At 51.2% G+C, this 70,851-nt stretch overlaps 2 protein-coding genes across 2 annotated transcripts; one reads left to right on the forward strand and one right to left on the reverse strand.

The window, feature by feature from the left end:
- Window positions 1–3,145: 3,145 nt before the first annotated feature.
- Window positions 3,146–59,622, forward strand: Sez6l (seizure related 6 homolog like). Its single transcript, XM_052168610.1, has 16 exons — window positions 3,146–3,688; window positions 5,145–5,278; window positions 5,774–5,966; window positions 6,786–6,971; window positions 12,238–12,403; window positions 13,413–13,579; window positions 15,088–15,282; window positions 16,597–16,735; window positions 33,958–34,154; window positions 38,943–39,137; window positions 41,380–41,571; window positions 49,111–49,305; window positions 50,507–50,539; window positions 53,356–53,470; window positions 54,315–54,417; window positions 56,864–59,622. The coding sequence occupies exons 1-16, from the start codon at window positions 3,151–3,153 to the stop codon at window positions 56,891–56,893; spliced, it is 2,778 nt and encodes a 925-aa protein (XP_052024570.1). The 5' UTR covers window positions 3,146–3,150; the 3' UTR covers window positions 56,894–59,622.
- LOC127673063 (coiled-coil domain-containing protein 121-like) lies at window positions 24,175–25,506 on the reverse strand. Its single transcript, XM_052168608.1, has one exon. The coding sequence runs from the start codon at window positions 25,504–25,506 to the stop codon at window positions 24,175–24,177; it is 1,332 nt and encodes a 443-aa protein (XP_052024568.1).
- Window positions 59,623–70,851: the final 11,229 nt, after the last annotated feature.

A 70,851-nucleotide genomic window follows, 5' to 3' on the forward strand; every position in this document is an offset into this window, starting at 1 on the left:
AGAATACAGCTATGCAGCAGCTCCGTGAAAGTTAGCCAGACTTTCCAACGGCTGCTCCAAGCCACTCAGATGATGTCACCTGACAGGCCAGAGACAGAGGCTCGGCCAGCCTCTGTCTGCAGAAAATGGACAAACACAGCAGTCAGACCAAGGACTGCTTGCTGTCCACGGGAGGAATCTCTCAGGACCTTGGCTGCGGTGCTCACCCTGCTCTGGATTCCGGCAGAGAGGGTTCCATGATTTCCACAAGGAGACACAACAGCAGCTGGCACCTGCTAAGTGCTGGCTGGCATGCAGACCTTTTCCTCAGAACCCCGCACATCAGCTCGCCGAGGGATGACAGCCCCGGTGAGCAGCAGGCAGTGACCACACCAGACAGCTAAACAGACTGAGGCTCTCGGAGGGAGGGAGCTGCAGCTGGGAGTACGGCATCTCAGGGATGAAGTGAGGAAGATTTCTACAGCTCTGCTGGGCAGCTGCTGGGCCAGCCTTTCTTGAAGAAACTACGTATGTGCCGCAGCTCAGCTTAGGGTTTTCCGATTTAAGATGCTGCCCTGGCTAGTTTTATGCCAACTTGACACAAGTGAGAGTCATCTGAAATGAGGGAGCCTCAACTGAGAAAATGCCTCTGTAAGATCCAGTTCTAGAACATTTTCTTAATTAATGATTGGTGTGGGAGGATCCAGCTCATCGTGCCATTGTGGGTGGAGCCAGCCCTGGGCTGGTGGTCCTGGGCTCTATAGGAAAGCAGGCTGAACAAGCCATAGGGAGCAAGTCAGTAAGCAGCACCCCTCCATGATCTCTGCATCAGCTCCCGCCTCCAGGTGCTGCCCTGTCTTCCTTTAATAGAGAAAGGATGAAGCAAGCTGAGGGCAATCTGTCTGTCTGTCTCTGTCTCTCTCTCTCTGTCTCTGTCTGTCTCTGTGTGTGTGTCTATGTCTATGTCTTTCTTTGTCTCCCTCTGTGTCTGTGTGTCTGTGTCTCTGTCTGTCTCTGTGTGTGTGTGTCTCTGTCTGTCTCTGCCTCTGTCTCTGTGTGTGTCTCTGTCTGTCTGTCTCTGTGCATGTCTATGTGTTTGTGTCTGTGTCTTTCTCTGTCTGTGTGTATCTGTCTGTCTCTATCCATGTGTTGTCTATGTCTCTGTTTGTCTTTGTCTGTCTGTCTCTCTGTCTGTCTCTCTCTGTCTTTGTCTCTCTGTCTGTCTCTCTGTCTCTCTGTCTCTCTCTGTCTCTCTCTCTCTCTCTCTCTCTCTCTCTCTCTCTCTCTCTCCAGCAGCTCTCACACACTGCAGCCCTCAGCCAGCCTCAACCTTGCCCCTTGCTTGGTGGGCAGAACCCCACCCGTGAGCCAACGCCAGCCCCTCATCCTAAGCAGTCCTTGCTGGATGTTTGGCCAGAGCCGTGAGGAAAGCGCCCAACATGCTGCTGTACATTGGTTCACTTCCACCTGAAACACGGTGTCTTCTTTCTCCATATCTCTAATGCTCTCTCCTTTTCCTTCTTCCTGATGTGTTTCTTCTCTGCTGGGTGTAGCGCTGGGCACACGGATGGGCTGCTCTCTTTAGTGGGCACATCTGCAGGAACTCTCCTCATTCGACAAGGAACAAGCCAAGATTCTGGAAACTGGGAACACAATGTACCAGGTCACACATAGCCAAATCATCACTGGAAACTTACAACTCTGGAGCCGGGGTGTGGCTCAGTGGGTAGAGCACTTACCTAGCATGTGAGGTCCTAGGGTTTGAGCCCTGACACCACCTAAATAAACTGGGCATGGTAACATATACCTGTAATCCTAGCACCCCAGAAGTAGAGGCAGGAGGATCAGGAAATCTAGTTCATCTTCAGCTATGCAGAACATTTGAGGCCTACAGGAGCTATAGGAGACCCTAAAAGGAGAGAGAGACAGAGACAGAGACACAGAGAGACACAGAGATACAGAGAGACAAAGAGAGAGATGGAGACAGACAGACAGAGAGAGAAGAGAGACACACAGAGAGACAGAGATAGAGAATGAGAAGAGAGAGGAAAGAAACTTGACAGATTGACTCCAAAGTTGGAATTCTTAAAGGGGCATATTGAAATCTAAGCTTTCCCCAGGAGACCTGATGTCCCCTGCTGTGCTGTTGTCTGCTTGTTGTAGTTATAGATGGTGTGGAGAGGCTAATCCTCTGTCAGAAAAAAAGAAAGTGCTGATTTTAAACCACCGAAAGAAAAACCAGTGAGGCTCCCCAAGCCCTACCCTCTCAGCCATTCTCTGATGGGGCTCACATCTTTGCCTGAACACTGTGTCCTCTGGTGACACCGGGCACTGCAGGCAGCTGTGTCCTGGTCACGTGTGGGTCAACAGGGAGACCAAGGAGCACTCAGTCCGGGACACACAGCTGCTAAGCTGTGAAGCAGGGTGGTCCGCTGTCCTCTGCACGATGAGCCTTCAACTTGCAACTGTTGTTGAGATTTGTTGTGGCTTAATTCCACTGTAAGTCAAGGACCGCGTTTTACTCTCAAGGTTAGAAGTAAGCCACAGATGAGCAAGGCCCACGGTCCCACCCACCTTTGCCCGCTGGGGCCCTAGAGCTCCTCCTTCGTGCTCCCTGCTCTGTGACAAACCTTATCCCCAGCACCAGGCCTCTGTCTGTATTCACACATCCTTCACAAATCTGCCTCAGGACCAATCAGCAAATAACTGTGTCTCCTGTGGTGTCCTGTGTCATGAGGCCTGTGCCCTTGGCTTCTGTAATCTTTTTTTTAACGATTTATTTATTATTATATCTAAGTACACTGTAACTGTCTTCAGACACACCAGAAGAGGGCGTCAGATCTCATTACGGAGGGTTGTAAGCCACCATGTGGTGCTGGGATTTGAACTCAGGACCTCCAGAAGAGCAGTCAGTGCTCTTAACTGCTAAAATATCTCTCCAGCCCTGGCTTCTGTAGTCGTAACACTTTCTGGGTCCCAGCACGATGAGCCTCAACTCTTCAAAGAAGTGAGGAGAAGAAGGGGAAGAGAAGTTGGTTAACTAATGGCTGCCCGTCCCGTCTTGGGTGTCACCATTAGGGGTTACCGTCTAAGGCTGACAGGAGGTGAGGCAGGCACAAGCTAACGTTGTATTTTCTTCTCTTCTCCACAGATGGTGGTCCAGAGGGAGACATGCACCCTTCCACTGCCTACCTCCTGCCCTCTGCCTCGCTAGAGAGCAGCCTGGAAGAGGGGGTGACATCAGCAGCCCCAGGTCCCCTGCCATCCCAAGAAGCACTGGAAGCACTGGAAGGGTCCTTGACCCCTGCGCTCCCCGACGAGGTCAGAGTCCAGCACACCCCGCCCCTCAGGAAGGGTCTGCCGTCCCTGAAGCAACTCAACTCGGCCCGGAGGCAGCTGAAGCCCCTGGCTACCCCGACCACTGTGCAGAGACTGGAGTCCCCTGCCTCGGCTACCACAAAGCCGCGTGAGCCTGGAAACCCTGAGCAGCCCACTGCGCCTGCGCCACTGCAGATAGCTCCCTTTACCGCACTGGCAACCACGCTCCCGCACAGCCCGCAGCCCGCGCAGGCCCCCGATGACAGCAGCCCTAGCAGCCCGCTGGACAAGGGTGATAATGACCTGACCGGGTCCGCCTCCGAGGAGAGCCAAGAAACCACTACGTCCACCATCATCACTACCACCATCATCACCACGGAGCAGGCCCCAGGTATAAGCTGCTCATCTCCCACCCCTGTTGTCTTTCATTTCTGGATTCTCCATAGTGGGTGTGGTCTCCATGGCGGGTGTGGTCTCCATAGTAGGTGTGGTCTTCATAGTGGGTTTGGTCTCCATAGTGGGTGTGGAACTTGAGCCTTGGGAAGGGGGGCAGCACAGCATCACCAAACCATACCAGCTGTCTTTTAACTTTGTTTTTGGTAGGAGTATGTGTGTGTGTGTGTGTTCTCTGCACGCACTGTGAGGAGAATTCAGGTCTGGCATGAGTTGGCTAGGCAAGCGCTCACTACACAGCCACACACTCACATGCAGAGTGCACTGACTTTTCCAGTCTACTGCCTCTCCCTTACTTTGTCTTCCTGGTCTGTACAGTCAGCCAAACTATTCAGAAAATTCAGCTGTATCAGACCCAGACCCGTGAAAACCCAGACTTCTTCCTCGTCCTATTTCCTAAACCTAAAGAGCTGCTCACGCAGGGCGTTCCGTCGGTGGGGATTCGCTGTAGGTGACTGAGTCTAAGGAAGATCCTAAGCCTTTCTATGGAAGGGCCTGGAGCTTGGGTGGAAGCAGATATGCAAGGAGACCCCCCCCCCACACACACACACACACACAGGATTGCTGAGCCTGCTCTCCCAGCCTGGGCTCTGCCCGCCTCTGTATTGGGGCCTCACAGTCAAGCTTGCTTCAACTTGGCTGCTCACTGTGTAAGTGCTGAACTAGACTTCTCCATGGGTGGAAAGAAAGGTTTATTGTGCAACCAACTGCCAAGGCCATCTGTACCACCTTCCTTGGGGAGTGGGTGGGGCCCCCAGAGAGAAGAACAGTTGGAAAAGCGAACGGATTTTATGACCGCAGGGGTGGGAAGGGAGGTCTTTGAGCTGAGACGGGCTGTTCAGATTAACCTGGAACTAGATGCCCTTGCTAGAGCATCTTTGCAGTAGATTATAGAAGGTTCCTGTTAACAGAAAGTCATCTCTATACTGCCATTTGTACGGGGGGTGCTGCTTTGGACGTAGCAACTGAACGCTGACCGCTAAGTCTGAATGGTGTGTGCTGTGTGAATGTAGTCCAGAGGGGGCCTCTCTGTGCTTTGGTTTGCTTGCCCTTAAGGTGGGAATGGAATGGCGTCTGTTTCAGACTGAGTGGCGCTGCCCCTGGTGACTAGTCACTGCAGTCAGGACAGGGCAGAGTTCAGCACGAGGCTCGCCTGCACTTCCAGATACCCTCCTCAGACTCTTCCTCTACAGCTTCTCTTTCCTGTTGCCCAGCAACACAGTCATAGCTACTTTTGGTTTTATGTTGGCTCCGGGGGAGGATGGGGTGGGTTGGACAGACAGTAGAGCCCAGACCCCCAGGAAGTCGGGCTCCACCCCACACCACATCTGAGAGTGAGCTCCCAGGATGGCCACAGCCCTGAGTATCCTGATGGCAATATTTGTTTCTCCTAGCCCTCTGCGGTGTGAGCTTCTCCGACCCGGAAGGATACATTGACTCAAGCGATTTCCCGCCTCAGCCCTTCAGCAGCTTCCTGGAATGCACTTACAACGTGACAGTCTACACTGGCTACGGGGTAGAACTGCAGGTAGCCTAGAGTGCCGGGCATGTCTGGTCTCAGTTGCCCTTTCTGTCAGGCCTCCTTTCCCCAAATCAGGGTTATTTCACTTGGGTTTTATAGAGAGTGGGGGCTCCCAAGTGTATGACCTGAAGAGGTGGTGAGGACCTGCTGGAAAAGCCTTAGATGCGTTACCCAGAAAGGAAGTCCCTTAATATCTCGCTTATTAAACACTAGCAGGCATCACATACAACATGCATGTGCGTGCGTATAGGGTGCACAGTGCCTCCCATCCACCCTCTCCTGTGTAGACAGCAAAGGTAACGGCAAGTACCTGGAGTGGTCTCCCCTGCAGTGCAGCCACAGTGGAGAAGAGAGACCTAGAAATGAGAGCGCCCTTCCTTGCCAGTTCGGTAGACATGTTGAGTCTACGGCCACTCAGTACCCAGTACAGTTAGTTGTACGCACAGGAGCCTCTGCCCCGCCTGCTCCCCCAGCTCTCTCTGTCTACCCATGGATTCCCAGGTGAAGAGTGTCAACCTCTCTGAGGGAGAGCTGCTCTCCATCCGAGGAGTGGACGGTCCCACTCTGACAGTCCTGGCCAACCAGAGTCTCCTGGTGGAGGGCCAGGTGATCCGCAGCCCCACCAACACCATCTCTGTCTACTTCCGGACCTTCCAGGATGACGGCCTTGGGACCTTCCAGCTACATTACCAGGGTAGGGTCCGCTGAGGTCAGTGAGACAGACACCGGCCTCACTTTCCTCTGACACCCAGCCACACTCTTGAGGGTTTTTTTTGTATCAGGCACCCCACTAGCACTCCGATTAAGTCCACACAATCCTTCTCCATGACTAAGAGCAATGGTTTTTAAGGCCAAGAGAGGAAAATGCATAATTTTGGAACTGGAGAGGGCTTAGGGAAAAAGCTTGCCCTATAAGCATAAGGGGCAGTGCTCCCATCCCCATAAGGCACACTACCCCCATCCTCATAAGGAGAAGTGCTCCCATCCCCAGAAGGAGCAGTGCTCCCATCCCCAGAAGGAGCAGTGCTCCCATCCAGAAGGAGCACTATCCCATCCCCATAAGGAGAAGTGCTCCCATCCCCATAAGGAGAAGTGCTCCCATCCCCAGAAGGAGCACTACTCCCATCCCCATAAGGAGCACTGTTGCCACCCCCATAAGGAGCACTGCTACCACTCCCATAAGAAGAAGTGCTCCCATCCCCACAAGGAGCATTGCTCCCATCCCCAGAACCCACATAGAAAGTCAAAGCAGGGTTCACCTGTAGCCCCAGTGGTGAAGGGTGGAGACAGGAGGATTCCTGGGGCTTGGTGGCCTGCCAGCCTAACTAAGCTCCTGGCCAGTGAGAGACCTCACCTCCCAAAATCAGGTAGAGAAACAGCTCAGCCGGCAACTCCAGCATCCAGCCCGCCTGGCCAGGGTCGCCCCTCCGTCCCCAGCACAGAGCCACTGCCAGGATGCGGGTCCCATGGCCTCCCTGCCCACGGCTGATGTACCTGGTTCCCTTCTCCCCAGCTTTCATGCTGAGCTGCAGTTTCCCCCGGAGACCCGATGCCGGTGATGTCACGGTGATGGATCTGCACTCCGGTGGGGTGGCTCACTTCCACTGCCACCTGGGCTACGAGCTGCAGGGAGCCAAGACGCTGACCTGTATCAATGCCTCCAAACCCCACTGGAGCAGCCAGGAGCCTGTGTGCTCAGGTACCATTGCCACTGCCCACCGAACGGGTAGGAGGGGGAGGGGCAGCACCCTCATGTTGTGCGGACCCCAAACCATAAAATCGTTCCACGACTAGTTCATAACCGTAACTGTGCTACTGTTATGAGTCATGATGCAAATATCTGATAGGCGGGATATCTGACATATGACCCTCGTGAAAGGGTCACTCAACCCCCAGAGGGGTCGCGACCCACAGGTTGAGAACCACAGCTCTAGGGCATTGGTTGTAACCTCAGATAAGGTTTATGCCCTCCAGGCTGTACTGTAATATAGTGCCCGGGGTATGAAATCAGCTCCTGAGGACACACACCACACAGCAGTGTTCTGACTAATGAGAACCTTCCTCTCTAGCAGTCACTCAACTGACTTTGTGGTAGCTGTTGTCTCCCTTATATATTTTGGATGCTAAGCTTTCTTCTCTGTGATCTCCCAGGTGTGAGCTCTCATGTGGTGGCACACGCATAGCTTTTCCCACTTGCCATGGGGTTTTCATGATCTCCTTGTGTTGCAGCATATATATAAGCATGCTGTTCCTTTTCATGGCTGTGTAATATTCTGCTGTGAGCATTATGTTTCATTTTGTTTACCTGTCTGTCCATCATTGGACTTTAGAATTACTTCCACTTTATTATTTTTATCTAAGTAACCGCCCTGCTCTGAACATGGAAATTTAGTTTCCATTTCTCCTAAATACGATCCTCAGAACAGCATTGCCAGGTCATGTAGACCTCCTACGACAACCACGCTATTTTTACAATTTTCTTTCCTCCAACACTCACCAATGCACTCTTTTCTATAATCAGCACAGACTCACCACCTTCTCATGTTTCCATGATAAGTACTGCCATCACATCTTTCCCGACACTTCTTGTAGCTGCCAGTATGCCATCTCTTAAGAGGCTCTTTAATCCCTTTGCCCATTGTTCAAGAGGCTACTGGGTTGTTGCTGTACTGTAAGCGCTCTTTACATATGATAGATCAAAACCTTCTGTGGGGGTTTGTTTGGTTTTGGTTTTGGTTTACTTTTTCATATGACATCTTTGTAGTGATAAGGTCTTGCTCATCCCTTGTTTCTTTTGTTGCTTGGACTTTGGAGGTAGCTGCTGCTGTTCTGTCTTGCTTTCTGAGCTTAGTCAACTTGAACTCAAAAGTTGGTGACAGGCTCCAACTAAGGTGGTCTGGTGCCCTCTGGTGGACAGAAGTAGATGGTGCAGGCCAGCAGGAGGAAACTGAGACTTAAAGGACAGACAGCAAGGGATCCTTGGCTGGGGTGGATCTGACATCCTTCAAGGATCCTGCCAGTGTCCACAAGCATCTACAGTTACCTGGGTTCTGGGCCCATGGTAGGAGCTGTGAGGGCCTTGCTCTTTCGGAGTCTCCGCCCTGGTACATACAGGATGCATGTCTTAGTTACCGAGGCTGTGAAGAAACATTGTAACTATGGAAACTCACTCTCCTTTAAAAAATAAAAATAAAAATAAAGCATTTCACTAGGGGTTTGCTTTCAGTTTCAGAGGGTGAGTCCATGAGCATCATGGTGGGAGACAGACAGGATATCATGGACCACAGGCAAGAAGCAGAGAAAGACAGAGACAGACAGACAGACAGACAGACAGACAGACAGACTCTAGGCCTGGCACATGCTTTTGAAACTGCAAATCCCACCTCCAGGAACTAACTTTCTTCAACAAGGCCACACCTCCTAACCCTTCCCCAACAGTTCCAGTCCCTGGTGACAAAAGCATTCGAATGTATGAGCCTACAGGCTGGATGGCCATTCTTATCCAAGCCACCACAATATGTGACCAGATGAGAAAACACGGCAGAGGCTGCAGAGAGTACCAGAGAGGGGTCATAGGGGTCACAGAGCAGGTAGGGACACGTGGAACCCTGTCACCGTGACAGAAGGGACTCAGGGACAAGAGGTGACGGCAGGCCAGAGACCAGGGAAGGAGTCCCCAGGGAGCCAGGCTGCTGGAAGCTGAGTGTAGGTCAAGGGTACCCAGTTTCCTTGTCAGTGAGCTATCCTGTGCAAAGGCCGGTGGGTGAAACGGCCCAGTAGGCTTGAGGAAGTCAGCATATGTTATGATTTGTATACGCTTGGCCCAGAGAGTGGCACTATTAGAGGGTGTGGCCCTGTTAGAGTAGGTGTGGCCTTGTTGGAGGAGGTGTGGTCTTGTTGGAGGAGGTGGGGCCCTGTTGGAGTGGGTGTGGTCTTGTTGGAGGAGGTGTGGCCCTGTTGGAGTAGGTGTGGCCTTGTTGGAGGAGGTGTGGCCTTGTTGGAGGAGGTGTGTCACTGTGGGAATGGGCTTTAAGACTCTCTCATCCTAGCTGCCCAGAAACCAGTCTTCCACTAGCAGCCTTCAGATGAAGATGTAGAACTCTCAGCTCCTCCTGCACCACGCCTGCCTGGACACTGCCATGCTCCAGCCTTGATGATAATGGACTGAACCTGTAAGCCAGCCCCAATTAAATGTTGTCCTTCTAAGAGCTGCCTTGGTCATGGTGCCTGTTCACAGCAGTAAAACCCTAACCAAGACAGCATGTATCAGCATCACTTGGGAGGCAGAGGCAGATGGATGTCTGTAAGTTCAAGGCCAGCCTGGTCTACACAGTGAGTTCCAGGACAGATGGGGTTACATAGTGAGACCTTGTCTCAAAATCAAACAAGCAAAAGAAAAACACCAAAAACAAAACAAAAACCCAAAAGACTATACTGACGTCAGAAGATGGTGGGACAGGATAGGAAGAAGCACCTTGTGAGAGATCTGCCAGAGGTGAGACCATGTCCCTCTCCCGCCACCAGTCACCACTGGCACACCTCAGGTTCCAAGGGATCCAACTGGCCTGTGCAAAGTCCGTCACAGGTACACTACACAGTGCAGGCTGACTGACGGACAGACAGCAGCATCCCTGGATGGACTAGGAAGGGAATCTCATGCTCCGGAAGGAAGCACAGTTTCTGTCCACCCTGTCACACAGCCCAGTCCAGGGCAGAGGAAAGCTGTCACAGCTTGTCTCCTTCTGCCAACAGAACCCCACCATGCTGTCATTCAACAGTCTGGGACCATCTACCACGTGTCAAGAACTGAGCTAGGCACACTAGGTGACCCAGAGCATCCTTTCTTCATCTGGCCACTCTGCCCTCCACCCCAACCCTGGCTCCTTTTTGAACCATCAGATGTCACCGTAAATTCGAACGGCACGGAGCACCCCTGGCCTGCAGCCCAGGGACTCTGCTCACTAGCTGTATGTCTCTTAGCAGTTTTTGACTCCTTTGTAAAGTGAGTAGTTCTTATTTGTCCAGCAAATGCTTTATGAAGCCAAGTGTGGTGACCAAGAATGGCGACCTTGGGAATCCCAGCCTTTGTGAATTTGAAACAGAGGATTCACAGCTCAGGGCCAGTCTGGGATGCAAAGGGAGAACCCTTTCTCATATTCTTAAGAATTAAATAAATAGAAATTATTATGTACTGAGCACATACTACAAATCACGTCATCTGGTGCCGGGGGCCACTAAGACCTACTGTCATCACGGCCAAGAGCCCAAGCTGCTGTGACATGTGTTTTGCAGAGAAATTCTTAGAAGGCAGTAAGCAGAGGGCTGTGTCCCCACTGGTGAGAAGACGTGTGAAGAACTCAGAGAGGGCGGTGAGTGGCTGAGGCCTGTTCATCGGAATGCTCGCCCAGTACACACAAATCCCCGGGGGATTCCACCCCCAGCACGTGAAGAATCTCAGGAGCTGGAGGTGGGAAGATCAGGAGTCCAAGGTCATCTTCGCCTACACAGTTAACTTGAGACCAGCCTGAACCACATGAGACCCTGTCTTTAAAGAAAAAGGGGGAAGGACTTGAGGAGAGAAAGCTCTCGGGACATGGTGGAGGGAGTCTGGAGGAATCTTTGTCCTCTGAAGAAGAGACAAGCTCCGGAACATAACCAGTCCCGTCTGCCTGCTTGTGCGTTTCTGCTCCTCTGACCCCGGTGGAGAAACCAGAGACTTGTGCTTGGACAAGAAAGATCCCTGGTGTCCTCAGTCCTTGTCAAGGCCCTTCAGATCAACTCTCCCAAACACCACATTAAAACAGACCCTCCCTTCGACCCCCTGAGACAGAGTCCCAGTGCCTGCTCTCCACTGTGATCTGACGGCCGTGTGTATGGCTCCCATGGGCCACAAATCATTTGCAGTGTCACTTCGCTGAATTATCTTAACATAAATGTGTTATACAGCTCTGGTTAAAAGAAACTTTCAGGCACACAAATGCACAGGTAGACGAGAACAAATCACCTTTATATTTGATGGTCTCAGTCTATCCCCGCAGATGGCTCATGGGAATTGGCTGGCCTGCTTCTTGTGCTCTGGGACTCGTTAACCCTGTCTGGGAACACAGTATCGGATGGCTCCGTGAAAACTCAGTGTGTGCAGTGGTTTTGGATCTGAGGGTGAAGGCGGGGCCTTGCAGCTTCATCCACAAACCAGTTCAGATTTTCTTCAGTTCAGTCCAAAGCTTCCCGCAGGATAAGTTTCTCGGGGCTCGTTTCTGGGTCAGGGTGTTCCGACATGGTTTTAAAAGCATTTTTTGCTGAATTGCACTTTGGGAAATGGTCACGGTCCTCCCGGTGAGTTCCTCGTGAATAAGTAAGGTTATGCGCACAGCCCATGCTGCTGTTTTATTGATCCATTTCGGCCGGCTGTTGGTCGGGTAAATTGGAACACAACTGGAGATTCTTCCATTCTTACACTCCACGCGCAGTCCTAAATGCATGCTTTTCCCGTGAACTGCTTCCGTCTGCCCTTGGGAATCATTTCATAACTGAAAGTCTAGGCATCCAGCCAGGAAGATTGTTCAGCGACTTAACACAGTGACTGCCAAGTCCCCAAGACCAACATGGTGGAAGAAAAGAGTTATTCCTGTGGGATGTCCTCTGACCTCCACACAGGCATTGTGACGTGTGCACACACATGCACGCATGCACACACACACACACGCATGCACACACACAAGTGGATTTTTTAATGAATGTCTGGGCACAATCAGCACCACAGAACAGTCTTAAATCGAGGTCCTCCCTGCAGCAGCAGAGTGGTGTCGGATCCAGGCATGGAGGGGGTTAACAGGACAGCAGACCCCTCCACGCGTTCCTGGCTCCATCCTAGCTAGAGGGCATGAGTGCAGTTGGGGAAGACGAGTCCCACCCCTCCTCTCTGCTGTCCCCTCACCACCTGGCTTGTCACTGTCTGCACCCAGCCCCATGTGGAGGAGCAGTGCACAATGCCACCATCGGCCGAGTCCTCTCCCCCAGTCACCCGGGAAACGCCAACGGCAGCCAGCTCTGCGTGTGGACCATCGAGGCTCCGGAGGGTCAGAAGCTTCACTTGCATCTTGAAAGGCTGCTGCTGCATGAGAAAGACAGGTGAGCATCCACACCGACTGCCCCTCCCCTGCATAGAGAGGGCGGGGTGGGTAATCTGGGTGTGGCTGAACCCCAGGATCGAAAGCCCTGGGGAGGTTGAAGAAGAGCTTATAACCCTCGGCTTCTGGCCAGGAGTCTGAAGCACTCAGTGGGAAAGGAGCCTTCCAGAGCCACCTAGGAAGCAAGGGAAGAAGAGGATGGGAAACACACAAACACACACACACACTCAGGCATGCACATACATACACATGCATGCATACACACAGGCACATGTTCATGTACACACATGCACACACACACACCTGCATAAACACATTCATATGTGCATACAACCATCCACACATCCACAAACCCAGGCATGCATACACGTACACATGCATGCATATACACATATACCTGCATGCACACATTCATGCATACACACACACATACCCAGACATCCGCACACCTAGACATGCATACACACACACACCTGCATGCACACATTCATGCATACACACACACACACTGCCTGGGGCTTCCTCTCAGACATCTCTCTCCTGAGTGGAATAAGAAGGTGCATCTATTGAGCACTCCCTCTGCACAAAGCCATAATTAGGCTCCACAGAGAACCATTACGGTACACACAGCATTGGCTCCCAGGAAGACAGGAGGCAGTGTCTGAGAAACTCAGCTGGAAAGAGTTAGGCAGACTGGGTAGCGGTCCTCATCCTGCACAGTGGAACACTGCCTGACTGCGCACGGCTAGCCACGCCCCACCTCTCAGCACAGAATAATCCAGACACAGTAAGTACCCCAGGTGACACTCACTTGCCACATCCTGCACCCTGAGGGACTCAGAACAAGCAGGTGGTTTCCATTTCTGTGAGGGATGAGGAAGATGAAGAGGCGGGATTTGAGTTCAGAGGGAGACCCAGGTGAGCAGTCCACATACGCCCTCTCCACTCTGGCCCGATGTCACTGACCCGGGAAGACAAGTCAGCAGTCCCTCTGCCCTTTCTCTGCCCAGGATGGTTGTCTACAGTGGACGGACAAACGCGTCGGCCCTTCTGTACGACTCGCTCCGAACGGAGAGCGTGCCCTTCGAGGGCCTGCTGAGCGAGGGTAGCAGTATCCGCATCGAGTTCACGTCTGACCAGGGCCAGGCAGCCTCTGCCTTCAACATCCGCTTTGAGGGTGAGAGGCCCCCTCCTTGTCAGGTCTGGGGACAGCGAAAGTGAGTGAGGGCTGAGCCAGGGCCTGGGATGGGGGATACATGAGTGCTAATCATGAGGAACCCAGACGGGCCCACAGTTTCCAAGATGGGCTTTCAGTGTTTCTGTACTGATATCATTTCCCTCAAAGCAACTCTAGTACTGGTACCTGGTCCTCCCTCCCTCCTCCCTCCTCCCTCCTCCCTCCTCCCTCCTCCTACTTCCCTTCCTTCTCTCCATTCCTCCCTCCCTCTCCCTCCTTCCTTCCTTTATTCATTCATTCATTTATTCATTCATTCATTCCTTTCTTTTGAGAGGCTGTCTTAAGTGCAGGTCTCAGGTCGCTCAGGCTAGCCTCAGACTCAATAAGCAGACCAGGATGACCTTGAACTTCTGATCCTCCTGCCTTTCCTTTCCAAGTGCTAGGATTACACATATGAACCCCACTTTGCCTAGCTCTTGCAGCTCTGGGGATCAAACCCAAGGCTTCCTACATGCTAGGCAAAACTCCTCCACAGCCCTATATCCGTCCCCTTCTCTTTTCCATTTTGGCTTTTTGAGGCAGGGTGTCTCTAATATTCCAGGCTGACCTTGAACTCACAATCTCCCACCTTAGCAACCCCCACACCTGTGAGGTAATCATGCCTGTGTGCCACTACACCAGGCCTCTGTGTGTGCTCCCTGTGGGACTCTCACCGCACAGAGATGTGGAACTGTTGTTTCCTCTCGCAGGAGAGAAGCGGGGAGCTCATCTGAAGCCACACACACTTACAATGTGGCGGCCACGCCATGGCTGCCAGCCGGCCTTGGAGGCCTTCTCTGCTCCCCTCAAGAAGTGCCTCTGGGGTCTAGCCTCCTTCCCGGAACAAGCTCTCTGGCCCACACAGACCGTGGTGTTCTGTGTGCCCTGAGGACTGCACCTCAGGCTTTCCTGGAAGTGGGTGGTCCCATTGCGGGGCAGACATTATGCATCCACCGGCAGGACCCAGAACATTGGCACAGAGAGAATGTGGGGCCCTGGGCAGAAGGTCTTATCTGCATCACACATAAGGAACAGAAGGCCTGGACTGGAGAGATAGCTTAGAGGTTAAGAGTACTGACTGCTCTTCCAAAGGTCCTGAGTTCAAATCCCAGCAACCACGTGGTGGCTCACAACCATCCACAATAAAATCTGATGACCTCTTTCGGAGTGTCTGAAGACAGCAACAGTGTACTCACATATAATAAATAAATAAAACTAAAAAACAAATAAACAAAAACAAACGGCCTGAGGGTCCAGGTGCCTGGCCCGGGTCAGGAGCCCAAGCTGTCCTGGGAAGCCCTGTGCAGCCAGGGCTGGCTTTGAACAAGGACCTGCCTGTCTCAGGTTCTCTAGAGCTAGGATCCTAGATGTGAGTTTCTGCGCTGTGGAGTACCTTTTCTTTACGTTATGTCTAAGCAGTGACGGCTATCTTTTACCTCATCTGTCCACTAACCGTTTCTATGTCTCAGCCTTTGAGAAAGGTCACTGCTATGAACCCTACATCCAAAACGGGAATTTCACTACATCGGACCCCACCTATAACATTGGCACCATTGTGGAGTTCACCTGCGACCCCGGCCACTCTCTGGAACAGGGCCCAGCTGTCATTGAGTGCGTCAATGTGCGAGACCCTTACTGGAATGACACGGAGCCTCTATGCAGAGGTGAGCCACCACCTTCCCCAAGGCCAGAATACCCAGGGCCTCCACCCCAGCAAAGAACAAGACCCCAGCCTAGCAGGGGTGGCCACATCACACACTGCAGTATTCATAACTGCTGAGAGCTGCACCAATGGTCCTTTGTGTCTGGTTACTGCTGGTTCTCAGGGTAATCAGAAAACGGTGCTCCTTCCTGCAGGCCCAGGACCTGCAGTGCACAGCAGCTGTGACAGGTGAGCCCTGAAAAGGTGTCACCTCGCACACACCCACCATGCTTCACATTCTGCTGCAGTGCGTAACCCCAGTCAACAGCACATGGCAACCTGGGGTGACGGTGTGGGTGACCGACCGTCGCTGTTGCTCATAACTGCTGAGAGCTGCATGACCCGTGTGACAATGCCCTTTCCACAGCCACATACGGTAGACGCCAGCCCTGTTCATGATGAGGAGTCAGACACGGAGAAGACATGCCCAAGAGCATTCTAGGGTCACCGGAAGAAACAGTGGGCTTAACCTCTCTGTGCTCAGAGCCCGGGCAATATTGGCTGTGACAACCTTCAGTCACACTTGATCCCCAGGTCTTGTATCCAAGGCCACTGAATGTGGAGTCACAAAGGAAGCCCTCGCTCCCAGCAACCACCGGGCAGTGGGTCATTGCCTTGCCCTGGTGAGGGGTTGGCCCCTGAACTGAATGTGCTCCACTTAGGAGAAGAACGTATTTCGGCTTCAGACTCTGCCCTACTGAGGGCTTGCCCAGGTAGGGTTGGGAGACCAGCCGCTGCATCTCGGCTCCCGGTCCAGGCTAAACCTTTCAGAGCCTGGAGCCCCCTGGCCACCTGAGCACTCACTGGGCCCACGCGGGGTGTTGCAAACTGGCATGGTGACCTTAGTCATGATCCGTCATAAGCCGCTGGGCTGGAAGAGCATTTCCTGACCTCTCGGAGGAAGAAGCTGATGCTATCAGACCATATACACACCTTACCCAAAGCTGGCAGAACAGTGGGACCTAGCAGGAACTGGGGGCTGTCCTTGATGGGGAAGATACTGCCAACCTCTGTCCTCTCAGAGCAGCAGGTGAGGCCAGTAATTTTTTTCAACACACAAACAGACCCACGCATGCATACACATACATGCATATATAGACACCTATGCATGCACACTCGTGTAAATGCACACTTGGACATATATTACACATAAGCTGCTCCACCTCAGCCTCATGCTGCACAGGGACCCACAGATGCCAACCTCATCCCCCAAACTCCTAACCTCTGTGCTGTGCTGGCTTCCTCACAAGGGTGTCCTCTTGTCTGTCTGTTGCAGCGATGTGTGGCGGGGAGCTCTCTGCTGTGGCTGGGGTGGTGCTGTCTCCAAACTGGCCAGAGCCCTATGCTGAAGGCGAAGACTGTGTATGGAAAATCCACGTCGGGGAAGAGAAGCGGATCTTCCTGGACATTCAGTTGTGAGTGTCTGCGGCGCCCTTCACCCGGGCCCACCACAGCAGGCAGATGGAGAGAAGCTGACTTTGGCTTTGTTTGTTGTTCTAGGATTAAATGAGCATCTAGTACATGCCTGGGAGCTGTAGAGCCCTGGGGTTGCTACAGCAACCAGCAGCACATGAAGCGAGTGTCCCTGTTCTCATTAATTTGTTCCACTAAAGACTGAGGTTCAGGGAGGGTGCACACAGAAAAGCACACGCGTGACTTCAGTTGGCAGCCTAAGGAATGGTCACAGCCACTGCAGATTTGACGTAAAGGAGGAGGGAAGGAAGGGCTTCCGTAGCAGAGCTCAGCGTACAGATGTGCAAGGGTCCTTTTATCTGTATTACTATCTACTTACATATCTGTTGTGAGAGGAGGTCAGGGTGCAATCAGGGGGTAGCTTATGGAACTCAGTTCTCACCCTCTCCCTCTCCCTGTGGGTCTCAGGAGTCAAACTGGGGTGTCAGGTTTGGCATCGGGTACTGAGCCATCTTGTGCACTGAGCCATCTTGCCAGCCTCCAATATTTGAAGGACCAAATGGCCAGTGTGGGCAGGAGTGAAGGGTGCTGTGCCCCGTGAACCCCGGCCACACCACAGTTTGCTTCTCCTTACCTGCCCTCTTCTGCTACGTACAGATGTCCCTGCCAGGCGGAGCCCCGCCCTGCTTTGCCATTCTCAGGTTTAATGCCGACCTTGGGCTATACTTGGTGACTGGGGAGTGTTTAGAGAATGGGCACAGCTGCTCTAGGCTGTTTCTGGTGCCCCCTGGGCACAACCACAGTGTGCTCCTCTCAGCTCCCCGGGAGGGCAACTCTGAGCCCAGAGTAGAGGTTGTCACAAGTTCCAAGGACTGCCGGACGGATGGACAGACAGACGGACGGGAGGCAGCTGAGGCTCCTCTCAGCCACCTCCTCCCCGCTGCCCTCTGTGAGACTAAGATAGATGGTAGTGTCTGGAGAACAATGGTTTTCTGGCAGACCCAGGTGTCTGGGAAGAGGCCAGAAGCAGGAGTCCCGCGGCCTCTGGCTCTCTAAGCAGTAGACGGGTCCCACAGGCCTAGGATCCATCTTTGTAGTGTGTATTCACTGTGTGAATGTGATACAATTTGACCAGATCCATCCCCACCCTGGCTTGCCGCCCAACTCTTTCAGTCCACTCAGTTTCCCTTTTCTTTTAAAAAGAAAAATCTAGATTTTTTTTTCATGTGGGAGAAAATGTAGCATTTGTCTGAGTCTGGCTATCTTGTTAAATATAATGGTCTCGAATTCCATCTATTTTCATGCAGATGGCATAATTTCATTTTTCTTGATGGCCAAAGACAACTTGTTGTGCAAACACTCCACGTTCTCTTTACCCACACGTCTGCACAGACGTCTAGGCTAGCCACAGTCACTTGGCTGTTGTGAATAGTAGTAGGCCTGCATGTGTGACCTCCCTGTGAACGGCTGACTTATGTCCAGTGGAGACTCCCCAGAGAGCTGTGTGGAATCCTACCTTCAACTTTCAGTTTCCGGAGACACCCCCTCTTCCCCCCCCCCACCGGCCACACGCCAATTCCCAACATGGTGGTCCTAGTGCGACCCCGGCCTCCAATGACAAAGTGCTCCCCTTGCCCTCGTACTCGTTGGCGTGTGTAGTCATTCACATTCTTGACAAACAACCATACCGTCTCCTCTGGCGAAATGAACCTCTAATTGGTCTGTCCTTTGTGACTAAGGATGTTGGACATTTTCTCATCTTTATGGGTCTGTGTTGGCTTTTAGAGACCCGTCTGTCTGGTTTGTTTGCTCGTTGACTTATAGGGTGATTGGAGACTGTTTATTTTTCATGGCCTCCACAGACAGTGGCTATCAATCCTTGGATGTGGCGTTGGTGAAGATCAGTCACTGGACTGTCATTTCTTAGCTCTGCTGGTGGCTTCTCTTGCTTTCGAATTCCCTGCGGTCCCATCTCTTGATTCTCCTTGCCCCCCACCCCCAGCTGTTGGACTCCCTCAGAAATCCCTGTGTGTGCCAGTGTCTTTGGGTGTTTCCTTAAATTTCCTCTAACCGTTCTAATTCCAGGTATTAAAGTGAATTTTTTGATCCACGCTGAGTGCGTTTTTTTTCAGAGAGTGGAATAGATCCATTTCGGTTATGTTATTTCTGTTATTACAAGTTTCCCCGGCACCGTCTGTTGAAAATCCTCCGCTACCCCCCACCCCCCATGTCTGATTCAGGCACCTTGTCAAAAATCACGTGTGGGTTCGTCTCTGGTTCTCTGTTTTTTCCTCAGGTGTATGTGAGTTTACTGTTGGTGTGAGGCTGTGCCCAGAGGTTGTCCTTGGCCTTCCTGTGCCAACTGAGCTAAAAGCCCCACAAATCTTGAACAGCTGACCCTCGCAGGCCAGGGACAGAAGTTTACCTCCTTTTCTTCTCAGCTGTGTGACCCAGGCCTTCTCTCTGGCTGCAGTCTCTTTAATTTTCAGTGGGGATCATGGGATATCAATATCACAATCAATATCTGTGATTCCTGGTGGTGGGCCTTGCATGGAAAGGCAAGAATACTGAATGGTGGCTGGGAACCTGGGTAAATCAGGGAGGGAGGCCAGGAGGGAGCAGGAGACTCAGCTAGCGCCAAGAGGAATCGGTCACAGAAAGGACCAGTCACGGAGGAGCTCATTTCGGGATTCTCCGAACTGAAGCTTTAGAGAGAAAACTCCATTCTAGAGCAGTGCAGGGGCTGAGAAGATGGCTCAGTGGGGCTTGCCTCACAGGCATGAGGACCTGAGTTCAGAGCCCCTGTACTCATGGAAATGCCAGATGGGCGTGGCAGCCCACCTGTGACCCTAGTTCTAGGGAGGGAGAGATGGGGCTCCCCAGGCAAGCTGACTAGCCAGAGAGACTTTGCTTCCGTATATAAAGTGGAGGAAGACACTTGACATCAATCTCTGTCTTCTACACACGCACACACACATGTGCATATGTTTACCCATGCACACATGAACATGCATGCACACACATACCTGCACACAGCTGTTGCCTATTGTTCTTGTGATGAGTCACAAACATACAATTCTGCTTACGAGAACTTCGACCCATGGAAGTTACTGGGCAAACTCACCAAGCTGCCTCAGAGAAGGACTGACTCCCAGTTTCTTGTTTCTGAGGGAGGAGTCTCTCCCAGCCTCAAGCCCCACCCAGTAAGTTGTTGAGGATCCCCCACCCCATTTCCGCTTATCTTGGCCTCCTCTCTTTGGAAGCCTCCCAAATGTGCAGTTTTTCCCAGCATCAAGCCGTCTGCAACCGTGGGTGCCTAGCTTGGTTGAGGGTAGAGGGAAAATGGAATCTGCCCTGCTGCACACCAAATACTCAATTAACCTTCAGCTTGGCACCAGATCAGTTTTATGTCCATCTCAAAGTCCGAGCATGACAGAAAGACTCAAACCATTAATTCAGAGTCCTTCCCTGCAGCCAGGCCAGGGCAGCAGCGTCCAGTGGAGAATCCCAAAGGTCTGGTGTGCTCTCTCCTTGCTACTCAGTCAGATGAACCGAATATCGGCACCCCAGTTTCCCTCCTCAAAGCATTTTGGGGCTACTCTGTACAAGTATTAGAAGGGAGCTCAGGGGAGGAGGCACCTCCAGCCCTGTAGGGCCAGACTGTGATGGCAGGCAGGCGAAGGACACTAGTGTGACATCCCAGAGACAGAGACCTGGGTCTGGGGGACGCCTCTGCTGACTGTGGTCACGCTCCTATGGGTCTCCAGTGTGTGAGCCCTTCACTCTGACTGGATCTCAGCTCATACTAGAGAAAGATATGTTATCAAGGGGCTGGAGAGGCAGCTCAGTGGAGAAAACGCTTGCTGCGCAAGATCTGAATTCAAGACCAGAGCACTTACATAAAGCCAGGTGTGGTAACACGCTTCTGTAATCCTGCTGCAAGAAGCGAGGCAGAGACGACGACCAGTTATCTGGGCTGCCCTTCCCATCTCCTGGGATCCCCTGAAGGTCACTTCTCATGCTCGACCCTCTGCAGCGTACACAGCTGTCTTCTAGGCTGGCCCCATTACATTGCGGCTGCTCTTGGTGGTCCGCCCATGAACCCCCAAAAATGCTGCAGTTGGGCTGCACCTCCACCAACAGCCACCCCACCACGGCTCTCTTTAGCCCTGCCACACAGTGCCAAGCCTCAGCTTCTCTTCACAACCTTTTCGGGCTTTCAAAACCAGTACCACCTGGTGACTCTTACACTACCAAGTTCAGCTGCCAGCACGAGATACAACCTCAGCGGCTCCTGGAACACAGCTTCTGCGTGCTGTGCCAACCCTGAGGAAACACTTCCCAGAAACTTCCACCTCAGCGATGCTTCTTAATGACAGCTGATTCTTCAACTGAGCAGCATCCATTGTCCCACCGAAGTAAAGGTTTAACTATTGTTTCTTGTCTCTCGTTAATCAAGCTTCATCTAGCTGGACACCACAGGTTCTTCATACAAAACACCCAGGAAAGTCTGCTTCCTTCTGAAACCTCACAAGCCAGGCCTTCACCATCCACACTGTCCTCAACCTTCCCGTCTCCCAGGCTCCCACAGAACAGCTCACTGTGCTCTCAACACTCAGTGGCTTTTCTAGTTCAAGGTTCCAAAGTCCTTCTTCAACTCTTCCCAAAACACATGTCCAGGTCTGTCACAGCAAAACCCCATTATCCTGGTGCCAGTTTCTGTCTTGGGGTTTCTATTGCTGGGATGAAACACCAGAACCAAATCAACTTGGGAAGAAAAAGTTTATTTGGCTTACACTTCCACATCACTGTTCATCAATGAAGGAAGTCAGGACAGGAACTCAAGCAGGGAAGGAACCTGGAGACAGGAGCTCATGCAGAGGCCATTGGTGGATGCTGCTTACTGGCTTGCTCAGTCTGCTTAAGAAGGAAGGCCTGACATCTGAGCAGACTACATTGTATTTGTGACTGTGTGGGGGCCGGAGATGCCGCCATTGCAGGTAGTGAGACCTGTCCCTTTGGTGTTGCTTGTAAGTGTTTGATGGCATTTTCTGACACGTAGGCCTCTGGGTGTTCTATACCACATGTCTCGGAGACACAGACCTGTGGCTTAAGAATGGTGTCATCTGAGAGTTAGGATCCCAGGCTCACTGTGCATTGGTGGTGCACGCCTTTAGTCTCATCATATGGAAGCCAGAGGCAGGTTGAGTTCAAGGCTAGCCAGGTCTACACAGGGAAACCCTGTCTCAGAAAACAGGGTCCCCAGTGTACCAGTTAACCAGTAACTTTCAGGGCCGAGAAAATTGGGGGTGTGGGAAGTGTTGGAACAATCTCTGGGAAAACATGGCTCCTGTAAGCTCCCATAGGACCAGGTGATGGGGACCCTTCCAATGCTGAAATGGGAAAATCCAGAGTTAGGGTCCCACCTTAGTTTGGATAACTATTGCCAGGGGCAAAACACCATGACCAAAAGCCATCTGGGGAGGAAAGGGTTTATTTGGCTTACACTTCCACATTGCTGTTCATCACTGAAGGAAGCCTGGGACAGGAAGTCAAGCAGGGCAGGAACCTGGAGGCAGGAGCTGATGCAGAGGCCTTGGAGGGCCCACGGAGGCCTCCTACTGCTCTGACCACTGGACCCGGCACACACAGCAGTAAACACTACTTAGGGAATTGAAAGGAGATGGCGGGGTGGGGGAGCGACAATTGTCCAACAGCTTCAAACACAAGGACTTGGCCACCAGCTGGACCCTCCCACGCCCCCGTGGCCTCTGGCTGGGGAAGCAAATGTGTTGCTCCCTCTTAAACCCTCCAGGTGTCCTGTGCCCAGCGAGATGAACAGCCAACACGGAAACTCTGATCTAAAGTCCTTCCCTGTCCTCCTACCTTCCTTCCACTTGTCTGTGCCCTCTGACCCTTTTCTGTGCCCTCAGACCTTTGTCTGTACCCTCTGACCCTTGTCTGTACCCTCTGATCCTTACCATCACGTTTTATCTTGAATAATCACAAATAGGCTTTCATTTTGGGTTGTTGCAGGCCGGCAGGTCACGTGATACTGAGCAGTGTGTCTCCCTACACTTGTCTCACACCTCATGAAGACCTAGCCCAGTGTGGTGACTTTGGGAAGATTCCAGTCAGTCCTCCTCACACCCACCAGTTTCCTCCTCATCACCTCGCCACCCCAAGGCAGCCTCTCCCAGTAGTGGCTGTCTGTCTGCCTGCCTTACATATGTCTCAGGATGTAGGTCCTGGATTCCTGTCCCCCAAATGTTTCCAAGTACCTGGGAGCCACCAGAGTCCTACTATGCTGAATTTGTGGAGGTGCCACCTCCCCCTGCACATAGTAGTTGCTCAGTAATTATGAGGGAGAGGGAGCCAGGTAGAGTCTCTTGAGCTCCAAGCACCACAAGCATCTATTGCTCCTATAAGTGCCGGGGGAAGCTCAAGTGAGCAGGTGGAGACTGGCCGGCCGTGCCTGAGTCAGACTTCATGGTCCAAGTCACAGCTCCAGGCAGGAGAAGTTCAGGCTGGCTTCCCTCCTTTATCCCTTAGCGAGCCACAGGTAGCAGCCCAGCCTTCAAGGATGCTAAACTTTCATTTTATGTCCCCCCCCCCAAGGTTTATTTGTTCTACATAAAAAGAAAGAGCTGTGTGCTTGGGTAACGATAAACAGACTTTTATTTTGGATAATCACAGGTAGGCTTTTGCTTTTCAATGACATTGCTTAAGAACAGAACATTTCGCATGCAACTTAACTCTGAGCCAAAGATACGTTCAACAGTTCATTTTTTTTTTTTTGGCACAGTTTTAAATGAGTTCATGTTATTATAGCCAATTAAAAGTTAAAATTCTACAATGTAAGGCTGAGGCTTCTAGCCTGGATCAATACCCAAGACTCGGGGCTGGCTATGTTTTGTCACACAGGAGCGCATGGCCCAAACACGGGGCCATACTCTACAGCACGACCCACAGCTCTGTAAACAATCCAGCCTCAGCCAGACGCAAATACAAAGAACCCAGTTCCCCAAATGCCACCCTGTGCCCACCTAAGACACCGATGCTCCTACTGTGAGATGGGCTGACTGTGTGCAAAGTGCCCATTACAAAATGCACCCTGTCATCATGAAGCCCACACTAGAGCAGGAATTGAGCACCAAAGTATGCAACAGGGAGCACGGGAGGCATGGGGAGCACGGGAGCCACAGCTTCTGAAGACCAAAGCATCCCAAGGCTGTGAAGCTTTCAGTTAGGATAGCCCTTCAGGCTGCTGTGTGGGAGCCAAGCCTGAGAGACAGGCCAGCCCAGGACCCCTCTGCCCCTCTGAGAAGCTCAGCCCTCTGTGCCCTGGTGCCTCTGCCCTCTGCATTATCAGAGAGCATCGTCATTCTTTATGTAGTGACCCAGCTTCAACTCCAGTCTGCTTCCTGGGACGTGGCAGCCATTACTTAGGATTGGCTTTCGACCTGGTACCCAGTAGACAATGGTCCAGTGCTGGGCGCCCCTGCTGCTGCTGGTGGTGCTCCTGCTGCTGCCGGTGGTGCTCCCGCTGCTGCCGACGGTGCTCCCGCTGCTGCAGGCGCTCCCTTCCCCGGGCCAGAGCCTCCAGGTACCACTGCTGCTCTTTCCACCGCTGCTTTCGCAGCTCCAGCCTCTCCCTCCTGGCCTCGAGCTTGCAGAATTCCCAATCCAGCTCCCGGAGCTGTGTTCGCAGCTGCCTGTTCCGAGCATTGACGTCATGGCAGAAGTCCTCGTGAGCCTGTCTGGCCACAGTCTCCCAGGCCTTGGTCTTCTTCTTCAGCTCCCTGGTGATGTCCTCTCCAGACTCCAGCAGGTTCAGATCCTCCACCTGCTTCTCCAAGGCAGCCCTTTCCTTCAGGAACTGAAAGTGTGCCTCTCGGTCCATGAGGGGGATATCAGCGACTATGCTGGCTTTCTCCAACTCCAAGGCTCGTATCTGCCAGTCCTGGCTCTCCTTGATGCGTGCGATGGGTTCCAGGGCCCTCAGCTTCTTCTTCAAGCTGGCCTCGAGCTTCTTGTTCTCCACCAGCTTCTTCTGGAGATCTGTCGTGCGCGAGGTGAAGGTAGAGACCAGCTCTCGCCTCCTGTCCTCGATCTCCTGACACTGCTGGATGTAGTCTTTCCACAAGGCGTCATACTTCTCCTGGGTTTCCTGGTTTTTCTTCGTCAGGAATTCCAAGAAGGGCTTATTCTCTGCTTTCTCGAAAGCATTTTCATCCTGGAGAGTCCTCGTGTCCCTCAGCAGCACTGCCCTCCGGAACTTAGCCGCTTCCTTCTCCTGCTCCAGCTGGTTCATGACCACCAGGGTCCTCCTCCTCACCTTCTTCTCCAGCCGCGTCATGGACTCTGGTTTCAGATAGCTGTTGAGAATGGTCACGTGGGGAGCCTCAGAAAGGCAGCCAGTGAGTTCTTGGGGATCCTGGAACTCACTGTGGCTGCTCTCCTGATTTTTGAGGCTGATGCTAACTCCTGAGGAGCAGGAGCTTGTGTCTACAGGCTTTCTGTCGAGGGAAGGGAGCTCTGCCTGCGCCTCCTGATCCCTGTAGACTAGCTCGGGCCATCTCACCCTGAAGTCACACAAGGCCCTTTTCCTGCTCAGGAAAGTCCTGTATCTGGGTGTCTCATAAAAAGTCTCTTCGTGCTGAGCAGGGAGTGGAGAGGGTAACAAAGTCTTAACTCCTTCTCTCTGGGGAAAGATGGTAGCACGCCTGCCCCTAGTGTTCCAGTTGGGGTGACTTTGACGTTGGGGCTCCATGGTCCCTTCACCTCCTGAAGAAAGGGCGTTGCTCTTCACAGATTCCACTACCCGATGCTCCGCACCTTCTGCGGACTACAGTAGTCCCAGCCAGCCATTGTCCGGGTCCTTAAGCCACCACTTTCCCTACACAGCCCCGGCTCTAGCACAGCCGACCGCCTTTGTCCAAGTCTTGGAACCAAATGGGTTCTCTGCACAATGATGGTTCAGAATGTAGAATGTTCTGAGAGTCTAATTCTTTGACCTGCTAAAGTCCAGTAAGAGGATTTCAGGGATCAGGGGATTCATCAGCTAGCTGGAGGGCTGCGGGAGAGGACAGGGCAGATTGGGGGCGGAGTCTGAGGGGTGGAGCTCGAGGAAGGGTTCTATAATAAGGGGGGTATCTCTGGGGCGGGTCCTGTAGGGCCTGACCTACCAGGAGAGGTAGGGAGGAAAGAAGAAACCTGCCAGGTGGTAGGCAGGGACTGTGGAGGTTGGGAGGGCGAAGCCTATAGAGGGGTGTGGGGGCGGGGCCTAGACAGACCCTGAGCTGGGATCTTGTGTTCAGCAAGGTAGGAAACATTTCAGAGGCTTGGCACCTGTGGCTGATAGCATCCGGGCTTTCTCAGCCCTGCCCCGAAGACCCTTTGCACCCATGACCTACACTGTGTGGGCTGGGAGGAAACCTCAGTTTCCCAGGAAGAGAGAGCCGCCTCAAAATTGTCGGTGCCGCAGTTACAGTGTTGAGAAGGCCCCGAGTGTGGAACGAAAGGCCTAGGAAAGGACATGGAGGAAAACCTCCCACAAACAGTAGCTGCGCAGAGCGGAGCACCCCTCCCCCAAAGCATGGCCACTGCCCTGGCTGGCTCTCCCTGCTGTGAAGGACAGTTGAGGAAGCTCCTCCCCAGGAAGAGGGTTCTTGGCTCGGGGAAGCACTGGAGGTTTCAATGCTTCCTAGGCAGGAGACCCACCCGCGGGAGCAGCAGGAAGCAGGGAGAGGGGTCTGTCTGTCTGCAGATGCGCAAGGAGGCTTCTGGGATAGGCCAGGCATAGTTGATGCCCTGTGTGCCACCAATGAGGCACACCCCCACACCCCTCTATAGGCTTCGCCCTCCCAACCTCCACACCAATGTGTGCTACTCATCTCTTGCCCTGCACCCGAGTTTGGGCAGTGCTGTGTGTCTGATGTGAGTGCAGACAGCAACTCGGTGCCCGATGTACTGGCTGGTTTTGTGTGTCAACTTGACACAGGCTGGAGTTATCACAGAGAAAGGAGTTTCAGTTAGGGAAGGGCCTCCATGAGATCCAGCTGTGAGGCATTTTCCCAATTAGTGATCAAGGGGGAGGGCCCCTTGTGGGTGGTGCCATCCCTGGGCTGGTATTCTTGGGTTCTATAAGAGAGCAGGCTGAGCAAGCCAGGGGAAGCAAGCCAGTAAGAAACATCCCTCCATGGCCTCTGCATCAGCTCCTGCTTCCTGACCTGCTTGAGTTCCAGTCCTGACTTCCTTTAGTGATGAACTGCAACGTGGAAGTGTAAGCTCAATAAACCCTTTCCTCCCCAACTTGCTTCTTGGTCATGATGTTTGTGCAGGAATAGAAACCCTGACTAAGACAAATTGGTACCAGCGTAGTGGGGTATTCCTGTGACAACCTGACCATATTTGGGGGGGGATTGTGGAAAGACTTTGGAACTTTGAGCTAGAAAAGCTGTGGAAAGTTCTGTAGGAGCTTGGAAGACAATGTTAAGAACAGTGCAGAAGATGGAGGCCTGGCTTGTGAAATTTCAGAGGGAAGATTAAAGACTCTTAAAGGGGCCAGGTTTTGGTTAGCTGGGGCTAAAGAATCAGCTGTGGTTAACAAGATACCAGAACCACTAAAGCAAACCTTTGTGTTACTGGGACTATTGATGCTGGTTAGCTGGAGCTAAGAAATTAGCGGTGATTAAGAAGAAACCAGCATCACTGAGGTGAAATCTTCTGGGAAGTGTTTTCTGAGAGCACAGAGGCTGTGTTCCAGAGATAGCCACAGTTGTATTTTGTGCTGTGGCTGGACTTGGTACTGTGTAAGAGTCACCCAGATGGTTCTGGTTTTGAAGGCATGAAGGGGTCATGAAGAGCTGCTGAGGCTCTTGGCACAGTGAGAGGCCACAGAAGGCCACTGGTGAAGGTGCAGCCTCAGTTGCAATTGATGGCCCAGGACTTGAAGGGGTTATACATGGGAGCAGAAGCTTGTCACCATGAAGAGAGCCTATGAGAGGCTATTGGTGAAGCCTAATTATAGTGGAAGATAGCAGCATTTTGGAGATGCCAGTACCATGCGATAACCACCAAGAACAGCAGCAGCAGTGGAGTACAGGCAGCTGGAGCCTAGAAGACAAGCTGTGTGCTACAAAGGGCAGAGCTGAAGAAGTGACCCAAGCCCTTGGAGGAACCCAGAAGATCGTGAGTTGGATCCCATACGTTGAACCATTGGAGTTTGAGTTTTGCTTTTGGTTGTGACTGTACCCTGATGTGTTTCCCTCTTGAAGGAAGAAAGTATTTTAGTGGAGCCCACAGTTGACTTTGAATTTTTAAAAGACTTTGAATTTTAAAGATATTAGATATTTTGAAGTGATTGAACTTTTAATGTGTAAAGACTGTGGGACTTTTTAAAGTAATTTAGATCTTGGGGATGAATAAGAAAGTAAGGGTTGAGGCTTAATAGTGGTGTTTGTGTGTCAAGTTGACAAGGGGTCAATTGTACTGGCTGTTTTTGTGTGTCAACTTGACACAGGCTGGAGTTATCACAGAGAAAGGAGTTTCAGTTGGGGGAACTGCCTCCTTGAGATCCAGCTGTGGGGCATTTTCTCAATTAGTGATCAAGGGGGAAGGGCCCCTTGTGGGTGGTACCATCCCTGGGCTGGTATTCTTGGGTTCTATAAAACAGCAGGCTGAGCAAGCCAGGGGAAGCAAGCCAGTAAGAAACATCCCTCCATGGCCTCTGCATCAGCTCCTGCTTTCTGACCTGCTTGAGTTCCAGTCCTGACTTCCTTTAGTGATGAACTGCAACGTGGAAGTGTAAGCTCAATAAACCCTTTCCTCCCCAACTTGCTTCTTGGTCATGATGTTTGTGCAGGAATAGAAACCCTGACTAAGACACCCAAGAAATGTGAAAGTGGGGTGAAGAAAGAGTGAAAAAGAAAGAGGAGAAGCCACAGGGGAGGGAAGGACTGGACAGACACCACTAGTCCCAGCACTGGGAGGTGCTGGCCTAAGCCTGCAGATAGAGTCTTGTGAGTTTGAGACCAGCCTGACCTCTAGAGCTGTTTCCAGGGATACACAGTGAGACCTGTTCTCAAAACATAATAATAATAATAGAGATGGAAGGAACCTGGAATACTGTCTTTCAGCGATGGATGCAAGAGAAGGAAACCTGTAACCTCTGACCTCCCCCTCTGCGTCATCAACCACCCGCCAGGTCCTCAGTTTAGACCTGGAATGATGATCTCTCCAGGACTGTTCTTTTAGCTCAGGACTGCTTTAGCTATGGGGGTGGGAGGTAGAGAGTATCTATGCAATTCCATATAAATTTTAGGATTTTAGTTTCTATTTTTGTGAATATCATCATGGGAAATTTTTATTGAGATGGCAGGGAGTCTGTACATTTCTTTTGGTAGAGCAGTCACTTTCACAAAATTAATTCAAATGTTAAGCATGGGATTTCCTTCCATTTTCTAGTGACTTTCCATTCTCTTTTTGCAGAGACACAAAGTTCGTTACAGGAGCTTTTCAATGCCTCAGTTAGGTTTATTCCTAGACATTTTGAGGCTGCTGTGAAAGGGAGTGATTCCACGATCTTTTCCTCAAATTTTTTATTCTCAGCATACAGAGGCGGCTGACTTCGTAAGCTGGCTCTGCATCCTGCCACTTTGCTGAAAGCATCCATTCCTTTCAGTTGGTAGAGGTTTCCTGACGGAATTGTTGGAGATCTCTTGTGTATACTATGTATCTTCTGGAAATAGAGATAATTTGTTGCTAATTGTATCCTTTTGCTTTCCTTCTCTTGTCTTACTGCTCTGGATAGTGTTTCCCGAACTAAAACAGTGGAGAGAGCAGACATCCCTAGTTCATTAATAGTTTTAGCAGGATTGCTTAGGGATTATTTTTCTCCATTTAGGATGGTGTTAGTGGTGGGTTTTTTTTTTATTAATCATTTTATTAGCTTACATTTCAAATTATATTCCCCTTCCCTGCTACCCCTCCACAAATCCCCCATCCCATCCCCCCTCCCCTTTCTCCCTATGAAGGTGCTCCTCCACCTACTCACCCACTCCTGCCTCACCACTCTAGCCTAGCATCCTGCTATGCTGGGGCATCAAGCCTCCACAGGACCAAGGGCCTCCCCTCCCATTGATGCCAGATAAGGTCATCCTCTGTACATAGTATCTGGAGCCATAGATCCCTCCATTTATACTGTTTGGTTGGTGGTTTAGTCCCTGAGAGCTCAGGGTGGTCTGGTTAATTGATATTGTACTGCATATGTGGTTGCTCCTTCCATCCTTCCCCTAGCTCTTTCATTGGGGTCCCGGTGGGTTTGTTGCATACAACATTTATCTCTCCTTTCTAGGATATCCATCATGAAGGTGTGTTGGATTTTGTCAAAGGTCTTTTCTAGTTCTTTCATGGGCATTTGGTATCTCACCCGTTGGTATGATTTGTATTGATAGCATGTATTGATCTGTAAGTGGAGGCATCCCCCACACTTCCCCACACTTTATATGAGAAAGATGATTTTTCTCATATAAGCCTATATTTGGTTTGCAAGTATTTTATTGAGGATTTTGGCATCTATTTTCATCAGGAATCCCTGGCCCGTTGTTTTCTCTTTTTTGCTGCTCCTTTACCTGGCTTTAGAATTAGAGTGACCTTTGCTCCAGAGGAAGAAGAACTTGAAGGTACTCCTTCAGTTTCTTTTCTTGAGAAGAAAGAACTTAAGCATTGCTTACAGATCTTTTTATCTGCATCTGGATTTCTCCTTGCTCCTTCAGTCTCCTTTGCTGTAAATCTGTTGGCCTCTTCTTTAGACATTTGGATGAACCCAGAAATACATCCATTTTCCTAACTCTCAAGGTGTTTTCTAACTTTTAATGGATTCTCTCATATTTTGAATTTCTTTGGTGTCTGATGCAGTGTTCACCTGTTTGCTTTTTATTCTATTCATTTGGGCCCTCTCCTTTTGACTGGCTAGGGGAGGGTCTGTTAATCTTGTTTATCTTCTCAAAGAACCAGCTCCTAGATTCATGGATTCTTTGTATAGTTTTCTTTCTATTTCATCAATTTCTGCTCTGGTTTTTATTATGTTGTCCCATCTCCTGGATTTGGATTTGGTTTGTTCCCATTTCTCCAGATTCATCTTTTTCTTGAGCTTCATCATTAAGTCATTCATTCATTCATGCTCTTTCTGATTTTTTTTTTTTAATATAAGCACTTAAAGCTAAAAATTTCCCTCCTGGGACCATTTTCAATGTGTCCCAGATGCTTCGTTCCATCAATCTTCATTTTCATTTAATTCTGGGACTTTTAATTTTTCTTTCTTGATTTCTTCTTCAATGTATTAATCACTCAGTAATGCATCACTTAATCTCCATGAGCTTTTACAGTGCTAGAGATGCATCTGTTGTTGGTTTTAAGCATTATAGCATTGTGGTCAGATAGAATCTGCAGACCGCTGCAGTTTTCCTGTTTGTATGGATTTGTTTTCTATCCCAGGATGTGGTGTGTGTTAGAGAAGTGAGCAGGACAGATGTCCTTTGGCGTATCGGTGCACTGCTCTGCAGATAACAGTTGGGTTCGTGTAATGTATGATGTCACTGCATGCTGATGTTCTTGTGTATATTTGTTGTTGTTGTTCAGATAACCTGCCTATTGGAGAGAAGGAGGTCATTACTGAGTTGGAGTTCATCTGTGTCTTTAAGTCCAAAAGTAGACCTTTTGTGAAATTAAATGTGTGTATGTTTGGGATTGTAATATCTTTCTGGTTAATTCCCTTAATAAAATGAAGCATCCTTCTCTACCTCTTCTGGTTTATTTTAGACTGAATCCTATTTTGAAAGATGGCGACATTTGCTTATTTTCCTGGTGCCATTTGCTTGGAGAACTTTTGGGTTTTTTTTTTTTTTTTCACCCTTACACTTTTAAGATGGTTCCTACCTTTGAAGGCAAGTTGGGATTCTTGTAGGCAAGATGTATTTGTTTCTTAATGCATTTGGCCAGCCTGTGTCTTTTGATTAGAGAATTGAAGCCATTAGTATTTAAAGTTATTATTGAATGTGTATGATGCTGGGTGTGAAGGCGCCTTTAATCCTATTACTCTGGAGGCAATGACAGGCAGACCTTTGTGAGTTCGAGACCAGCCAGGACTGCATATCTTTCCTTAGTTTGGGGAAGTTTTCTTCTATGATCTGGTTAAAGTGCCGTTGCTCTGGAATTCTTCTCCTTCACCCATGCCTATAATTCCAAGCTTTTGTGCTTTCCCAATGTCTTGGGTATTTTTAAATGTGTTAATATTTTGTGCCTGTCTAATATCTCTCTACTTCATCGTCCAGCACTGATATTCTTCCTGCTTGCTCCATTCCACGTACGAAGCTCTCCACTGCCTTCCTAATTAGGTGCCCGTGTTTTTCAAATCCTTCAGCTTGGGCTCTCTTCAGTATTTCTGTCTCTCTATTCAATTTGAATCTTAAATCCTAAATTGTCTCCAATGTTCATTCACTGTGCTTTCCTGGGGATCCCATTATTTGGTGCTAATCTCTAAATTCATTGAACTGTTGTTTGTTTGTGTTTGTTTTGTCTAAATCCTTTGCATCCTTTGATGAATTTCATAATTGTTCATATAAGTTCTAGGTCCTGGAGTTCATCTAGATAATTCTTATTGGGGAACTAATCTATGGCAGGTTTGGGGGAAGGGGGTGATTGTGACCTACTATCCTGGCCCTTCATAGTGTTTGGTTTTGTGATAAGACCTGGACATACAGACTTTCAAGGTCAGTTATATGTCCAATGTAAGATTTTCAGGCATTCTCTGAATTGGAAAACGTGGTTTGGGGTTTGCTTGTGAGTTTTTGATTTTGGTTTCTGTTGCCACCCAAGCTTGGTTGATTTCAACCAATCAGACATGAGGAGCTAGTAAGAAACTCCTTCAGTTGCCCAGGGACAATTTTGATTGGAAGAAAAGGGGGTGGGGGTGATTCCAATTAAGAAGTAACCAAGAAAGCGTGCAATGGGACCTATGGTGGGATCTATTTAGGCACTAGTACCTAAGTTCTGCCACGGAGTTAAGGATGGCATGGGTGGGGTCTTGGGCACACCCCAGGCTAAGCTGGCACATGTAGTATGAGACCCAAGTTAGGCTTAAGACTTGGGCAAGGGTGGTATGGACAGGCAAGATTCCAGGAACTCAGCAGGCTGTACAGGAGCATAAATGTGAACTCCATCCCAATCTAGGTTAGAGGCTGGATGGAGTGCGAGCTTCCTAGGGTCTTTGAGACTCACCAGACTGGACCAGGGCCCAGGATGTACAACCTTGGCTATAGTTGGAGTTGGATGTAGCATGGGTAGGCTAGCTTCCAATAGCACACCAGACCAAACTGGAACACAGGAAATATGACCCTTGCTAGGTCTGGAGGTTGGATATGGTGCTAGGAAATTGCAGGGGAGGGGCACACTGGGGACAGGTAGACTCCGCAGGCTAGGCTAGCGAGCAGGATGTGCTATCAGGCTGGAGCACTGGAGGGCCTGTGAAGCTGCCTGGTGCATAAGACATGAGACTGGCTAGGTCTGATGACTTTGAAGGGCTAGGATCAGGCAGACTGAGCAGACTGGTCTTGGACCTTCCTTGTGTGTCAATAACCACCCACCTTGGTCCTCGGTGTCAGTGACGAGACCTTGTCCTGCAGATGCGCTTGCCTCACTGTTCCTCACGGGTGGAGGGAGCTCTGCTGATTCTGAGGAATAAAAGGCAGCTCACCTTTCCCCTGTGAACAGGCAGGCTGTGGTCAGCAGAGCCTGGAGAAGCACAGGAATGTCAGGTGACCTCACCACCTTTGCTCAGCGTCTTCCGTGTCAAAGACGACAGACCATGGCACATCCCAGCACACAGCCCTGTGCCCTGCACTCCGCTGTACCATCACACAGTGTGGTAATAGGATAGTGAAGCCGGCCCATTATTGTGCAGGATTTGGCTTCACAGAGACACTTTATAAAGGTCTCTTCTAGGATCCATCCGTCTACAGATGTGCCTCTTGTGTTTATGGGAGGGAGCAGTGTGTCCTGGTCCCATTTGCTGTCTAGGCCTTCCAGCCCTGCTTCCTAGCCTGCAGCCTGACACAGTGCATGTCTGAAGAATTCTGTGTCCCTCAAAAGGTGACATGGTGTTTATGCAGACAGACGGGAGCCTCCAGTGACTACCCCCCTCCTCTTCTCTCTGCCCATCCAGCCTGAACCTGAGCAACAGCGACATCCTGACCATCTATGACGGCGACGAGGTTGTGCCCCACGTCTTAGGTCAGTATTTTGGCAACAGCAGCCCTCAGAAGCTGTACTCCTCCACACCAGACCTCACCATCCAGTTCCACTCAGACCCCGCCGGACTCATCTTTGGCAAGGGCCAGGGATTTATCATGAACTATATAGGTAGGTATCTCCACCCATCTGCCTTGTTTGCGTTGGAGAAAATGCATGGTGGTTTCCTGTAGGTACATCTGTGTGCATGCTGAGTCTGTGTGTGTGTGTGTGTGTGCGCGCGCTGGCTTAGTTGTCCTGTGTGGTTTGGGGAGGGTTAGCTCTCTAGTCATGAGGACCGGAGTTCATGTCCTAGTACCACTGTGGAGGCTGTGTGACCTTGAGAGAATCAGTGAGCCACTCTGAGTACCCTGCTCACATGTGTAAAGTGGAAATATTAAGTGTCTTAGTTAAGGTTTTACTGCTGTGAACAGACACCATGACCAACTCTTATAAGGACTACATTTAATTGGCAATGGCTTACAGCTTCAGAGGTTCAATTCATTATCATCAAAGCAGGAGCATGGCAGCGTCCAGGCAGGCATGGTGCAGGAGGAGCTGAGAGTTCTACATCTTCATCTGAAGGCTGCTAGCAGAATACTCACTTCCAGGCAGCTACGATGATGGTCTTAAAGCCCACACCCACAGTGACACACCTACTCCAACAAGGCCCCACCTCCTGCAACAAGACTACACTTACTCCCACAGGGCCACGCCTACTCCAACAAGGTCACACCTACTCCAACAAGGCCACACCTACTTCAACAGGGCCACACCTCCTCCAACAGGGCCACACCTCCTCCAACAGGGCCACACCTCCTCCAACAGGGCCACACCCACTCCAACAGGGCCACACCCACTCCAACATGGCCACACCTACTCTAACAAAGTCATACCTCCACTCCCTGGGCCCAGCATATTCCAACCATGACACTTAGGAAGTGAATGTGAGCACTTACTAAATGAGACCAGCTCTCTGCCCTGACTTCACTGCATATGCCCACCTCCCTCTGTTGGCCCCTCCTCAACCCTCACCGGCTCCCTGTCTCCTGATCTAAAGCCAGCTCTCCTAAGATAACCCTTTTGCTGAGTTACTGAACAGGGCAGCTCTGCTTCAAGGCCTAGACACACAAGCAGGGTACATCATCCTTGATTCCCAGAGTGACAGATGAACTCTCCATTAAAAGAAGAGGGAAAAAAAGCAACATGTTTTAAGTTCAAGGCCAGTTCACATCTCAGTCTCCATCACCACAACCACCACCATCATCATCACCACCTCCATCACCATCATCATCACCACCACCTCTCTCAGCATCACCGACAACGGCAATAGCGACAGAAGTGCCCTTTCCTAGCAAATGGGACAACAGCTTGCTTCCCTGCTTTTCCTGCCTTCCTTCCTCGCCTCCATCCATCCATATTCCCTGCTTTCACGGCATGTCTCAGATCTGCACACACCCTTCCATGAACACTCCGTTGGCCCAGTCCACCATCACCCACAGCAGTCAGGAAGGTAGGACACCATGACGCCTGCTTACCCCAGCCCTGAAGAGACTTGGGCAAGCACCAGAGCATCTGATCCAACCCTGCCCCTGCCTGGCAGAAGCCACCCTGGATCCCAGAGGCTGGGGGATTGGTGCATCAGGGCAGAGTGACGATCACAGATCACATCCAGGCAGCCTTGTTTCCCGTTCTCCAAGTCCCCCGTTCTGTGATATTCTTATAAGACGCAGAGTTCCTGAAGGTGAGGGGATGGTTAACCTCTGACCTCTGATGGCCAGGATGACGGGACACCCTGCACACCCTGATAACAAGGTTAAACCGGTGGCTATGGTCTGTGCTGGCTCCTTCTAGAAAGGAGTGAGGCATCCTAACTTTCAGAATTTTTCAGGGACAAAAGGGCTCATCTGCCCAAGTCCCTGATTTTTACCACAGACCCCCTTAGGTTCCACATGTTTAGCCTGGGAAATGTCTGGCCTCTACCCAACACCGACTTTCCTGTCTGCCCTTCTGGTATCTGAGTTGATAGCGCATGCCTCTCTGACCAGGAGCCTGGCACATGCTCAGATACGGCTTTTATCTTCTTGCTGGTGAGAAGCCTTCACCCTCCTCTGTCTCCCCCACCTCCGTGACTCTTCCACTAATGCAGGTATCCTTCCTCTCTGGTCTGCTTCTTGGACCTGGTTCCCCCCTCCCCCTTTTTATGCTGCAAATGCCTGGGGACACTACTGCTGTAGCGCCTGAGTTGTTCTAACAGGGTGCAGATGGATGCCCTTCTGATGGGCGCCCTCTAGAAGGAGGGGTTCTGGAGGCTTGGCTCACATCTGTCTCCAGAGCCCCCCTCTCACTTTCGACTATAAGATGAAGTCCTCCTGTATTGCCCGGTGCCTGAGCCAATCTTACAGAACAGCATCAGCTAGATGGCAAAGATCTGACTCCATCCAAGGCTGATCAAGGTGACCCCAGCATCTGGCCAGTGTCCTTTGGCAATGAATGTCATAAAGAAGTGTTTTTGTACACTGAGTGTGAAGTTAAGTGTCCTGTGACGGTACAGGGCTGGCAGGTCCTGTCATGCATGTTACATGTTCATTCCTCTGGTTAGGGGATAGTAAATGCACTCCAACCTAAGGGACAATGTCCCCTGTAGTGCTGAACTGAGGACTGAAGGGGTGATTCAAAGGCAATGAAATGATTGATTATTGATGTCTGCTATGAGGAAATTGGCACATGGTACTTAGTTTGGGTTTTATAGCTGTGAAGAGATACCATGACCAAGGCAACTCTTTTTTTTTGGAGGGTGGTTCTCTGTGTAGGCCTGGCTGTCCTAGAACTCACTCTGTGACCAGGCTGGCCTTGAACTCAGAAATCTGCCTGCCTCGCCTCCCAAGTGCCTAAGGCAACTCTTATAAAAGCAAACATTTAATTGGGCCTGGCTTACAGTTCCAGAAGTTCATTCCATTATCATCATGGCTATAAGCATGGCCTCATTAAGGCAGGCATGGTGCAGGAGGAGCTGAGAGTTCTACATCTTCATCTGAAGGTTGCAGCGGGAGACCGTGCCACACTAGTTGAAGCTTGAGTGTAGGAGATCTCAAAGCCCGCCTCCACAGTGACACACTTCCTCCAATAAGGCCACACCTCCTCCAGTTAGGCCACACCCCCTACAGTTTAGGCCACACCTTCTCCAGTTTAGGTCACACCTCCTCCAGTTAGGCCACACCTCCCAAGAGTCCACTCCCATGGCCAAGCATTCAAACACATAAGTCCATGGAGGCCAAACCTATTCAAACCACCACAGTCCTGCATCTTTGATACTTCTGGGCATTTCTTTCCCGAGATTGGTTAGACCCTGGTGCTAGCTTGACCTTGAACCTGAAGTCATTAGTTCAGATTTCTAATGCCTGCCAAGGCCTTCATAGACCCATAATCAAATACACAGAGGTACAGATGTCTCATCAGAGCCATGCTTGTGTTAATTAACCATCATGTTTCCGTGCCATGTGGGACAGACAGCTTCATGATTCTTGACCCATTCTGCGGTTGAAGACAGTGAAGCGGAATGTGTGTCTCAGACATGACTGGAGCTGCACCTCTTCTTTAAAAGGAGAGATCAGCCTGGGATCTGGCTTGCATGAACCCCTAAGAGCCAGGCATGGTGGAAGATGCTTTTGATCCTAGCACTCAGAAAGCAGATGTGTGTGGATCTCTGTGAGTTCAAGACCTTCCTGGACTATATAGCAAGTTCAGGTCAAACAAGGCTGTATGGTGAGATCTTAAAAGAAAAAGGGGGGAGGGAAGGAAAAAGAGAGGAGAGATTCACGAAGTCCTGGGTTCTATCCCAGCCCTTCATAAATGACCCCGGCACTCGGGAAGATGGAGGACATCTTCAGACATACAATGAGTTCAGGCTGGCAGAGGCTTTATAAGACTTCCTGAAAGTAGAAGAGAGTGAGGGGGAGAGCAAAAGGGGGAGGGAGGGAAGGGAAAGGGGGGAGGGGGAGGGTAATCAACAGAGACAGAGGCACAGACAGAGGCAGAGTTGTCTGACTACCAGACAGGTCTCCTTGCTTGCAGCTGGGGTCGGGCAGTTGCTGTCTCCATGTTGTTTCCATGCTGTCTGCCTGGGAAAAACAGAATTTCCATTTTCCTGGTAGCAGCCTCTGGAAACTGAAAAGCAAGTGTAGGTGATTCAGCCATAGCCACCCAGGCAGAGAATGGTGCCAACAAAGTGAACTCTGAATGTCACTCCTGCCAGAGAGGGGACAGGGTTCTGCCCAGAGGTATGGCACAGCAGTACCCAGGCAGGGTCAGACAGTCAATGCATTCTGTCGGAAGGTGTTTGATCAGAGGAAGCCCACCATGTCGGCCCCATCTCTCCCTCTCCACCCACCCTCCAGCACGAGCAACTAAATCCCAAACCTAAAAATAGGGCCCTCCCCCGACTCCCCTCCAGGTGACTCTAGAAGCAATTCGCCTGTCCACTTCCTGCAGACAGCGCACCTAAGTCATTTCTCCAAATAAAGCTGAAGCGACAATCCTAGGGAAGAGCTTCTGCTGGCTGCTCAGGCCAGCTCTCCTTGGGTGGTCAAGGATGCCACACGAACAGAAAACACTTCAGGTCTGCTCGCTGTGCACTCTGGCAAAGGACAGTTGCGAGTAAGGTTTGGAGTGTCACCTCAGGGACAGGGTTTTGTAGGAGGAGAGGATTCCACCAGTGGAGAGTTCAGGGGTACCTTTGGGTGTCCTGGGTTGTGGTGACCCAAGGTTCTCCAGCAATCCACAGCGCTGGCTTTCGTTTCTCTCTCGTCTTGTCTTGCTGTGATTTAATCCTCCTCAGGCTCAGGAGGCAGCTATAAAACACATGACTCTGAGTCTGAAACTACTTCTCCCAAACCTAAGGAAGTTGTCTTTGTTTTAAAGAGGTGTCACGGAACGACTCCTGCTCGGACTTGCCTGAAATTCAGAACGGCTGGAAAACCACTTCCCACACAGAGCTGGTCAGGGGAGCCCGGGTCACATACCAGTGTGACCCCGGCTATGACATCGTGGGTAGCGACACCCTCACCTGCCAATGGGACCTCAGCTGGAGCAGCGACCCCCCGTTTTGTGAGAAAAGTAAGTGGAAAGCCCCTTCTAAGGGCACATGCCACATGGCATCAACCGCCTGTTTAAGGTAGGAGGTGGCTTCCTCTCTTGAATAGTTTTATTGGAACCCCAAGCTCTGGTGCCTACAACCTAGCGGAAATGTGAATAAAGTGCATTGGGTGGAGGGCGACAGGGAGCAGTGGGGACTGTAGCAATGAGAATGTCCTGTGGAAGACATGTTGACTCTTCAAATCCATCCGGTTCCAGTTCTATCTCCGTCCATGGCAGCTAGCTCCTTCCTGCTGACTCCAGGGCATGGCCCCCAGGAATACAGAGCTAGCATGAGTCTTAGCTGTGCTCCCTGTCCTGAAAGGGGGATCAGAAAGGGGGTGCTGCTGGCTTCTCACTGATGTCCTCCAACAAGGGAAGGCCCTGAGCCTGCAAGCAGCCTCTCCTCCCAGCTCAAGAACCCAACCCCAACCCTGTTGCAGTTTGATATTCCTGTTTCACAAGGTCGGAATCAGAACAGCTCGACAAGAACTTGTGTTGGCAGAGGATGAGGAGGATGGGAAGGGGCGGGGCAGGAACTGGGCCACATAAGGAAAAAGACAGCAACCAGGCAACACAGGAAACAACGCTACTGCAGAGCCGCAGTCAGCCATGAGCACACGTGTGGCGCCTGCAGCACCTGGCACACTCAGACACACACAGGCAGGCAGGTAGGTGGGTAGATGGATGGATGGGTGGGTGGATGGGCAGACGGATGGATGGATGGATGGACAGATGGAAAGATAAACAGATGGACAGATAGGCAGATGAGTTGATAGGTATAGATGGACCAGGTCTGTGCATAGATACCTCCTATGTAGGTATTTCTCTGTATATCTCCATGTATAGATGTACACTTATGTCTCTTTCTGTGTGTATATACATACGTGTGTATGCATGTGCATGTGTGAAATCCTAGACATAGATATTTATGCAGATAAGATGGAGTTATAGACTATATGTTTAGTATATAATGTGTATGATATACATACATAAATCTGGTATATATGTATATGGTATGTATATATGGTATAACTAATATACAATTATATGTGGCATATAATCTGTCTATATCTACATAAAATTATATCTAGATGGTTGGATGGACAGACTAATGGATGGATACACAGACAGATAGGTGGATAGATGGCTACATGAATGGAAAGATGGGCAGGACTGACGGATGGGTGGCTAGACAGACAGACGGCTCCAGGCAGAAATAGCTGCAGATAGATATTGCAGGTGAAGGGGAATGCATCTGTCAGGATGTGCGAGAAGGGATGCATGTGAGCGGATACGTGAGCATCAGCTGCCTCTGGCGGCTCTGACGAGGATGGTGGACACCGCTCACATCACTCAGGTGTTTGCTTCCTTCCTTTTTAATTAGTTTACTGTTTCCCTTTTATCTGTATTGATTTTTTAATTAAACTGCAATTGATGCTTGTTTTCTAGTGTCAGGCATCACAGAGACAACAGCAGCCCTCACTTGGTTCCTCCCACTCTGGCCTTTGCTTAGGATTTCATAGAATGGAAGCTCAGACTGAGCTCTCCCCTTTCCACTGTGCTCCCCTGCGTGTGCTCCCTACCATGCTCACCCTCCTCACAGTGCTCCCCACCCATGCTCACCCTCCTCACAGTGTTTCCCACCCATGTTCACCCTCCTCACAGTGCTCCCCACCCATGTTCACCTCCTCACAGTGCTCCCCACCCATGTTCACCTCCTCACAGTGCTCCCCACCCATGTTCACCCTCCTTACAATGCTCCCCACCCATGCTCACCCTCTTCACAATGCTCCCCACCCATGCTCACCCTCCTCACAGTGTTTCCCACCTGTGTTCACCCTCCTAACAGTGCTCCCCACCCATGTTCACCCTCCTCACAGAGCTCCCCACCCATGCTCACCCTCCTAACAGTGCTCCCCACCCATGTTACCCTCCTCACAATGCTCCCCACCCATGTTACCCTCCTCACAATGCTCCCCACCCATGTTACCCTCCTCAGTGATGACTTACACCTTAGAAGTCAGTTCAAGATCCAGTGAAAAATCTTGGGACACATTCAGGACTAGCATTCAGGTCTCTTCCCACCTGACCTGTTCTCCAAACATCTCTGTGTACCATGTCCTCAAAGGGCCAAGGGCTGACCTGGGAAGCTTTCTACAGGAGAAGATCCTCCTGTAAATCTTGGTGCATAATGTGTGCCCATGTGCTCTTCTCTTGGCAGTTATGTACTGTACTGATCCCGGGGAGGTGGAGCACTCCACCCGCCTCATCTCAGACCCTGTGCTGCTGGTGGGCACCACCATCCAGTACACCTGTAGCCCTGGGTTTGTGCTTGAAGGGAGCTCGCTTCTCACCTGCTACAGCCGAGAGACGGGAACTCCCATCTGGACATCTCGCCTGCCCCACTGTGTCTGTGAGTCCAAGTTCAATCAGTGAGGAGGGTGAGCATGGGTGGGGAGCACTATGAGGAGAGTGAGCATGGGTGGGGAGCACTATGAGGAAGGTGAGCATGGGTGAGGAACACTGCTCAATTGTTTCGGGCTTGCTTTCTGCTGCATAGGAGAAAGGTCTGGGGCGGGAGGCATCACAGTGCATGCACTACCAAAACAGTTGGCACTGAGAGGCCTTCAGGTAAACATGGCAGCCCTATGCCAAGCCTCCCTCACTTGTCTCTCGAGGACCTTGCTGTTGTCTTCTTGTCAAGAAGAGAGTGATGGGGCTGGGGAGATAGCTCAGTGGATGAGTCACTGACCACACAAACTTGATGGCCAGAGTTAGAATCCCAGCACCCGTATAAGCAGGCCAAGGAGACAGAGACAGGATCCCAGGCTGAGCGTCTAGCTGGATTACTGGAACATGACTCTGGGCTCTGGCGTTTGTGCACACCCGCGGTGTGTGAATGCAGTCACACACATGTATGTCCACACATGCACATACCTGCAGGACAAGCACACACATGCAAAGAGAAAGAGGAAGAGAGAGAGAAGAAAGGGAAGATTCTAATGCCATCCCTTTGGGGAGACTGAGGCAGGAGGACCAGGAGTCCATTGTCAGGTTGGGCTTTGCAGAGAGACCTTATCTGGGAGATAGAGGAGTAGCGCCAGGGTTTGGAAAGGCCTTGGCCACCGACTAATTAACACTAGTTACCAGCTGGTTAATAGATCAGTTGCAAGGCTGGGCTCTGATGAGCTTGGGGAGGCTGCCCACAGCAGCTACTGACCAAGGCAGCGAGAGGGAGGAAAAGAACCTCACATGCAGTGAGGTTTATCTGAAACAGTTGTGTTCCCAGCACCCATTTTGGGCGTCTCACAAATGCCTGTGACTCCAGCCCCAGGGGATCTGACTCATGACACACATGAGGGAGACAAGCAAAATACACCTGCGCCTCGGGAGTCCGGGAGACCCAGGAACTAACACTTAGATAACAAGGGGAGAACAGAGTCCTGGCAGCGGAGAGCTGGTGGCCTTGGCTGCCTCCAGGGGGAATGCACTCTGTGACCGGTTAGCCAGGCCTGGCCCCTCCAGGGGGGATGCACTCTGTGACCTGTTAGCCAGGCCTGGCCTCCAGGGGGAATGCACTCTGTAACCTGTTAGCCAGGCCTGGCCCCTCCAGGGGGCATGCACTCTGTGACCTGTTAGCCAGGCCTGGCCCCCGCCCCCACTCCCACCCCCAGACAATTCCAGCAGCAAGCAGCAGACTGGTGAAGCCCCTGGAAATGGAGGAGGCCACGTCCCCAGGAGACGGGCTCATCTGTATTGCTGTGTGCCTCACCTTGGGTAGCACACTGCTACCTCAACTCCTCTGGTCCTGGAAGGAAAGAGAAACATCTGATGTGTGTCACTTCCGATAGAGGGGAGAGTGTAGTCAAGATGAAGACTTCCCCTCTCCTTGGCTTGTGACTAAGAGCTTGCTTGTGTAGACCTGTGCGTACATAAGCAAATTAAAGAAAGCTGGCGCTCTTGGGGAGTAGTAGCCTGTGTCGCTATAACTAGACAAGGGCAGATTAACTTAGAAAGAAAAGGGGTTCGTTGAGCCCCACTGCTCTGGTCTGTAGTCGTTAGTACGGAGCAGTTGGTCTGATGTGCATCTTGGGCAGAGTTTGTGGAGAAGTGGAGAGCCAGGACCAGGGTCTCTTTAAAGGAACAGCCAGATGACTCCAGGGCCCCTGGGAACAACCCTGGACACACAGTGCTCTGAGGGACACTCACCATCAGAGGTAGGGGCAGCCTCTAGACACCAAAGCTCTGAGTTCTCCCAGAGATACTCGAGTGTTCAGACGCCCCATTCATGCTGCAGAGACCCCAGAGGAGAGGATGGGCCAAGCCAACCGTCTCCAAAGACAGCCCCCCAACAGGCCACCAAAACCCCAAGATCCCCAAACCTGGGGCTTCCCCTACTGGGTCCAAAGTTTCTGGAAATCTCAGTGTCAGGTGCAGCCAGCTTCCCTGACACCCACACTAATGAGCTCACAAGTCACAGTAGGTGTCAGGACACCGGGAGGCTCAGAGAGAACCTAAGGAGAGGGGGAGGGCTGGGGCAGCCTCACTGGAGGAAGGAGAACCAGACTATCACCAGGCTGGCATTAAAGCTTGGCCACTTTTTCCTTGTGAGACACCAGACAGATGAGTTTACTCATCTGTGAAATGGCAACACAACAAGTTGTTGTCAATGGATGCCAACTTCCCACAAAGCCTGTCTCCACAAGACAAGCTAGTGTGGCGGGTGACCCAAAGGTTCTTTGCCACAGATAAGAAGGGAGGAAGACACTTGGATTGGATCTGTGTCTCTGGGTTATTGGAAGACCCTATAAAGACACGATTTCTGACCCAGCTATTGTGGTTGGTGTACACTTAAAATCCCAGCACTGCTGAGACAGGAGGATTGCAAGTTCAAGGCCAGGCTGCACTGCATAGTAGCAAACTGACAAATCTGGCGGCAGGTTGCTGCTGGGAGGAGATACAGGCGCGTTGGTCATGACTTCTAGGACCTCGGAGTCTTAGGATGGGTGTCATCGATCCAAAATGAATATTCAAATAAATCAGCCGTGAACGAAGTGACGAATGAACCCATTAGCCATACCATGATGTCACCTCTTCTCCACAGCGCCTGGATTTGCAGCTACCTAGGGGACACAGCTCTGGACGTGTCTGTGAGGAGTTTGCAGAGAGAAGCCGCTACCACTGGGAACCCTGGGGGCCGGGGGTGGGGGTGGGGGGCGTGTGTACCACGGAGTCCCGGAGACCCGCCCTGAATACAAAGGGCACTGCATCTCTCTGCCTCCCGACTGCGGGTACAGCGTGACGCTGCCTCATTCTTCTTCCTCCGAGCCTCTGTCACGCCAGTGGTTGACGGACTGTGAGCCAGAATAGACCCCTTCCCTTCCAGAACAGCTTTGGTGGAGGGTTGTATCACAGCAACCAAAAAGCAAGCAACACGTCAAAACTAACCGTCCATTTCAGAGTATCATCCTGCAGCCAGGCACGGTAGCCACCCCTGCTATCCCAGCATATGGTGGAGGGAGCGGGACAAGGGTTCTGGAATCAACCTCAAGATATAAGCTGGTTATATATTATCAGAGGATTATAGAGAGAGCGCCTTGGTGCTACTGCCATCTACTGGTTACTTCTGGGTACTACAGAGTATTACGGGGATTGCAGGGAGCTTCGAAGGCACCCCTCTGTTCTAGGAAGGTGGGGGCCAGAGCTTTCTTAATGCTCAACACTGGGAGGGTTGGACAGAAACCGGCTTCCCCGCTATCCCCTCGTTCAGGCCTGGCCCAGTCAGCTGTCTACCACCAGGGAGCAAAACAGAACTGTCTCCATTTTGATGATAGTCACTTGCTCTAAGAATGGAGAAAGATGAAAACCACCGTTTATCACAGCACAGGAGTCTCCGGATGGGCCTTGTGAATTCCAGTCTGCCTTGGGCTACAGAGAAAGACCCTGTCTTTTAAAAAAGCAAAGGCTGGGATGTAACTCACTGGTTTTCCCTCCTGGGTCTCCCACCATGTTTACCAAGACTCAGAAAATAAACTAAAAATTAAGTTTAAAAGCTTTCCTTTCCACAGGCCCAGAACACTCTTCAGGGTTTAAAAATATCTTGTCAGCATGTTGAGTCCCAACGGTGGGTGTGTAATGCAAGAAGTCCCCGGACTTCCCAGTTAAGATTTCCCAGGACTTGAGGGAGGGAGGGCCCCTGGCATGATTGAAGATTTGGCTGCAAGTCTCGAACTCTGTGCGGAGCCAAGGGAGAACTTGAAGTCCATGGATGGCTTCCATTTCCTGGGATGGGAGCATTGGCCACGCATGTCCCTTAGGAGCCACTGTCTCCTCTGGGGAGCTGTTTGAAGCTGACTCAGATCCCTGCTGCTGCTGCTGCGAAGTCTCTCCTCTCACAGAAGGAGGCTCTCTAGCACAGGAGGCTGCATCTGTCTCCTGCACCCACCATTTGAATCAAACCCCCACTTGTGTGTGTGTGGACTTATGAGAACATGGCGTGTACAGGATCTCAAGGGCAGGACACCGTGTGAGCCACCCCAGTTTCTCTTGCAGGGCAAGGCTCTAGGAAATAGCTATGAGTCCTACCATTATCATCTCAGATACGCCTCCAACTGTATGGTGGCCTGGAAGGTCCCTTTCTGCCAGCTGACCTCCGGGCAGGCTGCATGCTGAGTACGGGGGAGAGGGGAGAAATGGGGGCTTTAACTTCTCCTCAAGGCTTTTGTTGGGGTTTAAAGACAACCACTCCAATGTCAAGGGTGGGAGCCAGTCCACCAACCAACCTGTTCCAGATGAAAGCCCCGATGTTTCCCTGCACTGACAACTGTTGCTGACACACCTTTATCTATCCGTTCATTTTCTCTCTGGGAAACTGACTCTGGACCACCTATGGAGCTGGGCAAGCATTGGCTGTGAGACAATGGGGCTTGGGGGACTGTGGCTAAGCAGCATACCGCTGCACCGCCCCAACAGGTCACTGCTGTTTGACCGCCAGCTTATCCAGTAGTGCCGCCTCCAAAGAAGCAGAGACCCAGCCTGTGACATGGCAGGCCCTGACTCCTGACACCTCAGAGCCACCGGGGGCCTCTCTCCACCTCGTTCTGCTGTGGGTCTCCAGCCTCAATCCCGGGGAGGGGGGAGGGGCAAGCTTAGATTTGTTTTATTTACTTCTGTGAACAGGACAGAGTGACATCTAGAAATAATCTCCAGAGGAGAAGGGTTGGCTCCAGCTTACGGTGATGGGCTTCAGTCCAGCACGGCGAGGGGAGGGGGAGGCGAGGTGGGGGCACACTGCATCTGCATTCAGGAAGCAGAGAGAGAACAGGAAATGGAGCGAGGTATAAAACCTCAAGGCCCGCCCCACAAGACACACGCCTTCCAGGGAGGCTTCACCTCTTAAAGGTCCCACCAGTTTCTCAGCCTGGCAACAAGTGTTCATTCACACGAGCCTGCTGGCACATCTGGGCATGTTAGCGAGATATGTTAGGTGACTGAATAACTGGTTCCGGTGAACCAAACCCTGGGCTGGGTGCTGGGATCTTGTAATGAGCACAGTGTAAGATTGAGTTCCAGGAAGGAGCAGCATCAGAGAGAACACACACCACCTCCTCACAGTGCTGGGGACATTGCAGAAGCCCCCAGGGGCATTGGAATTCCCGGGGACAGACCTGGGTCGGCAAGGAGTCCTTGGGTGCAGTGTATGAAATAAGCCCCAACGCCATGTGAGGCCCTCGCCGTAGGTCATGAGTCTGGGGTCCTTGTGTGTGTGGGGGGGGGGCTGGACAAGGAGGGAAGGGAGAGGGAGGGGGCCTTCAGCGAGTCTCAGGAGCCTGCCCATACTCAGGAGATGGTCCCAGGAGACCCGGGAGAGCAGCAATGCAGAGAGGGAGAGAGGAGACAGGTCAGGGAGGATGGGGAGAGGGCAGGCAGAGAAGGAGAGGGAAGAGAAGGGAATGAGAGAAGAGGGTAGGGAGAAAGAGAGGAGAGAGAAGGTACAGAGGAAACAAGGAGCGAGGAGACAGGTCAGGGAGAGAGGAGGGAGGGAGGGGGCAGGGCAGGCAGAGGGGAGGGAGGGAGGGGGCAGGGCAGGCAGAGGGGAGGGAGGGAGGGGGCAGGGCAGGCAGAGGGGGCCCTTGCTTGGCAAGGCACATGTGCTTAGTGGAGGCTCGCACAGTCACAGGGGAGGGAAATGAAGTAGCCCTGGGGGACAGTTGGGAGCAGTTGTCAAACACCTCCAGTTCCTGTGGGTCTAGGCTGGCCACTTCCCCTGAGTCCAGAACCAGCAGAAGGTTACACCGGGAAACCAGATGGAAGGTGGAAGCGGAGGCGACTGCCTTTCCTCAGGTTCCTTCTCTGAACACCTGAAGCTGTTGACGAAGCTCTTTCTGAATGGCCGGCAGCTGGCGCAGGAGGCGACGCTAAAAGCCAGGGCTGTTCTCAAACCAGCGAGAGGGCCCACGGGTGGGGCTCTCTGACGGCGAGTCGCCAGAACCTGTGGGCATTGTTAGTAGGAATCGAAACAGGGGCTGCCCTGGGACCCAGTGGTTGTTTTTCTGGGTGTCTACCCCCCCTCAAAAAAAAAACCAGAAGTGAGACTCAGGATTTGCACCCTCACGGTGACATCGATACTGTTTACATTAACCTAATGGTGAAGGTAAGCCGTGTGTGAAATTGGGACACAGGGCATGATCTGCTCATCCACAGAATACTATTCAGCCTTAGAAACAGAAGCCCTAGCCAGGCCTGTGGTGGCGCACGAATTAATCCCAGCACTCTGGAAGCACAGGCAGGCAGATCTCTGCCTTCCAGTCCAGCTTGTTCTATGTATGGAGCTCCAGGACAGCCAAGGGCTACACAGAGAAACCCTGTCTCAAACAAGCAAAACAAAAAACAACAAAAACAAAAAAACAAAACAACAAAAAAAAAAACCCACAAAACAGAAGTGCTTATGATACAAGGCAGGAGCCTAGAGGATCTGGTGGGAGATGAAGCAAGCTGTCACCCAGAGTACAGTCACACCTTTACCTTCCTGGACTTCACGGAGACTCGGAAACTGGATACAGGAGATGGGCCTTACTTAATGCTAGTAGCCCCAGCAAGGGGCACCCAGTCCTAGAGGTCGACTGTTCATGTGACCATTAGTCATGTAGTTGTTAAACGTTGTGAGGATTTTGCCGCAGTTTAAAATCTTGTAAATGTCAAAAGGTTTGTGGCGCTTTGTGCAGAGCGGTGCTTCCGGGCAAATGGCTCGCTTACCCAGCAAGTTCCATCTTTAGGTTCTGCCTCCGCAGGATTTGGCCTCCGCAGTACCCAGGGGCAGCCACCAGGGGGAAGCGTGAGCCTATTGGTTGCAGCCCCTGGGCTTTTCTCCACAGACGATCGTCCTGGATAATGCAGTTTTACTGCCTGAACACTGCGGGGTGGAGGGAGGAAACACTAGACAGTTTGTGGCCGGTCGCATCGGAGAGGGATTCCTGGAGGAGAAACGCGTGACAGGACTAGATCGGAACACACCAAACGGGCTCTGGAGGAGTGGGCCGTCTTTTTAATGGATAATCGATCGTCACCACCATCCATCCCTTCCTGAGCGCCCTCCATAGGGCGAGGACATTCTCCATCTCGTATACCCAGGCCCTTGTGGAGTCCTGCAGCCGTATTCCCATTTACAAAGGAGAAAATTTGCAGACCAGAAAGAGTGTAATACTTTCTGGAGATCGCACAGCTAGCAAATGGAAAAAAATCTAGATTTTATTATTTTATTTTATTTTATTTTAACCAGATTCCACAACCCTATTCGTTCTGTGGTGTTTAAGTGTCACCTGTGTCCAGAGATGGGAGACAGAGTGGGAACCATCTGTGTGCAGGGAGGGGCTCTGGAGAGAGAATGCTACCAGGTGAGCTATGTCATCCAGAGACCGGAACTATCTCAGAGCCACGTCTGGCTTCATTTCAGCTGAGGAGTCCCTGGCGTGTGACAACCCAGGGCTGCCTGAGAACGGGTACCAGATCCTGTACAAGCGGCTGTACCTGCCCGGAGAGTCCCTCACCTTCATGTGCTACGAGGGCTTTGAGCTCATGGGCGAAGTGACCATCCGGTGCATTCTGGGACAGCCATCCCATTGGAGCGGGCCGCTGCCCATCTGTAAAGGTAAAGAGACCCAAGGAAGGAACCAGGGTGAGGGCTGGCTCCAGCAGGGCGGGAGGCAGCCAAGCTTGCTCTGAGGGTGGGTTTCACGGAATCCAAATCCAGCGGGTGCCTGTCCAGTCTGGTTTCTTGGTTTGTTCATGTATTTATTTCTTGAGACAGGGTCTCATGTAGCTCAGGCTAGCCTTGACCTTCCTTTGTAACCGAGGCTGGCCTTGAACTCCCATCCTCCTGCTCCTACGTCCCAAGTGCTGGGATTGCAGGTGTGCTCGCCACCAGGACAATTCTTGATCATGTTTTGTTACTGTAACAAAATACCTGAGAATGGATACTTTATGAGGAAGTCTGTTTGGTTCAGGGTTGTGGCGTTCAAGGCTCGACTCTGCACCCCTGGGGGTTGCATGCCGCCTGCCAACACAGCAGGGTGATCCCACAGTGGGACAGATGCAGAGTGGCCAGCATAGACTGGCCGGTTGGTGCAGTCTCCCACTTAAGACTTCACTCCCACATTCTGCATCCAGGAATGTCCTGGTGGGTGCAGTTCAGCGCTCGGCCACTAGGGGGGCTATGGCAGTAGAGCATAGATTATCATCCCTGTCACCTGGGGGTGATACTGCAGGGTTTTACAAGAAATACAAGTTTATGAAAATAATTTATATAGAATATGGATCCCAACCAATAACTATGTGAGGTGAGTATAATACAGTCGGTATCAGTGTCTTGAGTCACACATCCTTGAAAACAATATATAAAAGACCCCATGAAAATATGTAGTTAGAGGTGGTGCCATACACCCACCAGAACATCAGTTTGGAGGCTGATGATGAATGCTTGAGGCCATCACAAGAATCTATCTCAAAAAGGCAAATCAAAACCTTAAGAACTGCAAGAGAGGCTAAAGCTGCGGGTTGGTTTGCTCTCCTGTAAAACCATGCACGAACCATCACATGCAGGAGATTGGCGAGGGGTGCATGGGGATGCACAAGCTCTTGGTGCAATACAGAACGAGTGGCCTGTGCCATCACCGTCCATAGCACTGCTGGTGCTTGCCCCTCTTGTTCCTCTTGATTTCACGGGCGGTACTGTGGAGAGCTGTCCTGCTAGACACCATTGGCTCACACCGCACTCCTGGGGCCCATCAACCTCTGCTTGAGCAAACTCTGAACTCCCTTGGTGTTGACAATGCTTCCTGTTTCTGTTTCAGTTAACCAAGACAGTTTCGAACATGCGTTGGAAGGTGAGTCTTACTCTATCTTGTAACTTCTTTTTTTTTTTAGGATTTATTTATTTATTATATGTAAGTACACTGTAGCTGTCTTCAGACACTCCAGAAGAGGTTGTCAGATCTCATTACAGATGGTGCAGCCACCATGTGGTTGCTGGGATTTGAACTCAGGACCTCTGGAAGAGCAGCTTCGGTGCTCTTAACCACCAAGCCATCTCTCCAGCCCTTGTAAGTTCTAATACATCAGGCAACTGTGTTGATAGCTTTCCCCAGGACCTCTGGATATAGCTACTAGGGCTGGAGAGTGGGATAGGCAGGTAAGAGAGTCCACTGCTCTTAACTCACAGAGGACCTAAGTGTCGTTCCCTGCACCTGTCAGGCAGCTCACAGATACTTGCTCCAGGGACCCATCGCCTTCTTCTGGCCTCTGTGGGAACTGTGCGCATGTGCACGCACACACGTGCACACATTCACACACACACACACACAGAGAGAGAGAGAGAGGGAGAGAGAGACAGAGACAGAAAGACATAGAGACAGAGAGAGATAGACCAAGACAGAGACACGGAGAAAGGAGAAAGAATGAAAATAAAAGCAAGAATAAAAAATAAGCAAAAGCAAAAAATAAATAATAAAAATGATAATAAAAATTAGCCTACATTCCTAAGTATAACCTGAAGGTATTTGACAGTAGCCTTTCAGTCAGAGAAGCCCAAGAAACCCCACCATGCCAAAAAAGCCTTGTAGGTATGAAAGAGACTCTTCTCACATCCTGGCCAGAGCAGCCTCTAACTGCAGAGGGAAAGGGCTGCTGGGAGCAACCAGGGCCCTCCTCCCTCTGGCTCCGCCCCCTGGCACAGCCACTCCTCTTCCTGGGCGTGGCTTGTTCTTGTGGACAGGTGACAACAGCTAGCCAGGGTTCTCTCAGTGTTGAGATTCCTCCCTTTGGTTCTTGTCTTAGTCAGACTCCCCGGTGAAGGCAGCTTAAGGGAGGAAGGGCTGATTGTGGCTCAAGCCTGTCATGGAAGGGAAGGGAGGCAGCAGGAGCCTGAGGCGGCTGCTTACACCGCACCCATGGTCAGGAAGCAGAGATAGGTGCTCACACTTTCTCCTTTGTATTTGGCCAGTGTCTTAGTCAGGGTCTGTATTCCTGTGCAAATAACATGACCAAGAAGCAAGCTGGGGAGGAAAGGGTTTATTCAGCTTACACTTCCACATTGCAGTTCATCACCAAAGGAAGTCAGGACTGGAACTCAAGCAGGTCAGGAAGCAGGAGCTGATGCAGAGGCCATGGAGGGATGTTACTTACTGGCTTGCTTCCCCTAGCTTGCTCAAATTGCTTTCTTATAGAACTCGGGACCACCAGCCCAGGGATGGCCCCACCCACAATGGACTGGCCCCGCCCACAGTGGGACGGTTCCACCCACAATGGGACCTCCCCCCTTGATCACTAACTGAGAAAAATGCCTTACATACAGCTGGTTCTCATGGAGACATTTTCTCAACTGCAGTTCCTTTCTCTGTGGTAATTCCAGCTTGTGCCAATGTGACACTCAAAACCAGCCAGTCCAGTCAGGGACCTCAGCCTGACCAGTGTGGAGCCACTTGTCTAGGATGGGTCTTCCCTCCCCACAAAGACCTTTCCAGATATCTCATAAACACACCCAGAGATGTGTCTCCTAGGGGATTCCTGAACCAGTCAGGACAACACACTCCCACACCTGAAGCAGCCTGCCTTCCACACCGTGTCCAGTTAGTTCAGTGCAGGGCAGTGGCCTATTCATCTCACCAGAAGAAGCCGTAGCCAGTTCAACTGCCGTTCCGTTGTCTCTAGCGTGATTGGTGTAGTTCTGACAGCATACAGCTGGCCAGGCGTCAGGCTGTGTGACACACAGGTCCTCAGCTGATGTGTGTTACTCCAGCCAAGTAGAACAAGGGACAAAGATGTCTTGGAGGATAGTGGGTCAGCCATTCATCTTAGGAAGCAGTGTGCTCCCCACAATGTCCATCCCTCTGCCTGGGATTCCCTGGCAGCCCTGTGCTGCGCGGTGAGCCCCTGTGGCAAGGCCACCAGGGCCCTGTGCTCAGGAGGTATGAACGAAACCAGGGTCCTGGGTGGGGTGTTCATTGTGGAGGTCAGGGATGGTTGTTTTCACCCATGGAGGAAGTGGCTAATAGGTGGAAGGGGCAACTGAGCTTCGTGAGACACGGCCACGGAGGACGGCAGAGGGCTCGAACTTCTAGAACCAATGTTGGAGAGGAGGGTCCCACAAACTGTGCTGGGAAAAATGCTCCCAGGTCCCAAAATATTTGCCATGATCCCTGCAGATGCCACATGCGGTGGGGGCAGCAGGAAGCTGGGCAGGAGAGCCGTCCACACTGCCCTGAGTCACACCTAGGTATATCATACAGGCGAGCTCTAGAAGGGGCCCCAGCCTGGTGTTCGCCACTCACAGAAGTAGCCAGAGAATGAGGCAAGATTGTTCTAGAACTTTGTCCAAATCACACAGCACACGCACATGCACTCACACACGCAGGCACACGCACGTGCAATGAATTTTAACCAGACTTCTGCCTTCCGGTGTGCTTAGCATGAACAGGGTTCAAACTGATTCTCAGCCACCCTTTGGTCACCACAGCCAAGGGTGACTCTGGGCTCCTTAGCAAGGACCAGCGAGCGACCAGGCTTCTGCTCCCTGTTCCTCCACGGCTCTCCCGTGTCTGAGGCTGCAGGATGTCAGCTGGGGAAGAGCACTCACTTGAGAGCCAGGTTCCCCGTGGGCGTGGGGCTCGTGGGAGACTAGAAACTCAGTGGCTTGTGTGCTCAGTAGCAGAAGCGGCAGCAGAGTCCTCACTGGAAGGCGGGAACATGGCGCTGGCCATCTTCATTCCGATCCTTCTCATCTCCTTGCTACTGGGAGGAGCCTACATCTACGTCACGAGGTAGGCGGGGTTGCGCGGTTGTGAGCCGCACCTCTGGGACCTTGGCATCTCTGCCTGATGAGGCTTGCATACTGTGGCCTCCTGTGGTGTGGGAGGCTTCGGGAAGGCGTCTTGGTGCCTCCCGGTTCCCCTGTGGCTTCCCGGGGACAGCTATCCCTCTGTTCACTTAGCAAATGCAAGGGATAGCCCAGGGCTTGATCCCAGGTGCTGATGGTTACAGTAGTTGCCCTCGAAGGACAAAAAGCCATGTCTAGAACAGTCACAGGCACATCTGCCGCGCCGCTTCAGAGCCACCGACATGTGCCAGCAGCCCCTGGGCTCTGGGAACATCTCAGTGAGCAAAGCAGACTCCAGGGAGGAAAAGTAGCCGATCTCCGAAGCACGGGAGGAAAGCAAGGTCCGAGAGAGTCGATAAACAGAAGAAGCCTGGGGCAGAAGTCACGTGCTCCGGGGGCGTGGGTGGAAAAGACCGTGCTTAGTATAGCGTTTGAGTGGACTTTAAAATGCTAGTGAGTGACGTGGGAGGCTGGCAGGCAGAGAAGAGGATGTGAGTGACCCTTGTAGACCTCACCCCTGCCTCCCACGGTGCCATCCAAGGAGTGGCGGGGCGGGGCGGGGCGGGGCGGGGTGGGGGGCTGGGGGGTGGTTAGAAAGGCACATAAAGTACTTCACAAGTCAGAGGAGGCAGGTGGCAAGGCTGGCCCCTATAGGGACGTGAGTGGAGAGCACTTGCCCTCAATGTGACCCCCACCCGCTCAGGGCTGCATCTACGCACCCCATTCCCTTCAGAGCCCCCGGGCAGCAGGGCAAGGGTGCAGCTCCAGCTCTGTTGTCTGTTCTGCAGGTGCCGACAATACTCCAGCCTCCGCCTACCCCTCATGTACTCCCACCCCTACAGCCAGATCACCGTGGAGACTGAGTTTGACAACCCCATCTATGAGACCGGGGTAAGTGGCCCGGAAGTTCTCCTGGAGGGCTATCCCTGCACGGCTATTAGAGGGACCGACTCGGCAACCCAGCCTCGGCACTACCTAAGTCCCGAATGAGCAGAGTGCCAGGGAGAAGCTGGCTCTGCCCATTGGTGGTTAGAACCCAGCTCGGGGCACCCGGAGGCAGCTGTTGTGTCTAGCTGAGCCCCACTTGTTAAGAGCAGCGTGAGTCTTTCTGCACCTTGCTGTGAACATCAGGAGACGATGCTGATGCTACAGCTGAGCCTCGCTTACAGACAAGCACGTGATCTGAGAAAGAGCGTGCCTCTTGACCTCCCTGTCAGGAAAACCTCACAAAGCACTCTTCCATGAACCTAAGTGGCCAGGTCACTCACTCTCCGGGGCCTCTGGGTGCATTGGGAATTAAGCTAGAGATGAAGGGTGCGTTGCTGGCCTCGTGTGACTTGCGTTGGAAGTCTGCTCCCTCTGGGGCTAGGATGAGCAGTGGGGATGTGTTCAGGCAGCAATGGCAGGAACTCACCGCCATCTCCGGCTTTGCCCATCCATCCAGCATTAGATGTGCCGGGCTTGTGCACTGCAAGTGCCGCAGCCTGGCTGCAGGCTCCAGAGAGTGGCTCTGTCAGCACTAGGCAGTGGGGCCCTATCCACTCCCTCGGAAGCTCCCAGCAGCACCAGGAACTCCAGCTGCGATTGTAAAACCACTACAGGTAGAATCACTCACTCCAGAAACGCCTGGCGGAGCACACGGGCACCAACAGTGGTATGTGATGTACCCCGTGATAGGCATGTGACTCCAGGACATGGAGGTCCAGACAGATGAAAGTAGCTCAGACAAGGCTGTTCAAGCTTGACTTGACATCCTGAGCCCTCCATGCCCTCCTACCTCCCCAAGCCTCAATCAAACCGGTCCATAGATATGATTAGTTATCATCCTGAAGGACGACGGAGATCTAGCAGGTCCTGTGACTGCCTGGTGGAGACCCTTGAGGTGGGTGGGAAGAGTTAGTGATGCTGAGGTGTAGACATGGCCGAAAGTTAGACGATGCCAGGCATGCAGGGCTTGTGAAAAGGTCTGAGGTGCATACAGGGAGCTTCCAGGCTTAGAGCTGCGTGACAGCTCTGCCCTGGAGCCATTGTGTCATGAGAAGGAATTCTCCCTGCTGTGAGGACATGGGCAAATCCATTTCCCTTGTCCACACTGGCCTGCCACCATTTCCTGCTTTGACCCCCCGTCTGGTGTGAACTATCTCCTGTATGAACATTCCCTTTCGGGGCTCACAAGCATAGCTTACCAAGGCTCCGCCAGGAGTCACACCACCCTGGCTCACCACACCGCAGTGGTTGCTTGGACACGGAGACGTGTGGGCGGTAACAGAAAAAGAGGCAGTTTACCAACAGAAATGAATGCGCTTGAAAACAGGCCAGGGTTGGACTGGCCGGGGTGGCCTGTGACCTCTGACTGGTCCCTTCCCATGGTGGAAGTTCACTGCTCAGGCAGGTTGTTTTGTTCCCTAAAGCTGAGTGTGGGCTTCCGGTCATCTGAGCTTGGCTTTTCCTACATCTGTCTGCATGCTTCTGGAAGCCCCTGCCCCGTTCCCCTACCTACCCCGGCCTGACCTTTGTTTTTTGTTTTGTTTTGTTGTTTTGTTTTGTTTGTTTTTGTTTTGGGGTATTTTTTTGTTGTTGTTTTTGGTTTTTTGGAATTTTCTTTTTTTTTTTGAGACAGGGTTTCTCTGTGTAGCCCTGGCTGTCCTGGAACTCACTCTGTAGACCAGGCTGGCCTCGAATTCAGAAATCCACCTGCCTCTGCCTCCCAGAGTGCTGGGATTACAGGCCTGTGCCACCACTGCCAGGCCCGGCCTGACCCTTGGAAGGTGGGGACCATGAGAATACCTTGCATTCTGCCCATGGTACTTCCCATCTGCCAGAAAGTGTTGATGTGACCGTAGCTGTGTTAGCCTCATGGGAAGTGACAGTGGCACTCCCAAGGTGACTTCACCCTTGGTTCCAGATCAGGGAGCAGTGGAGAGGGGACCTAGCCACAGTTGCATGGTCCTTACTCTCTTCCCAGATCTGAGGTGAAGGTCCAGCTGGTGGAGATGGAACTCAAAGTATGGATTCATATTGGCTGGGGAGGATCCAGTCACCCGAGTGTCAGAGCACGTCCTCAGGCAATTGGAGATGCTAGTCGCATCAGAGGGTTGGGGTTCCCAGAGGACCAGCTGTGTCAGCTCTGCGCCCTGTCTTTTCAGTCCCAGTATTGGTGGGAGATCAGAGCCTGGAAGATGACAGAGCACATCTGCACACTTTAAACAATGATTGAGCAGAGCAGACTACAGTGTAGAGCCCCAGGCCAGGGACACGGGGAGGTGTGGCACCTTAGAAGCCTTGGGATGTCACTCTGCCACTCGGGGCTTAACCCACCTGTGTGCTCTGTCCGCAGGAAACAAGAGAGTATGAAGTTTCCATCTAACAAGAGCTGCCCTGGAAAGGGGCACTTCAGAGACAGACATACAGACATGAACTGTCAGGACCTCCTCGGACATTCATCAGAGACCCTGTGGCGTTGGGTTGCAGCCCAGCGTGACCGCCATCTTTCCTCTACACTGTTTCTTCGCTGTACTTAACTATATTTAAAATTGAAGGCTTTGACACCGGTAAGTTCGGCACATGGAGGCTGCAGCCAAGGTCACCTGACGGCCTCCATTCCTAAGGCAAACAGAGTGGCAAACGGCAGGTCAGGTTGGATCAGCCGTGCCAGGCTGCGGCTGCCCAGTCCTGCATAGTCTTCAGCAACACACCACAGCGTACTCGGTACAAACGGAAGCCCCTGGGTTGTTGGAGTGTGTCTTGCAAAGTTGCCTTGGAGTGGAATTTAGCCTGAGTACTTTTAAGCCCATATTTCCAAAACAAATTCTGAGTCCTCTTTTCCGATTTAAAATTCCTCTAAAACGCCCATCTTCTCCTTCCTGTGGCCTTCTGAAGGCAGCAAAGATTTTCCCAGAATTCCTCAGGCCCAAGGAACGCCAATAAGATGAGCAGGCAGACCCTTTCTTAAAAGGTGATTAGCCCAAAACTACTAATAGTGCAGGGATCTTGAGGAAGGGGACTTCAAAGAGGATGGATACCGGATGAGTTCTGTACTGGAACTCACCACAGTTGGCGTGGTCATCCTGAGACTAAGGTCATAAACCCACAGGCAGTTTGGACTACAGAGTTACCAGGTCTGCCAGAGAGGGAAGAATATGTCCTGACTTGGGAGCCAGGAATCTGCTTTGATTTTCACCTGGCCTCCTAGACTATCTTGGCCTTTGACATAGCCATGAGAGATACTGCCTCCAGATCTTGTTCCCACAAACTCCTTGGCCGGGGAGGTGCTGAGAAACAGTTTCCTCACTGGCCTCTCAGTTTCTGGGGGAGCAGGGCTGAGGGGGCGTGGCATCAGTACCCAAGCAGATTCCCTGTGGGCAGAGCAGGGTGGAAATCGCAGGTTAACAAGGCACAAGGTCCAGCCTGAACGTCAGTAAAAACAAAATGTTTCTGAACAGCAGACCGACCCTCCCAGCCTTCAGCTACTGCTCCGTTCACCTTTGTTAGAGGTTGTGACTCTCCAAATGACTATTTTCTAAGTACAGTCCTAAAGAAATGTGTCAGGGTTAGGTGCGAGAAGAGACAGCAGGCGTGGGGGGAGCAATCACTTGAGGACTATGTCGTGACCACAGGGTGCTCAGTCTGAAGGAACCTTCCTGTGTCCTCCTGTGCTATCTGGGGTCATTGTGTTAAATCCCTTGGTTTCAAAGAAGAGAGAAAGCTCTTTCTGGGTGTAGGGTTTTAGGGAGACTGCCTCTTCTCAGCCCTCATTCTAGCAAGGATGGACTCATCTTCCTCCAGGAAAGCCCCCGTATGCATCTGCCTGACCACTGTGGCTGGGGGTGTTCTGGTCACCCAGCTAATCCACCCACAGAGGAACCAGAGGAGAAATCATACAGGTTCTAGGGGGAAGGGGTCCCTTGGGGGAAGACCGACTATGAATAATATGGCCTTTCTCCCAGAGGCAGAGGCAGAAACTATACAAGATGCTTCCAACTCCAGCTCTGGGTCACCTGCAAAATCTGTCTGTAGCGTTCGATTTTAGTCCACTGTATGCCCCTAAGTGAAACTAAGTGCTTGCCTTCTATAAAGGCTGACTGTATGTTGCCCTTCTAACTCTGCTCCCTAAAGCTGACCAGGTCATTCCCAGGTCATCTCTTGGCTATTGAGAAGGGGGTAAAAATGTTGATTTTTATTTTTTTTTTTACAGGAGGCCAATGTCTCAGTTCTGACTTAGTGGTACAGTCGGTGTGGCCATGTTTTAAAATGTTGTTCTAGCCTAGAGGTGCATCACGCGAGCTCACAATGTACAATGACTGAATGAACATGCTGGTGTCTATTTTTTTTTAAATACCTGACTGTGTATTTGTAACATGTAAAGGTTTGGTTAAAAAAAAAATGATGTTACCAGTGCCGAATTACCAGATGCCAGTCCCAAAGCATTTCATGACAGTCCGTCCCTGTCTGTTTTTACAAGATGGAAATTTGAACCCATCGGATTAAATATTTTTCGAACGGGATACACTCGTGAGCCCTCCCACGAGCAGCTCCCTGTTCTGACGTCAGTGGGGATACTTGTTTCGGAACATGCGCATCCTTCATACTGATTGGCGCAGGCCACGCTGTCAACAGGGACAGCTCCTCCCCCTTCTGCTCAGAGCTCATCTCCCCCCTCTTAGCTTGCCTTTTGGTAGACTCACTTTGCCAGCCTAAGTATTCTGACCTCTGCCCGGGGAGGGGGGTGGCATCTTTCCAAGCGATCACAGCCCGAGCCTTTGAAGCCAGCTTTTTGGAGACCTCACAAACCTCAGGGGACAACTCTGGAAATCCACACACAGCCCTAGAGAAGGGGAAAGGGTAGAGCCTGAATGGACACCATGGGGACTCCGACGACCAATGGGTAGCTTCAGGAACCGTAGGCAAATCAACCTCTTCCTTTGGTGATGACCTTCCTGTGTCTTTGATGAGGCCCCCGGTGAGATGGCACTCGGCACCCACAAAGACAGGCATCTTCTGGGGCACTTGCTCTTTCATTTATCATCAAATAAAATAAAAAAAAAAGGCAAACTTTCTAAGCTAGAAAAATGAAATCATTTTCCACTTTGTATATATTGCTGCTAATAAAACAGTTGTAAAAGATGTTGCTGGTTGTGGGTTTTGTTCTGAAGCCCCTGGGTGACACCGAGGGCTATGTTTCCGGCTTCTGGGGATTGTTTCCGGTTTCTGGGGATCGGGGTGAGGTAGCAAGTGCTGGTACTTCAGATAGAGATGCAAGACTTCTCTGAGGTGGCCCTGGGCACGTTTATTGTCCTCTCTGCAGTGGCCCTGGGCACCTTTAGAACAGGACCTGTCTGGGGAACTGCTACCAAAGGGGGGGAAGCAAAGTTTGCGGAGTTAGGTAGCTCAGTAGGTAGAACCGCTGTGCCTGAGGAGTCTGGTCCTGGGACCCACAAGATAGGAGAAAGTTGGCTGTAGTTCTCCTTTGACTGCCCGGTGCGTGTTATATGCCCTACACACAAACAAGCACACAAAGAAAGTAAATATGATCTTAAAGCTTTTTTTTAATTATTATTCAATAGACCAAAAAATTTGAAAGCAGTTCACAAGAAATTTTCCTTCTGGTAATAATGCATTTGAGTTCTATATACCTTTCAACTGTGTTTTTCAAAAGAAGATACCAGACCATTTGTAAGGGAAGAGAAGAAGACGGAAGAGGAGAGGAGGAGAAGGAGGAGGAGGAGGAGGAGGAGGAGGAGGAGGAAAGAGGGAGGAAGAGGCGGGAAGGTACATGCTCCTGGAATCCAGCACCAGGAGACACAGGCAGGACTATAAATCTATCCTGGGCTACATGGTAAGGCTGTATCTCAAAAAAAAAGTTTCCAAAATATTTCAATTCCAAAGTTTTCAATTCATATATCTTAATCTAGTAGACTTTCTCAGTAAACATGAATAGAGAAATGTATTTGTTGTTGGTTTCTTTGTTGAGACTGGGTCTCAGCTATGAGCCTTAGTGAGCACAGCTTCAGACTGGGGGTTGTGCTTGATTTCATTTGCAACAATACTGTTACAGAACTGTAACCCAGCCCCAGTTAAATTTTTACTTAGAAGAGTTGCCTTGGTCATGGTGTCTCACGACAGCAGTAAAGCCCTAACCAAGATTTTCCCAATCTGCCTCACACTGGGCTTCCTTCCGGGACTCCTGCTGGTCAGCAGTCTCTAGAGTTAGCTTGGATGGGTGGGGTGGACAGCAGTCTGGAGAGTACCCAATCTCCTGAAGGGAAGGCAGACTGGAGGCTGCTCCAGTCTCAACTCCCTTTCTCTTAAACCCAGTCAGATGCCTTGGAGAACATCAGTTCTGTGTGGAAGCAACATCAGGATCATAGAAATAAGAGGCTCAGCAGGCAGGGGAGCAAGCCTGGGTCTCAGAAGAGCCTGCATTCCTCCATCCAAACAGAGAAAGATCCGATGGCACAGCATGAACTAGTCACTAACCGCGAAGGAGGTGGTGGGGATGCAGATTCTGCAGCTAGAGGGCTGCCCTAGGGGACCCTGAGCACGGGAGTGTAGAAATGCCATTTCCAAAATCCTACCGGCCTTTCAGGGTTTCCCCCTATAAACTTTCATCCAAAGTCTCTCTCACACATTTCTCTGGTACATGTCTGTATACATGTGTGCACGTTGAGGCCAGAGGTGCCTTGGTTAGGGTTTTACTGCTGTCGAGAGACACCGTGACTAAGACAACTCTTCTACATAAAAAATTTAACTGGGGCCGGGTTACAGTTTCAGAGGTTCAGTCCATTGTCATCCTGGTGGGAAGCAGGCAGCAGGCAGGTAGGCATGGGGTGGGAGGAGCTGAGAGTTCTACAGCTACATCTGAAGGCTGCTAGGAGGAAGCTCTGATTCCACGCTGGGCGGAGCCTGAGCGTAGGAGACCTCAAAGCCCACCCCTACGGTGACACACTTCCTCCAACAAGGCCATGCCTCCTAAGAGTGTCACTCCCGATGAGCCAAACACACAAAGACATGAGTCTATGGGGCCCAAACCCATCCAAACCACCACAGAAGGTAACATCCTCAGAAAACCATTCACTCTTCTGAGACAGGGTGTCTCACTGGTCTGGAGTTCACCAAGTCCCAGGGATCCTCCTGTTTCTAACTCAAAGCGCTAAGTATCCTTTGAGTAGCCCAGACTCCTATAAAACTCACAGCAATCCTCTTCCCTCTGCATCCTAAATGCTGGAGTGTCCGGTGAGCCTCTGTATGTGGCTCAAACTAAACCACTGTGGCATCCCTGCACAGAGATCTTTTAGCCTGGGAAGGAGGAGACATTTTGTCCCAGAGCCAGAGGTCTCAGTGGGAAGGAGAATGTATGTAGCCTCACCATCTAAACTTTCAAGCCAGGAGTCACAGACCGGCCCTACACACGCTAAGTGCAAGCAGGCATGTCAGCAAATCTCATTTCATAGCTTGTCAAGAGCTGGCATGCTTGTGAGGCCAGCCAAGCCATGGGTGTGGCTTAACAAAAGCAGCCTGTGCTGTCACCTGCAGGTCAACTTCAGCTGAGGCCAGAGGAACTTTTGTGTGCAGAGGACTCTTACAGAGTGAGCCTAAAGAGAGGATGGCCCAGCAGGGAGGGGCGTGGCCAGGCTAAGGCTCAGCCCAGGCTCACTGGCCTGAAGCTCTGGCCGGTACTCAAGGTTACCTGCAATGGGACCACCTCTCACAGTCCTCCATGCAGAATTGAGGCCATAGAGCACAGAGGGTAATGGTTGTAGTTGATGTGACCACGTGATTGCTGAGGCCAGCCTGGGCTATGTGTGACCCAGAAGAGGGGAGGAAATGAACCCCTGAATGTGGGAGGTGAACGAGGGTGTCACAAGGTGGAGGCAGCAGGGGCTCAAGAGCTAGACCCTGAGAGAGGAAGGGAGAGAGGGAAGGAGGGAGGGGGAGGAGAGAGAGAGAGAGAGAGAGAGAGAGAGAGAGAGAGAGTATGAGAGAAGCTCTGAGCTGTGAGATTTGAGGACAAAGCAGGGCAGGGCTAGCAGCCAGTCAGGGTAGTCACGTGACTGCTACAAGTAGGAGGGGCTACAGGTAAGGGGCAGGCTCTGGGGAAGCAAGCGAGGTGGATTGAGAGAAGGAGAGGATAGCAGCTGTAGGCTGGTACATCTCATGATCTGGCCCTTGGAACATCCTCAGTTCTCACAAATGCCATCGGGCCAAGGCAGGGCCATGCTCGCTCACAAGGCTGCGTGTGGACCTGCGCCCACACTTTCTGTCACCAGAGAGTGTCATAGTGGGCTGGATGTGCTCAGTTAACGACTGTGGCTCAGGAGGTGGCCTGGAGGTGAGGAGCTGAGTGCGCCGAGCCCAGGCAGGCCGGTGCCAAGGCTCCACGATGCCCCTGCTCCCTTGGCAACGGACACAACTCCGTTGGACACAGCCAGCAGCCAGGCAGCCTGTACTGACCGGGCCTAGACAGAGACATGAGGTGTCACAGCAGGACCTGTGGGCAGAGGCATGAGGTATGAATCCAATATGGTCCCAGTCACCCAAGTGTGGGGCTGCCCTGACCAACCCTCAGGAGTTCCAGATTCTGGGTCCTGTACCTGCTGGCTGAGCTCCTACTCAGCTGTGTCAGAGGTGGGGGAGCCTGTTTATCTATCCCACAGGGTCTCATGCACGCTCCAGCCTGGGCCTGGCTAGGGGTCTCGGGGAAGGGAGCTAGGAGAGGGATGCTGCATGGCACCGGAAAGTATACCCACCTCTGCTTCTGTCAGGTCAAGTCTCCTCTGAGGAAGGGAGGTGATGAGCCAGGAGGCTAGCGTGTGGTCTGCAAGGACCAAAGGCCTGAGGGTAGCCTTGTGATGCCCCCAGACTAGGCCAGGAATGTGACAACACCGAGAATTAACTATAATCCCAGCACCTGCGGATACCTGTGAGGACACACCAGTGAGAGCATACCTGGGAGAGCACACCTGGGAGAACACACCTGTGAGGACACACCAGTGAGAGCACACCTGGGAGAGCACACCTGGGAGAACACACCTGTGAGGACACACCTGTGAGAACGCACCTGTGAGTATACACCCGTGAGAGCATACCTGGGAGAGCACACCTGGGAGAACACACCTGTGAGGACACACCTGTGAGAACGCACCTGTGAGGACACACCAGTGAGAGCATACCTGGGAGAGCACACCTGGGAGAACACACCTGTGAGGACACACCAGTGAGAGCATACCTGGGAGAGCACACCTAGGAGAACACACCTGTGAGGGCACACCTGGGAGAACACACCTGTGAGGGCACACAGGTGAGGACACACCTGTGAGGACACACCTGTGAGGACACACCTGTGAGAATGCACCTGTGAGGACACACCTGTGAAAGCACACCTGTGAGGTTATACCTGGGAGGACACACCTGGGAGAATACACCTGGGAGGTACTCCTGTGAGGGCACACCAGTGAGAGCATACCTGGGAGAGCACACCTGGGAGAACACACCTGTGAGGGCACACTGGTGAGGACACACCTGTGAGTACACACCTGTGAGGACACACCTGTGAAGGCACACATGTGAGGGTATACCTGTGAGGGCACACCTGTGAGAGCACACCTGGGAGGACACACCTGGGAGGACACACCTGGGAGGACACACCTGTGAAGGCACACATGTGAGGGTATACCTGTGAGGGCACACCTGTGATGGCACACCTGGGAGGACACACCTGGGAGGGATTTCCTTGACTGGATCATTTGAAGTGGGAAGACCCACCCTAAATCTAGATCATCTGAGGAAAAGCCACTCTTAATCTGGGCCACACTACTGGTGGCAGTCTACATATAGGACACGGAAGAATGAAGCCTTTGCCTGTTGCCTACTTGCCTCACCCTCGATGGCAAGCTCATCCACCCTGCTGCTGAGGCATTTCTTCACTGGCATCAGAGCACACTTCTTCAGGATCCCAGCACACTCTAGAGACCGGCCGAGACAGCCAGCCTCATGGACTGAACAACTGTGGGATTCTGGACGGTCCATCGGTAGACAGCCATTGTTGGGCTAGCTGGGCCACAGCCTGTAAAACACCTCTAATAAATAACCTCCCACCCACCACACCTGTGTGTGTGTGTGTGTGTGCGTGCATGTGTATGAGTGTGTGCAAGGGCATGTATTCACGAGGGTGTGTGCATGTGTGTGCCTTCTGTACGTGTGTGCATGTGTGTGTGCGTGCATGTGTGAGTGTGTGCAAGTATTTGAGGATGTGTGTGTGTGTTTGCATGTATGTGTGTGTGAGTGTATGTACACAAGTGTGTGTGTGCATGTGTATGCATGTGGGGGATGCATTGTGTGTACATATATGCATGTGTGTGTGCAAGTGTGTGTGTATGAGAGTGTGTTACACACATTTGTATTCTTTCAGTTCTGTAAACCCTGATTTATGCATCACTCATCTCTCCACTTTCCCTGAGGGGAGCCGGCTGTTTTCTGTGGATAATGACATCTGATGAAATGGGCTCTATCCAATGAAGCAGAAATCTGTCTGGGGAAATGCAGGCTGCCTTTCACTCTTGGTAGAGAAAGAGAAATCAAGGTCATTGCTATCTCTGCCTTGCATATTAAACATGCCAAGGTTATAGATTGAATATATATACATATACACATACATATATATACACATGTATATACATATGACAAAGACACAGAGACAAACAGAAACAGAGACACAGATACGGGAAGAGACAGAGCAAGAAAGAGACAGAGACACAGAGAGAGACAGAGACACAGAGACAGAGAGAGACACAGATACAGTGATAAAGATTTGCATGGTTACCACGGTCTCCTGGCTCCTGTAATGTTTCACTCACAGAGACTCACCTCTAGTACTACAAAGACATTTAAGGCACTTAACTTCTAGACCTGTCCCAAAAACAGGGTGGGGTGAGGGAGTTGGGGGTGTGGCTCAGTCTAGAGCGAGTGCCTGTGTTCAGTCCATGGGAAAGTCTGACTTCCACTGAGATTTTGTAAGGGGATCAGTGGGAAGCGAAGCGCCAGGCCCACCACGGGGAAACTCCTTTCAAATCCTCTATCCACGTCTGCCTGAGTCACTCATTCCCTGAGACGTGTTCTAGCGCGGGCAGTGGTGGTGCACACCTTTAATCCCAGCACTTGGGAGGCAGAGGCAGGCGGATTTCTGAGTTTGAGGCCAGCCTGGTCTACAGAGTGAGTTCCAGGACAGCCAGGGCTACACAGAGAAACCCTGTCTCAGAAAAAAACAAAACAAAACAAAACAAAAAAACAAAACAAAACAACAAAAAAAGATATCTTCTAGGCTCTACTCTCCCCAGACTTGGGCAACTCTCAGATCCAGGGCTCTGGCCCTCTCAGCAGCCTGTCTGCACTCCCAAAGCAAAACAACCAAAAACACAAGCTACTCAGTGGTTTTAAAAAGTAATCAAAAAGCACTTAAATCAAGAGGCACGCATACCTTTAACGCTGCAGTGCCCTGCCAAGCTTCTGAAGACCCTGTTTAGATTTCAGATATACCTGGTCATGACCCTAAGGTATCTGGCCACAGTTGTGGGATGCAGGGCCAGGGTTTGGGAGCCAATGATCATGACTCTGGGGTGTCTGGCCATCTTTCTGGGGTACTTGACCATGGGGCTGAAGTCCCTGGACACTGTGTAGTCAGCAATATGTGTCATGACTCAATCTGAGCCAATGGGGAAAAATGGAATTTGAATCCTACTAACACTAAAATCAATGTTATTATTGGAAATTAAAACCACTGTGAGTGCTGGGCAGTAGTGGTGCACGCCTTTAATCCCAGCACTTGGGAGGCAGAGGCAGGCAGATTTCTGAGTTCAAGGCCAGCCTGGTCTACAGAGTGAGTTCCAGGACAGCCAGGGCTATACAGAGAAGCCTTGTCTCGAAAAACAAAACAAACAAACAAAAAAACATTGTGAGACCACCTGCGTCAGGTTGACATCATGACTGTCACCAATAAACCTACAATGAATGTCAGAGAGGATGTGGAGACAAAGTAACCCTATTCACTATGGGTGGGAGTGTGTATTAATAAAGTCATCATGGAATTCAGTTCAGTGGTTAATCAAAAAATTAAAAATAGAATTATGACACGACCCAGCTACCGCTCATGGCTGCGCACCCAGAGAACTCCACACCCTTCACAGAGATATTTGCCTGCCATATTTATTGTGGCTGTATTCACTAGAACAAAGAAGTAGAATTAGCCAAGTTGTCACCGAGTGGATGAATAATGAAAACTTGGTGTATAGGCACAGGCCGGAATAGTATTCAGCTCTGAAAAAAGAAAGAAAGAAAGAAAGAAATCTCAAAATCTGCAAAAAAAAAAAAAAATGATTTGGCTTAGAATGTTAAGTGAGGTCACATAATCACAGAAAGAAATAAACCACCTGTTCCCTCTCACATGCAGAATCTAGACAATAGTATGTGTATGTATGCAAACGAATGTACCTGTAGGTACGGTACACCGTGCAGACGAGAGAACAAGAAGGGTTGAATACAACCAGGTAGTGATGGTGGCGCACACCTGTAATCCCAGCACTTAGGAGGCAGAGGCAGGCTGATCACTGAGTTCAAGGCCAGTCTGCTCAATCACAGGTCGAGTGAGTTCCAGGACAGCCAGGGCTACACAGGGAAATGCTGCCTTGAAACCCCCTATCCCCCCAAAAGAAAGAAAGGTTAAATACCGAGGGCAGGGGTGGGGGACAACAGGCTGAACACGGCCAGTGAACAAGGCCATGAAAGGAGATGCAGAGATAATTGTTGTTCTAGTTCTATATGTGTTGTGGGTGTTTCATTTTTGTGGTAACTTGTTCTATAGTTGTCCTATATTCTCATAGTTCTACAGTGAGAACATAAAATCCCTGGTGTCCACCCCAAATGGGCAACTCTAACAGGATAGGGCTTTGTAGAATTGTGTGGTCTTTACATCTGTTTGATATCAGTCTGCGAATGCTTTTATTTGCATTTTTCCCATGAATTAATTCATTTGTTTACCTTACATCCTGGTCACTGCCCTGTCCTCCTGCATTTGCAACTTTTTATAACAAAGTTTAATATGAATTTCAACTTGAGCTGGCTGTGATGTTAGGGGTTGATTTGTAATTATAGTTATGCATTTACTCAGTGTGTGTGTGTCTGTGTGTGTATCAGTGTGTCTGTCTGTGTGAGTGTGTGTGTGTGTCTGTGGGTGTGTCTATGCATGTTTGTATGTGTGTGTGTCTGTGTGTGTGTAACATCTGTGTGTGTGTAACATCTGTGTGTGTGTGTCAGTGTGTGTGTGTGTGTGTGTCAGTGTGTCTGTCTGTGTGTGTGTCTATGCGTGTTTGTGTGTCTGTGTGTGTGTAACATCTACGTGTGTGTGTGTGTGTCAGTGTGTGTGTGTGTGTGTGTGTGTCAGTGTGTGTGTGTATGAAGGTCAAAGGACCATTTGCAGCAGTCTGTCCTTGCCTCACACTTGTTGTGTCCCAGTGTGAACTCCAGTCCTAAGGCTTGGCAGCATCTTTGCTCTCTGAGCCAGCTGTCTCACTAGTCCTGTGTAGCAGGCCCTGTGCCCTTCTTGATATCCACATGCGGCTCTCCAGTCTGTGGACACCTGTCTGGTGCCGGTTGTCTCAGTTAGGGTTTCCATTGCTGTGAACAGACACCATGACCAAGGCAACTCTTATAAAGACAACAGTTAATTGGGGCTGCCTTACAGGTTCAGAGGTTCAGTCCATCATCATCAAGGCAGGAACATGGCAGTGTCTAGGCAGGCATTGTTCAGGAGGAGCTGAGAGTTCTACATCTTCATCTGAAGGCTGCTAGGAGAAGACTGACTTCCAGGCAGCTAGGAGGAGGGTCTTATAGCCCACACCCACAGTGACACACCTACTCCAACAGGGCCACACTCCCTCCAACAGGGCCACACCTACTCCAACAGGGCCACACCTACTCCAACAGGGCCACACCACTCCAACAGGGCCACACTCACTCCAACAAGTCCACACCCACTCCAACAAGTTCACACCTACTCTAACAAGATCACACCCACTCCAAAAAGATCACACCTACTACAACAAGGTCACACCTACTATAACAAGGTCACACCTCCTACAACAAAGCCACACCTACTCTACCAAGGCCATCCCTACTCTAACAAGGCCACACCTACTCTAACAAGGTCACACCCACTCCAACAAGGCCACACCTCCTAACACCACCACTTCCTGGGCCAAGCATATATAAACCACCACACCCATGTTGCGTTCTTGCCACAAAGATTTTAATCACAAAGAAAAATAAAATTGCTATCTGTCCTGTGTCTGAGCACAAACTTCTGTGTGAGTACCGATGGTTTTTCTATGCTTTACTATGTGTGAAATAGATAGATGTTCTAAATATTACATTCTGGACAGGTTGGGTGGTAGAGGCCTGCAATACCAGCACCTGGGAAGCTGAGGCAGGGGAATTGCAAGTCTGGGCCAATCTGAGGTATGTAGTAAGTATGAAAAAGAGCCGAGAACTGATTGCAATGAGTTGCCAATGCAGGACCAGGCCAGAAGGCAGGAAGTGCTCTTTCTCAATGCCCAGATCCGATATCTTTTCATACCACATCTGTGAAACACTGCCGCGTACCCTTTGATGTCTGCCCATCACCCACCGTGCCTTTCGCTCATGAGAACACCAGAGATTGTGTGTAACTAGAAAGAAGCAGGGAGCACCATGCCCCGTCTCTGATGGTTAGGTACAGTTGATGTGGGTTCTTTGAGGGTGATGGAGTCTTAGCTCTCAGTGGGCTTAACTTGGAGTAATCAACATCCCTCAGAAACAACTCAAGCCAGTGAGTTAGCCTGCCCTTGTCTCACACCCAAGAAGAATCAGGGCAAGGAATGCAAATGTAGATTTATTAAGGAAAGCAGAAGAAGTCTTGGCGGGGGTGGAGTGGGGGTGCTCTGAGTGAGGAATGCCATGGTATGGTCTTCCAGTGGCCTCTGGGAATTAGAGACAGAGATCAGCCTGTGCAGCTGCAGGCGATATCCAGTCACGGCCCCCACAGTTTTGGAGTTTTATAGGGAGATCACATGATTGTGGACTGACCAGGAAGCTCCTACAGAATTCCAGACCTGAGAAAAAGACAGGCATTGTCCTCCCACACATATGCAAATATGTGAAGCCCACAAACTCCTACAGCAAACGAGTCCTGCCTGAAATTTGCCAAGAACCAATACCTGGGGCTGCTAAGAATATGCCCCACCAGAAACAAATCTTCCGAGCTGGGAAATGCCAGCCAGTGATGAAGTCACCCCACCTCACCAGTTCCACAATCACGGAAATAATACAGGTGTCAGTCACCACACCTGCTCCACTGGTGGCTTCAAAGGAGAAGATATTTGGAGCAGTGACTGGAGAGTGTGCTGGCTCCCAGGCCCCAGAGGCTGGAGTGGGGGTGGGGCTCATCTCACTCTGCTCCTCTTCCTCGGGAAGGTCATGATGACAGGGTCAGAGGAAACCCCAGAGCACAGTCCTCTCACTGTCCACTTTAACCAACAGACTGACAAGCATTCCCGGGTGGCAATTCTTATGCACCAAACCTGCCACCGCCTCTTCAAAACACTGCTGGTTTCCATGGAAACCAAAAAGCACTCCGGCTGGGAGAACTTCTGGGAATTGCAAATGGAGATGCCCCAAACTACCCCTGCAGCACAGTTCTAAGCCCTCATTTGGAAAAAGAAACAGTATCTCAGGTTTGCACAGGGGGGCGGAGGATGGGAAGCCCTTAAAAAAGACCGGAGAGCGTTTCCAGCGCCCAGCATCCTGTCTGACCCTGGCACACTTTCTAGATCCCAACATCCTGAGTGGATTTGCTTCCTTTTCAAAAGAAGCTCCCTCCCAGGAGATGCAGAGAGGGTGTATCTGGAATGCTCGGTCTTTGGGAGTTAGGTCCCGTCTGCTGTTTATAAGGCCCATGTTCTGACAAGGCAGTACAGGTCACAATGTGCCTGAGGGCACGACGCCAACAGAGTCCTCTGCTGCCAATCTCCCTCCTCTCCAGGCTGAGAGAGGGCTGTCCACACAGAGGTGATTATATTTCTCTTCTCAAAATCCGCTATCTGAGACGGGAATGCAAAATGAAAGGCAAGGGTTTCTACAAACAGCTGCTGGGCTGCCACAGCACAAGAAGGGATTTTTAAAAGACAACCAAAGATGAGTCATCTCTTCTAAAAGTACTTAGAGGAAAGATATAGACCAAAGCTAGGCATAGAGGCACAGGCTGTAAGGCCGTGCTTGCGGGGCAGAGGCAGGCAGATCAGA

This window comes from Apodemus sylvaticus, chromosome 22 (genome assembly GCF_947179515.1).
Source record: "Apodemus sylvaticus chromosome 22, mApoSyl1.1, whole genome shotgun sequence".
NCBI classification, from domain to species: domain Eukaryota; kingdom Metazoa; phylum Chordata; class Mammalia; order Rodentia; family Muridae; genus Apodemus; species Apodemus sylvaticus.

What these genes read in the sequence shown, in the direction of transcription:
- Sez6l (XM_052168610.1), top strand. Translation starts at nt 3,151, where the DNA reads ATGCACCCTTCCACTGCCTACCTCCTGCCCTCTGCCTCGCTAGAGAGC. An exon ending in CTGCTGCATGAGAAAGACAG is followed by an intron (nt 12,404 to 13,412) that starts GTGAGCATCCAC and finishes TTCTCTGCCCAG; the next exon opens with GATGGTTGTCTACAGTGGAC. An exon ending in GCCGCTGCCCATCTGTAAAG is followed by an intron (nt 49,306 to 50,506) that starts GTAAAGAGACCC and finishes TTTCTGTTTCAG; the next exon opens with TTAACCAAGACAGTTTCGAA.
- LOC127673063 (XM_052168608.1), bottom strand. Translation starts at nt 25,506, where the DNA reads ATGGAGCCCCAACGTCAAAGTCACCCCAACTGGAACACTAGGGGCAGG.